Here is a 69,875-nt window from a genome sequence, read left to right as displayed (position 1 = left end):
TAGTCTGTGAAATGGGGACAAGAACAGCACCTTCCCAGAATGAAAATGAGACTATGCGTGGGAAAGGCCAGCCCTCCAGAGGTGCCCTGTGATGCTGCCCCTTCAGTTTTCCCGGACCTTATCACTACCCTCTGTCATCCTGGGAACCCCCCAGGAGGCAGGGCTCAGCCCCCTGCCCTCCTCAGGCAGGAGCACAGGGCCGTGTTGCTTAGCAAAGCAGCTGGGGGGTGGGGTGGAAAATGTCAACATCAGATTAGCCCTGATGGGAAATAGCACACTTCTCCAACCACAAACACCCCCACATTTCCCTCCAGTGTAAGGGGGTTTTGGGGGAATGGGGTGGGGCTGAGGTGGGTGATACCAGTGACACCTTCAGGCGCTGTACACCCAAGGCCTCTTGCCAAGGTATCCTTGTGGGGGGGGTGGAGCGTGCATCTGCAGGGGCTCCAGCCTCATGGCTACCCTGCTCTGTGGGATCCGGAAGAGCTCTGCCTCAGAGAACGTCCTGGCTTCCCTGGGGAGCTGCAGACAGAGCCCCTGATTAGTGGCTGCCAAAGAATAAACCCTGTAGGCCATAGGGAGCCACTGAAAATTCTTGAGCCAAACAGGGCTCGTTCAGAATCAGCCTTTAAGAAGTGTGGTTGGGCTTCCCTGGTGGCGCAGTGGTTGAGAGCCCGCCTGCCGATGCAGGGGACACGGGTTCGTGCCCCGGTCTGGGAAGATCCCACAAGCCGCGGAGCGGCTGGGCCCGTGAGCCATGGCCGTTGAGCCTGCGCGTCCAGAGCCTGTGCTCTGCAACGGGAGAGGCCACAACAGCACGAGGCCCACATACCGCAAAAAAAAAAAAAAAAGAAGTGTGGTTGGCAAGGAGAAAGGTGATAGGCTGGGGCAGGGATAGATGCCTCAGATGCCACCTGTCTAGTCCAACGTCCTTATCGTTATCTTAATTTTCATAGTGATTCTGCCAGAAAAGCTGGCCTATTGTTATACCCATTTTACAGATGAGAAAACTGAGAGAGGCAGTGAGACTAGCCCTAGGTCACACAGCTTACCAGGGGCGAAGGTGGGTATGAACCCAAGTTTGTCCCCCTCCAAGGTCTGCGGATTTCCCCTAAACCTGATGTCTCTCGAACTGAGGGTCCATCTATTTTTAGACCACCAAAGTCATCTTGATTATGCCTTTTACTAAGAGGTGGTATTGTCACCCGTCCCTGTGATGCTATTAATAATGTTGTGACTATTACTGCCCTCTGCCTTCCCCAGTTGAGTTTTGGCTGGAATCACTGGGGCTGCCACCTGTGGCCCCAGGCTTGAGGCAGCCTCGACTGGCAGGAGGCCCCCACTTCGACTTTTACGAGTGGTGGCTGAGATCTAGCTGGAGCTCATTCAAACGGCAGCCCCTTGCAGGCAGGGCCTTTGTCTTGCTCCCTGCTCCATCCCCAAGGCCTAGCACTGTACCTGGCACACAGCAGGCAGGCAGTAAAAGCTTGTCAAATGAATACAGGGATGAGGCTGTCACCTATCAGATTAGCATCTCTGCACTGTCCCCCCAGAGGAGGTACCGGAACAGATCCAGGTTCCCTGGACCATAAGGCCAGCATGGATGGGGCTGCAGGGTCTGAACAGGGCATCCTCACAAGCACAGAGCTGGACTTCAGGCATCTGTGCAGATTCTGTGGGAGGAGATGCGGCCTTCGAGTCAGGCATGTGTCCTAGGTGGGCTTCTTGTAGTTTGTCCAGTGTTTTTAATGGTTAAAGTATATATATATATATATATATATATATATATATATATATATATATATATATATTCATGCCAATTATGCCTTTTGCTAGGAGGTGGTATTGTTACCTGTCCCTGTGATGCCATTTCTCTCTCTCTCTCTCTCTCTCATCTATCCATCTATTCATTGATTCTGAATTGGTGGCCCAGACCACCTCCTCTTCAGACACTTGTAGGAGGGCAGAGGGCCCTGAGGCTCAGGTCTGACAGCAGATCCAGGCCTCCAAAAGCCCTCGGGCCAAAGAAATACCTTCCCTCCTGGGAGAGTGTGTGGGCTGGGCCTGGGCAGCAGCCCCCCGGAGCCTGCTCAGCCTGGGGGCCCCTTCTCCTTCTGCCCCAGCCTCTCTCCACAGCTAAGTCCAGCAGGAGGTGGTGGTACTGGGGCCCTGGAGGTGGGGATGGAGAAAGGCAGAGGATTTGGGAGGTGAGAGGGAGGCTGAATCCACAGGGCTTGGTGACTGGGAGGCAGTGAAGGTGAGGGTAAGGTGAGAGAGGTGCTGGGCGATGGGGAGGCTGGAGGGTCCACACCCAGAGGGCTTGGTTTGGGGCGTACTGAGTACAAGGTGGATGCAGGGGTACGGGTGGGCAGGGCTGAGGCTCAGAGGCCCACCTGGGCAGGGGTTCCCCAGAGCAGGGACGGTGGCCTGGGACAGCAGCAGTGGTGGCTGCAGAGTACAGCCTGGCCCCCTCTGGCCTGGCTTTCCAACATGACCAGGGTCTTGCCCATTGCTGGCAGGGAGAGGCCTCGACCACAATGGGGCTCTTCAGCCGCAGCCGGCCAGGAACAGACCTTTCAGCAGTTGCTTGAGATTTACTGGAGGCTCTGAAAGTGTTGCAGTCAGGAGGCCTGGGCTGACTGACCGGGGGCCTCACAACTGTTTACCCAATGCTGGGAAGTTCAAGGGCAGCAACAGCCCAGACAGCCTGGAGGGCGTCCAGGCTCTGCGTGCAGCTTCTCAGGGTCAGTAACCTGCCTGGCACTGGGGCCTGGCCGAGGAGGGCCAGGCCTCAGGAGGATGGCTTTGGACCACTCCCTGATGTTACAGACAGGGACACAGTGGTTAGAGTGAGCAAGTGATTATCCTAAAGTCCCACAGCAAGTCTGTTCTCTAGTAGAGACCAGAAGCCAGGCTAGCAAAGGCAGCAGAACAAAGTGATTGAGAATTATCACTTACTGAAGTGAACTTGTTTATATGGGTTCTTGTTTACTTACTATCTCCCCTACTACACTGTTCACTGCATGAGAGCAGGGACCTTGTCTGTCTTGTCCACTGTTGTGTCCCAGGCACCTGACACAAGCCTCTTGTTGAATGGATGAATGAAGTCAGAATTCCTGGGTAGGGTTTCTTTTTCTCACAGTACAGGATGACCAGAGAAAGGGGGCTCAGGCCTGATATAGAGGCTTCATGATGCCATCAGGGCCCCAGGCTCTTTCCACCTTTCTCCTCAAGTATTCTTAGTCTTTTGTCCTCATGCTTCCAAAATGCCTGCTGCTCCTCCAGCCATTGTGCCTGCATTCTGGCAGGAATAGGAGAGTTAGGACAAAGGGTAGACAGCATGTACTTATAGAGTCTGTCCCTTTTTAATCAGGATAACCATAGTTCTCCTAGAAGTCCCTTAGTAGTGCTTTGGTCAGAACCATAAATATTAGTTCTCAGTATTTCTTTTTAAAGAAATCTCTTCCAGGGACTTGACTCTTTGCAGGGCCTATCACTTTTGTTGTTTGGTTGTTGTTGTTTTTATTTGACTAAGTAAAAATCCCCTATCTGGGGGAAATGCCCTAATGAGGTCATTCTTAATGTGGGGTTAATGGCAGGTGTGCAGCTTTCCAGTGACTTGGATTTTTGAGGCTCTTTCTGAGGGTGGGGTTGACAGCTGGGAGAAGGGAAGTGCTGCCGGAAACAGATGTTTCACAGGGATTACCCTCCAGTCCTCATAGCAGCCCTGGACACAGTACGACAGTTCCCACTCTAAAACCTCAGAGCAAGAAAGAGGCTGGGTGGAGACCAGAGCCAGGAGGGGAGTTGGGTTCCCAGCTCTGGGATCAGCGTTCTTTTTTTTTTTTTTTGCATCTTTATTGGAGTATAATTGCTTCACAATGGTGTGTTAGTTTCTGCTTTATAACAAAGTGAATCAGTTATACATATACATATGTTCCCATATCTCTTCCCTCTTGCGTCTCCCTCCCTCCCACCTTCCCTATCCCACCCCTCTAGGTGGTCACAAAGCACAGAGCTGATCTCCCTGTGCTATGCGGCTGCTTCCCACTAGCTATCTATTTTACATTTGGTACTGTATATATGTCCATGCCACTCTCTCACTTTGTCACAGCTTACCCTCCCCGCCCCCACCCCATATCCTCAAGTCCATTCTCTAGTAGGTCTGTGTCTTTATTCCCCTCTTGCCCCTAGGTTCTTCATGACATTTTTTTTTCTTTAGTTCCATATATATGTGTTAGCGTACGGTATTTGTCTTTCTCTTTCTGACTTACTTCACTCTGTATGACAGACTCTAGGTCCATCCGCCCCATTACAAATAGCTCAATTTCGTTCCTTTTTATGGCTGAGTAATATTCCATTGTATATATGTGCCACATCTTTATCCATTCATCCAATGATGGACACTTAGGTTGCTTCTATCTCCTGGCTATTGTAAATAGAGCTGCAATGAACATTGTGGTACATGACTCTTTTTGAATTATGGTTTTCTCAGGGTATATGCCCAATACTCTGGTTTCTCTTCAAAACGCATAAGTCTTTCACCGTTATTTTCCCCATAGACAGCACCGGTGGCACCATGGTCCAAGATGCTGGTGAATCTTTGGTGAATGCCCAGAGCTGATATTCCGCCAGAGGGCACTGGCGTGGCTCTTCATGCTATTTATAGCTAGCACCCTTTACAACTGCGGTGCCATCACCCTAGAGCCTCCTGCCCCGGAGCCTTGGCTGTCCTGCCCAGGCTGACCCTCTGAGGTCAAGGCCTAGCTCCCTTACACACGAGTAGGGAGGGGCCCTCAGGTTGCACATGCAGGCCCCAGCCTCTGGTGAGCCTGCTGAGTTGGGGGGCAGGAGAAGGGGAAGGAGGCCTATGTGGTTTCTCATATTTTCCAGGCCTCTGGCCTTGGCCCTGCAGGTCTCAGCTCCAAATCTCAAAGACAGAAGTGAGGTGGTGAGGGCTACCAGGAGGGAATTACAGGCCAGTGGTCTGGCAGGAAGCTTGACCCTCGGCCTGGGCGAGCCACAGAGGGTACCCAGGACCCCCCCGGGGAAGAGAGCCCTGGAGTTATCCTTGGCTACACCACTCACATGCTTCCCAAGCAGCTGTCCCCGAGCAGGACCCGATTTCTGGTTCTGCTGTGGCCCAGCTGTGTGTCCTGTGGCAGACCACTGTCCCCTTGGGCCTGCCAGGTCCACATCAACACCTTTATGCAGACTTCCTCTCCAAGCTGGGTCTGGGGGAAGCTCAGCTGAGTTACGAGCTGGGAAAGCGCTTAGCTAATAACAGAAATAATCATAACAGCAATCATAATCAAAATAGCTCCCTGTGTTGGGTCTTTGCTGTGAGGCAGATCCTCCAAAGTGCTTTGCCTGGTTCATTGAAAGGACACAAGACTCCCCAACTCTTTTTTTTTTCCAAATTTATTTTATTATTTATTTATATTTATTTTTGGCTGCGTTGGGTCTTCGTTGTGGTGCACGGGCTTCTCATTGCGGTGGCTTGACTTGTGTAGCACGGGCTCTAGGTGTGTGGGCTTCAGTAGTTGTGGCACACGGCCTCAGCAGTTGTGGCTCATGGGCTATAGAGTGCAGGCTCAGTAGTTGTGGCTCGCAGGCTTAGTTGCTCCGCGGCATGTGGGATCATCACGGACCAGGGCTCGAACCCGTGTCCCCTGCATTGGCAGGTGGGTTCTTAACCATTGCACCACCAGGGAAGTCCCTCCCCAGGTTTAAATATGAAACCTGATAGAGTCATGGGTTTTATTTTTACCTCCAGGCATGTGGGTGAAGAGGGAAGTTCCAAAGATGTTCTTCTGGCTTCACAAAGAAAACTTACAAGTAATTCTGCCTTTGAGGAAACAGAGGTGTCTGTTAAATATTAATATACCATGGCAGCAAATTATTAAGCAAGACAACCAGCCAGAATTATAGACTTTTTCTGGATTAAGACTTTCTAGGATATGGGAATCATCCCTGAAGTCAGGGAGTCTTAGAAGACTCTTTTGAAAGAAGTAGAATTTAGGAGGACAGTTTCCTAAGCAGTTTCATCTCTGTGGAGATGTGGAACATTTCATCCTCCTTATTTTGAGTAGTTTGGAAGGCCTGAAGTTTTCAAAGCTTCCACCAGTGAACAGAGCTAGTTTAAAGACTAGTCTGGAGGAGCTCAAAACTTGTCATTTGTAATGGAAAAGGGCAGAATAGGAGTCAGGGGCATATACAGCATTGCCACCTGCATGTGCATTTTCTTATTTAGTCCTCACAGACGATGAGATGGGTGTTATCATTATCCCCACACTGTGCAGGAGGAAACTGAGGCTCAGAGAAGTCCGTGACTTGTCCAAGATCACACAGCAGGAGGTCAAGAGCTGCACTTGTGAAGCTGGGGACTGGGGCTTCCATGGAGTGTGCTGAGACTCCAGGGTCAGAGTCTCCCAGGTTCTACTGTGGGCTCTGCTGAGTAGCTGTATGAGCTACCTGTTGCTGCTATAACAAATTAGCATAAATGCAGTGGCTTAAAACCACACACATTTATTATCTTACAGTTCTGGAGGTCAGAAGTCCGAAACGGATGTCACTGGGCTAAGATCAAGGTGTCAGTAGGGTTGCATTCCTTCTGGATAGGGGCACTCTGTTCCCTTGCCTCTTCCAGCTCCTAGAAGCTGCCTGCATTCCTTGGCTTGTGGCTCCTTCCTCCATCTTCAGAGCCAGCAGTGTAGCATCTTGCAGTCTCTGTCTGACTCTGACATTTCAACCTCCCTCCTTCACTAATGGGGTCTCTTTTGATTACATTGGGCCCATGTGGATAATCCAAGATAATCTCAAGATCCCTAACTTAATCATATCTGCAAATTCCCTTTGCCCTGTAAGGTAACATATATTTGCTGATTCTGGGGATTAGGATGTGGGTACACTTGGAGGGCCTTTTTTTTTTTTTTTGCAGCGCCATGTGGCATGCGGGATCTTAGTTCCCTGACCAGGGATTGAACCCGTGCCCCCTGCAGTGGAAGCTCAGAGTCCTAACTACTGGACCGCCAGGGAGTTCCCTGGAGGGCCTTTATTCTGCCTACCACGGTGATCTCGGCCAAGGGACCTAGCATTTGGGATAACAGCTATCCTTTCCCTAGGAAGTTAGAGGGGGTGAAAATAAAGAGGATCAGGCTTCCAGCCCACAGGGACCAGCATGCGCTGGAGGCTGGCCACCCAGTGAGGAACAGAAGATCCCTCAGAACCCTGGTGCTTCTGGGAGGGAGACAGTGCTTGGGGGATGTCACCTGCCCACAAAGCGGCTGCCCCTTGCAGTCACTAGCCCCTCCCCTCCTGGAGGCGTGCCCCAGGACTCTGCGTCAGACAGATCAGAGTTCAAATCCCAGCTCTGCCTCCTCCCAGAAGCCTGGATGTGGTTGAGATGGGGGAGTAGGGTGGGCCGGAAAGGGAGGAAACAAACAAGATGCGTGTGCACGTGACCTCATTTCATCTTCACTGAGGTGGAGCTTCTGCCTCCATTTTGCGGATGTGGAAAGAACAGCTCAGAGAGATCAAGCGCCTGGCCTGAGGCCACACACCACGGTGGGATTTCCCATGCGCCAGCATTCCCAAACCGGCGACGCCCACACCGCCTCCATGGCTGTCTGCCACATCTGCCTGCCTCCTGGGCTGTGGCTGCCTTGATAGTTTTCTTTAAATCGACTTACTGCTTTTTTCGTTAAATGCACCTGTTTTAAAATGAGACTTTATATTACTCCCCAAATGGAAAATCACAGAATTCATGGGCTAGTTATATATATTTTTATAATGCACATTAAAATGAATTTATCATCATAAAAATGAAAAGTATTCATCCTTTTACCATGTAAAATTATCTCTCTTCTCCATTAGTACATTTGGCCCTCTCTCTGGGAATTGGCTCCACACCTGCTCTGGTTTCACCAAATCATAATACTATTAATGGCTATCAGTTATTACAGTATTAAATTTTCAAACGTCTTCCCAGCACCATTAAATCCAGACTCCTCAGCCTGGCCTCGGGGCTCTACTGGCCTCTGCTGTCCTCATCTCTAGCCAGTCTGGCCTTGCTGCTCTTGCGCAAAACAGGGCTTTTCTTGCTTCATTGGCTACCCAACTAGGAGGTGCCAGGATTTGAACCCAGGCACGAGCCTTGGAGCCAAGCTGTTAATCACTACACTGTACCACCTTTCTGTGATGCCTGGTCTCAGCAGCGCCTATAACAAAGAAAAGACAGGCCTGAAAATGAAGTAGCGAAGGGATTGGCTGGGTCACCCAGGAGCCCCAAGCTTGTAGAGCCCCCCTTGGTCTCATTGGCAAAGAGAAAGGCTTGATCAAGTCCTCCAGCCACATTTTGTAGGTCCAATAGAGCAACTCCTGCCAAGGGGGAGGAGCTAAGAGACCTTTTATAACCTCTCCTGGTGTAAAAATGATGGGCAGCTGTAGTGACCAATCCTAAATCTGAGATCTCATAAGAGGGTGGGACTTCACGGCAGGTCCTGCTGTGCTCTCCACTGGAAGCTTCACATAGTGAGCTCAGTGTCTGGACAGAGCAGACTTCTTACAGGAATTCTGCAAATGCCTCATAGTCCCTTCCTTTATTGCACTATGGATGGATAATTTATCATCTGAGAAGGGAGTATAGATCCCAGTGTAGCTTGCTTAATAGTCACGGTAGATTAATTCCAACTTTTCCAGGAGTGAGGGGGGCGGGGAAATCCCTGATTGCCTGGGAGCATCAGGGGGCCTTGAGGCTCACAAAGCGGGGCTTGACAGCAGGTCTCCCAGATTGCTGTGATGCATTAATGACCCAGCTGTGGGAAGAGCCTAGCCCAGGGCCTGACGCACGTTGATGGACTTGTTTAGTAATTATTCTTGTCCTGGTTTGGACAGAGTTCAGGAAGACATGCTTCTCTCTGAGGCTCAGGGTAGAGTGAAGAGAACACCAGCTCCGAGGGGACAGCTTCTAGAACCAGTCAAGCCTTAGTTCAAATCCCCACTCCTCCACGGGCTAACTGTGTAACCTCGGACACATCACTTCCCTTCTCTGTGCCCCAGTTTTTTCATTTGTAAAGTAGGGATAATAATAGTATCTCCCTCAAAGGGTTGAGGAGAGGATTAAAGGAGTGGTTAGAGGATTAAAGGTGAGGACTCAGGACCATGCTTAGAACATGTAGGAAATACTAGACAATAGCTGTTTTTGCAGCCGGACAGACCTGGGTTTGAATCCTGCCACCAGCACTGACTACTGTGTGATTTGGCTGAATGCCTTGGCTTCTCTGGACCTCTGTGTCTGTATCTGGAAATGGGATTGCTAACAGTCCTTGCCTCCAAGGGTGGTGGTGAGCATCCTCTAAGCAAGGCATGGGTGAAACTGCTTAAACCCCAGGCCTGGCAAATGGTAGGTACCGACGGTGTAAGGGAAGCCCCTCCTGGGAGTGGCAGGGGCCTGCTGCCCTGCTCGGAGGAAAGCTGGGGCCCTTCCCAGCTGCCCCGCCCCAGTTGTGACGCCCTTACCCCTGCCTGTCTGAGGGGCAGGAAGGAAGTGAGGAGGGCGCCTGCAGCTTTCCCTTTTCTGCCCTGTTTCAGGCTCCTGGCTCCTTCCCTGTCAGTGCCTTGGAGGAGGGGAGGCAACACCATGGCCCCCCGCGCGGCTGCCATCCACCAGACCTGCTGCTGCTTCAACGTTCGCATCGCCACCACTGCCCTGGCCATCTACCATGTGGTGAGTGTGCAGGCGGCCCGGGACACTGTGTGTGCGTGTGTGCGTGTGAGGGCGGCCTTGATCTATGGAGACCCCTCGAATGGGAGGACCGTTGCTCACCTTCTCCTCTTGGAACCCTGGACAAGTTCCTTCTCTGCTCCGGGCCTTGGGCTCCCTCTCTGTCCAAAGCGGGGGAGCGGACCCTGCAGCAGTGGCAGGAGTGGGAGGCGGGGTCCTTTTTCTAAGCAAACGTACCTCACATTCTCTCTGAGGCTCAGTTTCTGCCTCTGTGAAATGGGACCTTTAGCAGCCACAAGTTCATCCAGGTACAAATGGAGCAGCAGACGTGAAAGTGCTTTGGAAGCCAGGAATCTTGAGAGAAATGTGAGCTGGGATCATTTTCAGGAAATGGGGTCAGGTCACAGGCATGGGGCCTGGGCCACTGGAGGGGATGAGAAGTGCGAATCTCCCCTTTGTGCTTCCAGAGGGGAGGGAGGGGGCTGTGTCCTCTTAGCTTACATACGAACAGGGTGCCTGGACTGGCCTGAGCGCCTGTGGGCCCAGCCGAGGAGGAACGGGCCCAGAGTTTCCCCTTTGGGGGCTGGTGTGCACAGCCGGGTACGGAGTCTTGTCTCTTATTAACTCAGAGTGACTCTGGGTGAGTCACAGCCCCTGGGGCCAGAGGCTCCCCCTCTGTCTTGGTGGCTGAAGGTTGGGGTCTCTGTTCTGCCCTGTCCAGAGCTATCCCCCCAGCCCACAGCTCCAAGCCACACCCAGCTCCCCCAGACCTAGGGGCCTTCTTCCCAGGGTGACTCAGGGCCTGTGGTTAACAGTTCTTTATTGAGCCTGGAAGGGCTTCCTCAAAATTAGCCTAAATCTGGCACACTGTGGTGGGCTGCTGTAAACTGCTCAGACCTGGCTGCATCTGCTTCCTGCTGCGCGCAGAGCAGGCAGGGCTGTTGGCAAGAGCCCAGCCTTCGGAGGGCTGGTGCTCTTCAGTGTTTGGTGCACAGCCTCTGGATCAAGACTCCTGTGTGCAAATCCTGGCCTCATCACTTCCTAGCTGTGCAGCCTCAGGCCACTTACTTAACCTCTCTGAATATCCGTTTCCTAGTCTAAAAAATGGACATGAGGCTAATAATACTTCTCTGATAGGGTTGTTCTCAGGATCAAGGGAGTAAATATCTACAAGGCACAGAGCAGTGCTTGACAGGTATTTGAGTGCTTTATTATTAGCAGTGCCTCAGACACGGAGCCTGCTGCCAGCACACCTGTAAGTCAAGCAGTCAGACCCCAGAACACTGATTTTAGGCGGGGCTCAGATGTTGCTCTGCCTAGCTTCTACCAACGCAAGAGTGCTCCTGAGAGGAGTGAATGGCACTTGACTGTCCCCAGACCAAGTCCTTCGGGCCTCTTCAAGCTCTGAGATTGTGCAACATTCTTGGAAACACAGTGTAGTAAGCAGGGGTGTCCCTGTGGGAAGCAGGCCCCTGCGTCCCTACCCCTGCTCTGCCACTAACTGGCTATGTGACCTTGGACAAGCTGCTCCCTTGGGCCTCAGTTTTTCCTTTATAAGATGATGGACAAGAGGGTATGGACCAGCTCAGAGGTCTCAAACTCCAATGCCTCCAGGGGCCAGGCAGCTCCTGTAAATGAGCGTAGTGGGGCAGATGGACCTTGCAGTGACCTGGGGAGCCTGTTCTGGGTCTATTCTGGCGGCCGCTCTCTGTTTCCGCTGATTGTTGCCATGGAGGAATGTGGGCCCCAGCAGCCGCTCTTTTGACATTTGGAGAAACAGGAAACAGAGGCTTTTATGTCACAATTTCTGCCGTTTCCATGTTGATGACTGATTTGAGGGAAAAAAGAAATCCCTGTGCAGACCAAGTCAAATCCATTTGCAGGCTGCTGGGCCCTGAGTCTGCCCTGCAAACCCTGGGCTTTGTGACTCTTGCGGTTTCTTTTTGATCATGCCGTCCGAGGTCCTCACCTCTACACAGTTAAGTGACATCAGTTCCTGCCCAAAGAGCTGGAGGATGTGTGGGCAAGTGATCAAGGAAGGCTTCTTGGAGGAGGTGTCACTGGCAGAGGTGTAGAGTTTGGTTGTGGGGAGTATGGATGGGGGAGGGATAGGTGTGCAAAGGTGTGGAGGCTGAGGACAGTGGCTTGTGCAGGGGACCCTACGTAGATTAACCTGGAGGCTTTAGGTTGGGGAGCAGGAGGTGGGAGCGATTTGGAGTGACAGGCTGGAGGCTGGGCCTTCACTATAGGGCACTATTGATATTTGGGACTGGAGAATTCTTTGTTGTGGGGACTGAACAGTACATTGTAAGATGTTTAGCAGCATCCCTGGCCTTTATCTACAAGATGCCAGTAGCACACCGCCAGCTGTGATAACCCAAAATATCTACAGATACTGCAAATGTCTCCTGGGGGTGAAATCACTCCCAGTTGAGAACCACTGTCTTTACTGTGGGTAATGGGGAGCCATGGGATGTTCTAGACCCGAAGGCAGGAGAACAGAAGAAAAGTCTGGAAGCCGGGTGGTCTTCTCTGGGCTGGGGTCCTCGATTGATTCTGGTGGAGGATCGTCCTCCTGCTCCCTCTGTAAGAGGCCTCTGCTCCTTCCCAGAAAGGGCAGGGCCTGGGGGCTTTCTCTGTGGCCTGGCAGTTGGGTGGCAGGTGTGCTGTCAGGGCCTCGAACATCTGGATGGAAAAAGAGAAGCTGCCATCCAGATGTGTTGATCACCCAGATTGGTCGTCGTCTGGAGCCAGTCATGGGCGACGGCCCTGCACACGGAGAGCTATTCGTGGACTGGACCCCTCTGGGGAGGGTTAAATCGGGCTCTTGGCATCCTGAGACAATGCCCCACTTTACTGAGTCATCGGGGCGTTATTACTGGAGGACCTCCGTGTCCAATGGCTGGAGGACCTTCCTCAGCATTTCACTGGGTTTGTGTAGAGGATTCCCTGGTTCGTGAACGTTTTCTGACTCCAACTTGCACACATAGAGGAGTCAGAGAACTTTTGTAAATTGGCCTCTTTGGTTCTGGTTTGTCTGGCAACCCGAAGCATGTCTGTCCCAAGTTAATGGCAGGAGATAGGGACCCAGAAGACCCTTTTGCCTAGAAATATCTCCCTCCCTAACCTCTCCTCTCCAAGGTGCCTGGAATTCCATTAGAAATTTGGTCTGATAAAAAGCTTAAACCTGTGGCGATTTCAACCCTGTAGCAACAGGATACACCAAAACAAGGCCAGGAGGAAATGAGACTGATGCTGGCCATGGCTTGTCTCTGGGCTGTAGGTTGTGAAAGCTCTAATTTTTTGCTACTTTTCTGTATTCTCTGTATTTGGTACAATGAACATGTATTACTTTTTAAAATAAACGTTTTATTTGAGAACACTTTTGGATTTACAGAAAAATTGTATAGTACAGAGTTCCTGTATACCCCACCTCTGGGTTCCGTGATTGTTAACATCTTATATTAATATAGCACATTTGTCACAATTGATGAGTCAATATTGATATACTATTATTATTATTATTTTTTTTTTGTGGTAGGCGGGCCTCTCACTGTTGTGGCCTCTCCCGTTGTGGAGCACAGGCTCCGGACGTGCAGGCTCAGCGGCCATGACGCGCAGGCTCAGTGGCCATGGCTCACGGGCCCAGCCGCTCCGCGGCATGTGGGATCTTCCCGGACAGGGGCATGAACCCGTGTCCCCTGCATCGGCAGGCGGACTCTCAACCACTGCGCCACCAGGGAAGCCCGATATACTATTATTAACTACCGTCCATACTTTATACAGATTTCTTCAGCTTTTCCCTAATGTCCTTTTTCTCTTCCAGGATCCCACGTTATATATAGTCATGACGCCTCCTTAGATTTCTCTTGGCTGTGATAGTTTTTCAGATTTTCCTTGTTTTTGATGACCTTGACAGCTTTGAAGAGTACTAGTCACGTATTCTGTCAAATATTCATCAAATGGGACTTGTCTGGTGCTTTTCTCATGGTTAGACTTGGGCAATGTGTTTCGGGAGGAAGACCACAGAGGTAAAGTGCCCTTCTCCGCACTTCATATCAAGAGTGTGTACTTCCGCATGTCTTATCACTGTTGGTGTTGACCTTGATCACCTGGCTGAGGTCGCATTTGTCAGGTTTCTCTACTGTGAAGTGACTTTCTCTATCAGTGCTCTGGGGTCTGACCACTCGACTTACAGTTGTGCTGGCAACAGGCTCCGTCTCTGAGGCACTGCTAATAATAAAGCACTTAGGGCTTCACTGGTGGCGCAGTGGTTGAGAGTCCGCCTGCCGATGCAGGGGACACGGGTTTGTGCCCCGGTCCGGGAGGATCCCACATGCCGCGGAGCGGCTGGGCCCGTGAGCCATGGCCGCTGAGCCTGCGCGTCCGGAGCCTGTGCTCCGCAACGAGAGAGGCCACAACAGTGAGAGGCCCATGTACTGCAAAAAAAAAAAAAAAAAAAGCACTTAACCTCCATTATTTAAAGGAGCCTCTCAAACATGTCTTTCTTTTCTGTGCTCAGCCCCAGGCCAGCACATGGGCCTGACTCATTCCTGGCCTCTGCCCTCTAGGGATTCCAACCCGCCAAGGAAAAACTGTGATAATGGCGTTGATGGATGACAGTGCTGGCTCTTATGGGGGCACAGATGAGAGGCCTTAGCCCAGCCCTGGGGTGGACACTGGGGATTCAGCAAGGGCTTTTGGGAGGAGGCTGGAGTGATAAGGATGAGCAGGACTTCACTTGGGAATGTTGGAGGAAAAAGGGCATATGCTTGTGGAGGGAGCAGAGAGCAAAGGCAGGGAGGTAGGAAAGGCCAGGTGATGCTCTGGAAGCACGGAGAAGCTCATAGAGCTGGGGTCGAGGGTGGGATGGTCGTGAGGTGTGGTGGGGGAGGCTACAGAGGTCAGCAGGGATAAGACTGGACCAAATGCCTGGCTTCTTTCAGGCTTCATGGTAGAAGGATGGATCTCTGTTTGACCCAGTTCTCTCATTTCACAGATGAGTGAACAGAGGCCCAGGAGTGTCCTTGACTTGCTCCAGGTCACACAGGGAGGTGGGGGAAGGTCTTGCTCCAGGCCTCAGCTACCAGCACCCAGGTGTGTGGGATGAGCCAGCGAGTGATCAAATGAATTCTTTACCTGGCCCACGGCCCAGGGGTGGTCTGTCTGTCTCTCTGAGAGACCCTTCTGTCACCCAGTCTTCATTTCTTCTTTATGGTCCAGCTCATGGGAAGCCTCCTCCTCCAGGAAGCCCTCCTGCTCGTCCTCCTCAGAATTCTAGTAGCTCTTCTCTCTCTGCTCCACTTTGGGATGGAAAAGATCACAGACCTGTCTCTATCACTCACTCATGATATGACTTTGAGCAGGCAGGTGCCTTTGCTGTCTGAGCCTCAATTTTCTCTTCTGTTAAATGGGGCCAGTGGTCCCTGTCTCAGGGTGACTGTTTTGAGGTATTGAGCTGATGTGACCCCACTGGAGAGGAGGGCTGGCAGGCGAGTGCCCAGTGTGGGCTGTGGGACGTGACCAGAGGCCACTCCCCTTTTGAGAGATCATCTGTTTGGGGCCTAAAAATAGGTCCCAACTGTTAGGTCGTCTGTTAGAACCTCTGCCTTCACGCCTGATGCCTCCATGCGGGGTAGAGTGGGAGTCGTGGCCCCTCCCCAATGCCCTGGCCAAGGGGCCCTTGTGGGAACTCAGTTGTGCTCCCCATCTCTGGGGTGTGCACTCTGCCTTCTAGCTTATAAAGTGTTGGAGCCATCGAGAGGACCACTGGACCCCCTGGGCCAATGCGGGGTGACACGCAGGGCCTTCTGGGGGCAAAGTTGGTTTCTTTCTGCACCAGGCCTGGTGGGCCAAGTGATGGTGGCCAGTCATCTGTGTGAGGTGGGCTAGGACAGGCCAGACCCCAGGCTCTGCCTTATCCCTTCCCCACTTCCTGGTTCTCAGGCCCAAGGGAAGGGAAGGGAAGGGAAATAAGGGGCTTCTGGGAATTGGGGGTAGAGAATGGTGGTTCCAGAAATCGGGCATCACCTTGGTCAGAGGGACCCACTGCTGTCAGAGGGCCATAGCTGGGAGAGGCACCAACCTGGGGGAGGGTCCAGGGGCTGGTGCAGGGGCTGGGGCCCCGATCAGACCCGGCCCCGTGGCTGGAAGGCAGAGCCTGGGTGGGCCGAGGTTCTTGGTCACCACCCTAGTCCAGAGCCTCCCAGGAAGTGAGGCTTTTATTTTGAGCCCAGGGCAGTGGTCCGGAACCAGGACTTCGCTCTGAGCTCACTATGAGGCCTGCATTGGTCTCCCAGGGGACCTGCACCCCACCGGGGGAAGGGGAGGGTGCACAGAACCTCTAATGAGGCAGGAAGCTGAGCAGGGAGCTGTACAGAGTGAGGCACTGGCCCCCGCCTTCCACCCCTCAGCCCTGCTGCAGGCCCAGCGTGTCCCTCCCCCTCCTCGAGCCTCAGTTTCTTCCCCTGTCAACCGGGGGCCAATAACTATGACCTGCAAGGTCAGAGGCTCAAAGGAAACCAGGTGGGAGACACACCTAGCACCCAGCGAGTGCCCCACACATTGTAGCTACCCCTGGAGCCCCCATTTGACAGAAGAGGAAACGGAGGCTCGGACAGGCCAAGCGACTTTGCAGCCCCGGGGTAGATAAAGAACAAGAGCCCGGGTGTCCTGCTCGGGGCCCAGGCTCCGCCGCTGCTGCTCCAGACCGCGGTGGGGGAGGGGCAGGCTTCTTGGCAGCAATGGGGTGGGGTTCAACCGTAATATCCGGGGAGCCTCGTTCTTAGAAACACGGAGCCCGCATGCAAAGATGCAGTCTCAATGGCACCTGCAAAACGGGGGGAAAATGGGAATGATAATTGAAGTTGCCTCCTAAGGCTGAGGCGGGGACGAATGAACGAGAGTGGGTGTCAGTGTTCAGAGGACCTGGCCTCTCCTAAATGCTCCAGTAATAGTAACATTTACTGTCACGTGGGGACCTTTGCCCTGAAGGTAAATAAGGAATTGATGTTTTATGGGGATTGTTTGGGGGGGGTACAGGGTACTTCTCTAGATACTCAAGAAGTGGAGGAGGATGGGGGTGTGGACCAAGCCTGGAGGCTGACTCTGAGCTCCCAAATGGGTGCCCATAAAGGATGACCACCCCCCCGCCCACTACCAAGAATGGCAGAAGCCACTGGGATTCACTGGGCCAGAAATTTTGCCCCTAGTGCCCGCTCCTTCAGGGGAAGGCTTGCCATCCTGTCTTCTTTCATGGGGGCAGGTCTGAAAGGTCAAAGGGCAGAAAGCAGAGGACGGGCCTTGCTGGGCTGTCACACGCAGGGCACAGGCAAGGCACAGGGCTCAGAGGATGACACACTGGCTTTCCTGGACGTGGTGCCAGAGCAAGCTGCTCCCGTCCTGGCACTTCCCACCCTGCAGGGTGATGAATCTTGGCACGCGCCATCTGAACTGTGTTCTCTGCCAGCTCCTGGCCTTTGTACAAGCTGTCCCCTCCGCCCGGGGTGCTCTTTCTCCCACCCCTGCTGACCCCAAAGTCACATCCCTGTAAAACCACATGTCCCAGTCGCATCTCCTGCATCCCTCCACTGGCCCAGCCACCCAGTAGCTACCATTTCCTGGGGGCCTCCTCTGTGCCTGGCACATGGTAAGCCCAAGTCACAGTTCCCCAAGAGAAGCTTCTTGCAGTTTCCTAAACGTGTCTCACTCTCCTTTGCTTTCGCTCCTGCTGTTTCCTCTGCCTGGAGCACCCTTCCCACTGACCTTTGGAAGAAATCTTCTTTTAAGACTCACTGCCTCTCAGAAACCTTCCTGGAGCCCCAACTCCTGGACCCCGAGCTCCCAGCGTTTTCCCCCCATCCCAGGGCAGCTCCCACCCCCACCTGCTGGGGTCCTGGGGGTCATGTCTGCCCTGGAGGCCCGGAGGCTCATCCAGGGCTTGGCCCAGCCTGATCCATCTTTGTAATCCCCAGGGTCTGACCCGGTGGCAACCAATCTCGATTTTATTTGACTTTTGCAAACCTTTTATTGATGCATAATTTATATAAGTGCACGTCTTGGTGACCTTTTTCAAAGTGAACAGCCAGGTAACCTCTACCCAGATTGAGAAATAGGATGGGACCAGCCCCCAAGGGCCCCTGGTGTCCCCACCTCATCACTACGCGGCCCCCACTGACTTCTTCCAACACACGTAGTTCTAGAAGTATCCAGGGATGAGATTACACAACATGGGCTCTTTCTTTCTCTCCACATTGCATTTGTGACCTTCCTCTGTGTGACCGTGTGTATCCAGCTCATTTCCCCCTTGCTGTATAGTATTTCACTTCATGAATATATCACAATGTATTTGGCCTGTTGTACTGGGGGAGGACATTGGGGTTGTTTCCAGGGTGGGCTATTACAATGGCCACGGGGACCTGTAGCTTGGAGTCCACACCAAGTGCTTCTGCTGGTCACTCGATCTTTCTGAATCATCATCTTTGGTAGCAGACATATGTCACCTCATGTGCTCCTTCCTCACTACAGCTTTGCTAGTGGGTGGAGCCTTCTTTCTGTTCTACAGATGAGGAAACTGAGGCACAGAGGAGTAAAGGGGCCAGGCGGGGTTGGGGGGGACAATTAATAGTAGGAGGGGCCGGGGATGGGAGGGAGGACAGCAGAGCCACAGCCTCCAGAGGAGCCAGGCTCGCAGGGAGGTGAAGGCAGCCCGGCTGGGGCAGCAGCTGAGCCTTGGCTTTGGGGGGGAGGGAGCGCATCATGATGTTTATCTGGGCCAGCTGGGGAGGTGGCTGGGGAGACAGTGCTGCAGGGGCGGGGGAATGATCCCCACGCAGTGGCCCCCGATAAGCTGTGACAGGAAGTGTGGGGTGGGGTTGGGGCAGGGGAGCTTCCTCCTGACACTGACACATCTGGTTCTTTGCTCCCATTCTCTCGCCAGACAGCCCCAGGGGACCCCCAGGGAAAACAGGGTGGGTGGGTGAGGTAGAGGGGACTGAGCTTCAGGGTGGGGGCAATGATGATGATGAGGAAGAGGAGGAGGAGGACAGTGATAATAATAATAGCTTGAGTGTGCAGGAGCCCTTGAGTTCTTAGGCCGCCAGAGTCGGAGGATGTAGGGTCAGGGTGGAGCAGCCCTGGAAGGGGAGAGGGGCAGGAAGGGCTGTGCACTTGGGACCGGTTTCCCATTGTGCAAATGGCATTATCTCTCTTGGGGAGGGTTGAGGACAAGCCCAGCCCAGACTCCTTGTGCCGCTTCGGCCGAGGCACCCACAGTCCCTGTTCTCCTTGGATGTAAGTGGGTAAACAGTCCTGACCTCACAGACTTGTGAGGAGAAGTGGACTTAACAGACAGGAAAGTGTCCACACACCGGCTGGCACATAGTAGATGCTCACTGAGCGTTGGGGGTCCCTGTAAATTTTACCCCTCAGAAGCTCAGAGGATGGGTTTCTGCCTGCCTGCTTATGAGAGGGTGGGTCCTAAGCCCCCCAGGAGGTCCGAGAGGGTGGGCCCATGTTCTTGGACCGGGAACTGGTGTTTGATCCCCAGAGCCAGAGGATCTGGTGTCACCACCATCATAACATGCTATCACCTCTGCCATCAGCAGCAGCAGCAACAGCATGGCCTTACGGCCACTGCGTTTAATTACAACTTCCCACCAGCCCTGTGGTTACCTCTATCACCACCACCCCTGCAGCATCCACCGCCACCTCTATTATCACTGCCCAGAGGAGCATAACTGTCACCAGCATGCCAAATGCAGCCACAGGACAGCCAGTCCTGCCTCCCAGCACCGTCACCATGGGCAGTCCCGCCTGACCCTCCCCTCTATTCCGTTCAGCGGCGGCATCACCACCGTTATGGCCACGGCCATGTTCAGTAGTGCTCCCATCCCGCCACCCTCCCTGATTCTTCCTCTCCTCCTACAACTGCTGGCCCCTTTATTTCAGCTCAGGCTGTTGGTTGCTTCTCAGAGCCACCAGGAAAACAAGTAGAAATTCTCCTGGCCTCCCAGCCACTTCCTCCATTGCTCAGCTTAGGGAAGTTGTGTTTGTAATTGAGAAAGAAGAGACGGGGAGGAGATGAAAATGAGAACTGAAACGGGGGAGAAGCCGAGGGAAGAGGTGAGAAAGGGGAATGGAGGGTGGAGGTGGCAGTGGGCGTGCTGAGAGTGGCCAGGACTGATTCGGTCATGCAGCCCGAGCCCTGGTGTGGCGTCAGGAGGACGGAGGCTGATTCTGACTCTGCAACACGCTCGCTGTGTGGCCTTGGGCTGGCTACTGCCTCTCTCTGGGCTTCACTTTCCCACCAGTGACATCCCCTCTTTCAGGGAAGAGGCCTTCCCTGCCTCTTCCCTGCCCCCGGGTTTCGCTGGGTCTGTACTGCTGGCTCTGGGCCTTTACACACCATGATCACTCTGCCTGGAATGCTTTTCTCTCCTCTCTGTTGGAAAACTCTGACTTATCCTTCAAAGCCATGGTCAAGCTTTTCCTGTTTGTGAAACCCTCCCTGAGCCTTCCAAACAGCTGTGATCACTCCCTCTTCAGGGACTCTGAGCCCCCTGCACGTCCCGTGTCGTGATTCTAAACACACTGGTCCCCTGTTGGGCTCCCCTGGGGACTGTGACACCTGCAGGTCAGGGTCAGTGGTTTTCCCAGACAGGGCCTGGAGACAGTATGTACTCAGAGAGTGTTTACTGGATGAATAAACGAGGGAGCAAGTGTATATCTGCCCAAGGGTGTGCACTGATGGAGCACTTGCTGTATGCCAGGCTTGGTGATGGCACGTCATTTGACCTGATAGCAACCCTATGAGGCAGGTCCAGTTCTTATCCCCATTCCCCAGATGAGGAGACTGAGGATCATAGAGGTTAGTGGCTTGCTCAAGGCCACAGAGCTGGGGTTGGGGCCCTGGCCACTTGATTCCAGCATCCTGGCTCTTAACCACGTGATCTCACCATGTGGAATTAAGGTACAGTGAGTGAGAAGATGCTATTATGGAGGAAAAGTTGGGTGCGTGAATACCGTCTGCCTGAGCATTGTGGGAGGAGAGAAGCCCCGTTCTTGTCGCAGGAGGGCATGAGTCATGGCCCAGGCAGGTCCCCAGAGCTCAGGGAGAGGGCAGCTCTGTGTCCAGGTGGAAACCAGGGGCGTGAGGGGAAGGGGAGGGCCAGGTGGCCTGGGAAATCTGGACTCTTGGAGTTTCCTGGCCTCTCCCAGCTTATGCTATAGGTAAGCCAGGCACTTTCTGGACTTACAAACAGCGCTTGGTTGGGGACTTGGGTGGAGCAGTGAGGGCTTTCTGATGAGCGGGGTGCAGCTCTGTGGTGGGAGACTCTGGGCAGCCTAGGTGTGACATGCTGCGAGTGGCAGGAGTTCAATCATTCCAGTGCGAATAGGGGTGACTCTCCACGTTGACTGGAGGAGGTAAACTGAGGCCAGGGAGGAGCCAGGACCTGGCCAGGGTTACACAGCCATGAGGCAGTGGGAGCGGCCTCAAGTTCCAGCTGCTGTCCTCTGAGCTGCGGGTGTCCAAGGATGGGGGTCAGCTGCCAGGGGAGAGTGGGCAGATGGTTGGTGAGACGAGGGCTGGGCCCCAGAGCAACCACTCAGCCTTGAGTGAGTGGAGCCTGGACCCTGGGAACCCAGGCAACAGGGTTCACATCCCAGCCAGGCCATGTGACACAGGGCGTGTGAATTTTCCTTGCTGAGCCTCCATTCCTCGTCTATACCATGGGGAAAATGTTGCCTCTCTTGAAGGGTTTTGGGAGATGGTGCAAGTCTGTGTGTACAGGTCCAAGCACACAGTAGGTGCACAAGAAATGTCAATTCCTCTCCACCCCATCTCCTAGGGAGCTGAGACGCCTATCTTTCTCCTGGATCAGGGACTGGTGTCTTCCATTGAAGGTTAGGGGCCAGGAGAGGGTCTGAGTCAGACTCTGAGGTTGCCCTGCTCTGTGACCTGGGGCTAGTTCCTGCTTTCGGTGAGCCTCAGTGTTCTCGTCTGGCAAATGGGGACAGAATTATCTCCCTCTCTCTACGGGATGGTTGAGAAGGTGAAATGGGGTAAAGGATGAGGCTGGTTTTAAACATAGGTGGTTTTTACGAAAGTAGAAATGCTTCTGGTGTCTGCTGCTGCTTCTTGCACAAGCTGTGGGAGGTGGAGGAGACGGCAGAGGGAAGAGGAGGTGGGTGCCCTGCTGACTCTGCTGGGCACCCACATGGGAGTGGGCGAGGAAGGCAGGCCTCAGGCAGAGCCAGGAGGCCGGGAGATGCTGGGAGGACAGTGGAGGGGGGAAGAGAATCAGATCCAGGGCCCACTGACCTGGGTTTGAATCGCGGCCCTACAGATGATCAGCTGGGAGGCTTTGGACAAATTACTGGACCTTTCTGAGCCTTGCTTTCCTCACCTGTGATATGGGGGTGGGAGCATTAAGAACAGTCCCTTGGCTGGGTTTGGGAGGATCACTGGGATGGTGTGGGTGGCAAATCTGGCATGGAGTCAGGCTGTACAAATGTCCCTCCTCTTCCCTCCCCTTCCTGGGGTCCCAGGATATTCAGGAGGCGTGGTTGAAGAGGGGCAGCTGGGACGCTAATGGCAGGATTGCAGACATGGTGGCAGGGCTGTGGGAGATGTTTGGGGCCAGAATTGAGGGTCTGGGGAGTGGTTGGTGTGTTAGCACTGGTCTCCAAATCGGAGTGATACCCAAGGTGAGCACTGGGGCCTCAGAAGGACAATATTAGAATTTCTAAATTTGTCAATCATGTTCTTTATTCATTTCTGGATATTTTTGGTAAGTGTGTTTTATGATGTTCATTATAAACCAAGACCGTAGCACATGCATATAATTTGGAAATCAAGAAATAGAAAGTAGTGTGTGCAAAAGGTTTTGTTGACATAGGCACATGATCAAAATATCTGAGCCCTCTGGGGTCGGGGCTAGCAGGGCTCTGAGGTGACTTGGGGAGTGGGGTGTGTGGGAAGGCATCAGGACAGCACTGGGACACTGGGACTCCAGTCTCCACTTTGTCCCCAACTTACTGTGTGTCCTTGGGCAAGCCACCTAACCTCTCTGAGCTTAGAAAACAAGCAGAAGGAACTTATAAAGTAAGTGGGTAGAGGCTCTTTCCAGTGATTGGACATTGGGGTTGTCTGATTCTGAGCTTCTATCTAGATCTCAGACAATCCTGGACTCTTGGGATTTCAAAAGCCTTCTTGTGCCACGGCTGATGAATGCTAGTGCCCTTCTAAGCCCAGCTGCGGCGACTCATGTGTGCTCTGCCCCAGGGAGCCCAAGAGCTCCCATTCTTTCAGGGTGCCCTGTTCTGTCCTGGACTGAACCGTCATCTGCCTCCTTTTCTCTCTCCCTCATTACAAGGGAAACTGGGAGAAGAGGGGCTGGAGCTCCAGGCTTTAGGGGATGAGGAAGCCGCATTTCTCTCTCCGAGCTGTTTCCTGTGGGTAGCAGCCACAGCCCCCGCCATGTCTGCTTTCCGCTCTGAGCTGTTTTCCACTCTCCTGGTGAAACAAAGCCTTTCTGGTTCACCCCACACCACGTAGAGGGGGCAGCTAGAGCAAGCTCACTGTCAGCCCCCTGACACTCTCCTCACGGTACTGCTCGACTGCCCCACGTAAGCGCACACCAGCCAGAAGCAGATTATACTTGCTGAGCACCCGCTGCCAGCCTCCAAGCTCAGGGCTTTGCAAATACAATGCAATTTGTTCCTTATTAAATCCAGTGATTGCCAGTTTCCAGATGAGGGAATTCAGAGAGGTAAAGTGACTTGCCCAAGGTCACATAATGACCTGGATTCAAATCTATCTCTGACTGACTCTGGAGCCTAGCTCCTCATCAGTCTTCTCTGCTGTCCCTTTCTGCCCCTGAACAGGATGTAATATGGTAGGAAGACAAATTGAAACCTATGTCTGAGCTAAAAAAACCCACACAATCAGCTAGGGGGAAACAGATGGTGGGTGTCTAGTTGCTTGTCAGCTGAGCGTCAGTTACTAGTGGAGGGCCGCCTAGAAAGCCAGTGTAAACTTAGGCCATATTAATAGAGGTAGGACATCCACTACAAGGGAGGAGACATCTTGTTGGCAGTGTGGGCAGATGGCATCTGGAGAAGTGTGTGTGTATGGTGGGGGGAAAGCCTTGCTGTAAGGACATGGACACAGAGAAGGTTGTGAGTTCCCCGTGGTTGGAAGCATTTAAGTAGAGGCTGCATGGCACAGTATTCTTGCATTAGAAGATGGAGGGCAGGGGTAAGGTGACCTCCAAGGTTCTTTCAAACTGCAGTTTTGTGGCTGGACTTCAGTTATTGCCAGGGCCATGGCAACACTCATGCCCAGCAGGTTTGCCTCTTCTCTGTCATTCTTAGCAAGGGTCCCCTGAAGGAATAGGCTTGATTCGTTCATGCATCCATCCCTCCGTCCGTCCTTCTGTTCATTCATCTACCACAGCTAGAGCAGCGAACAAGAGAGACACAGTCCTTCCCTACCTAGAACCTATAGTCTAGAGGGAATAATAACGATAATAATAACACAGATTGAGCGCCTATTTGTCAGGTACTCTAAGTGAATTATCCCATCTGGCCCCGCTACAACCTTATGAGACAGGTATTATTATTATCCCCATGTTGCATATGGGGATTGAGGGGCCATGGGGGCTGGGATTCACAGGTCAGATGCTCCCAGGCCTGTGTGGATGATCCCAAGAACTTGAAGTTCTGTGATGCTCCGATGCTGTGACTAAGATCCCATGATGCTCAGAGTTTTCATTATAAAAGAGAGTGCAGAGCAGGGGCCCAGTCACTGGTGAGAGCCCTCAGTCTCCCCCGCTTCCTCAAGCCTGACCTTCAGGAGTCACAGGTATCGTGTGCTCTCCTGGGATGTTCTCATTTACTCCTCCCATCTGCCTCCTTAGGTAGCTGTCAGTATTATTCTCATTGTACAGCTGGGGAAACTGAGGCACAGAGAGGTCAAGTAACTTGCCCAGGCTCACACAGCTAGGAAGGGGAAGGAGGAGGAACGACGAGCTTGAGCTGTCTGTCTGTACAGGCCACGCTTTACCTGGGGTGCCCCACTGACCCGCGTTCCATCTCCTCCAGCACCCCTCCTCACAGGCCCTGGCTGCACGCCGTCGGGGTGGGAGGGGTTGGTGGCGGAGCTGTGCAGGCCCCGGCTCACTAATGCTCTGTTCTGCCCCCAGATCATGAGTGTATTGCTGTTCATTGAGCACTCAGTGGAGGTGGCCCACGGCAAGGCCTCCTGCAGGTTCTCGAAGACAGGCTACCTCAGGATCGGTAGGTCCAGGGGAAGCCGATGTGGGGTGGGGTGGCAGGGGCATGGGCACCGGCTAGGGGTGGAGTTGAGGCTCTGCCACTTGTCCTTTTTGACGTCTGCAAATGGAGAAAGTCCACTTGTTCACACCGAAGTCTCCAGGTGTGAGAGCAGATAAGATGGCGCTTTGCAAACCTAATCAGCTTAGAACGGTGACAGCCGGGCTCTCCCGCTCAATAGCAGCCTGTCACCCAGAATAAAATCGAAACTCCTCACGGGGGCTCCAGCCCCTGCTCTCTCTGGCCGCATTCCCACGCCTCGTAGCTCCATCCACGCTCCCCCTCGCTCCCCATGCTCCAGCTGCGCTGACCCCACCAAGCTGGGTTGTGTCTCGGGGTCCCTATCTGGACTCCTGGTCACTCTGCCCACAGGCCACCTCCTCAGAGGCCTTCCCCCACCTCATCCCAGTTAAAGCAGACCCCAGGCCTCCTTCCCACCCTGCACCCTCTGTTATACTGTCCTGTGTTACCTGAACTGTTCTGTGTGCCCCTCAAGACTGAGAACTGCAGGAGGGTAGGGCCTGGGCTTTCTGGTTCACTGGCATAGTGCCCACACCAGTGGTTCCCAAAGTGTGGTCCTTGGAACCCCAGGTGTGGGTTCCTGGGGGCACTTCCGGGCCCCTCACTGCTCTCTTTGCCTTTCAGCGGAATTGATCTCCAGCTTCCTGCTCATCACCATGCTTTTTAACATCAGCCTGAGCCTGCTGATCGGCGTGGTCAAGGTGAGTGCCTGGTCGGGGAGGGGAAGGGGGTCCAGGATCTGCGGGCTGGCAAGGAGGCCTAGCTGCCCTCCTGGCTCCACCCTATTCACACCCACTATGTGGGCAGCACTGGATGCTGAGAGGTGGGAGGTGGGTATTTGGAGGAGATTCAAACTGCACCCTCGAGAGCTTCACTGACGTTTTGGAAACCCCCTTTTCCACACCAGGTCCCTCAGGTTGGAGGCCTCGGTTCCCTGTGAAAATACACCCTCCATGCACGAGGGTGTGCACAGCCGGCTGTGGGCACTGCTGATCATCGACACTTTGGCTGAACTAGCTGGCAACCCACATCCTTTTGAACTGCAAATGGTGGCAGGGAATTTGGTAGAGAAAAAAGGAAGGGTCATTCTGAGGCCTAGGTAGAGGGGAGAAAGCAGTGGGTTTTGAAATCAGTGAGAGGAGAAGAGGGGAGAGTGTAGATGCGTCCAGCTCAGTGCCATCCAGCTAGCTGTTGAGAGAGAGAGGCGGGCTGCGACTCAGCCTCCTGCAGAGAGGAACCTGTCTGTCCCTTGGCCCCCAGCAAGGCAGGAAGCCAGGCCCCTGCCACATAGCCATGAGACCAGACCTCGGAAAGAGAATCCTTCCTGGACAGACAGTGGTGGACTGGCCCTCCCAGGGCCAGCAGGATGGGGTGGTGACTTGGGGCTAGTTTGGAATGTCTCCACCTTGCCTGAAATGCCAGTGTTCACTCCCTAGCTAACGCTACTCTCTCGGGAGCCCTACACCGCAGGGAGTCATTTCACCTTGGTTCCCGGTGGTCCATGCAGAAACACAAAATGGATCAGGTCATCCCTGAAGCCTCTGAGCTTCAGTCTGGGCTGTTTCAGCTGCCTCCTGAGTGATTTTAGACAACCACGTGAGAAACCACGAAACCACCTTTTCTGTGATTTTTGTCCCCAACTGTGGGTTCCTACGCATTTACACTGGTCATAGTGGTCACTTGCTTTCAGTTGAAGGAGGGGGACTTCAGCCTCAGCCTCCCAGGGTCTCTTACTATGACTGAACATCCCCGGGGGTGGCCTACACAGAGGCAAGACCTACTGTTAAAGCAGCACAAGACATTTCCCTCCTCCGGGCCTTGGCTCAGGCCAGCCCTTCTGCCACCAATACTCTCCCCTTCCCTCCTGCTTCTTTCCAGCTCTAGCCCTGGTGCCCCCACTTCCAGGAAGTCTTCTCTGTTTCCCTTCTCATTTGTCAAATGGACACAAAGTCTTTCGCCACTGGGTTCTTAAGAGCAAGTTGAGGCAGACCCTGGTCCTGGAGCCCCCAGGTGCTTATCTCTGTAGATGGGAACTATCCCTGGTACCTCCTGGGACGCCGAGACTGCTCATCCTCAGGGCCTGGGCCTTACCTTCTCCCCACGCCCAGAGCCTCCCTCAGAGGAAGGCATGTGGATCCCCATGAGGTGACCTCAGCCAAGCCCCGCAGGTGATTCAGGAGAGCACCGAGTTCCCCGGGACGGAAGGGAACTGTGGGCCAGGGGGCCCGTGGAGCCATCAGGCTGCATGGAAGAGCCTTGTGCAAGGGACCCCTGACCATGCTGGGCCTGCCTTTCAGAACCGGGAGAAATACCTGCTGCCTTTCCTGTCCCTGCAAATCATGGACTTCCTCCTGTGCCTGCTCACCCTGCTGGGCTCTTACATCGAGCTGCCTGCCTACAAGTTCGTCTCCCGGAGCAGCAGCTGGGTGGTGAGTGTGTCCCATGTCCCACAGCCGGCCAGCGGGGGAGGTGCAGGAGCCCAGGCCAGTGAGCGTGGGAGCCCCCAGGGCCCTTTCTAGTTGGTGAGCTTGAGCAAGTCCCTGAGCTCCTCCAAGTCACCCCACACTTCTTTTTTTTTAAAAAAGAAATTAATTAATGTATTTATTTTTGGCCGCGTTGGGTCTTTGTTGCTGTGCGCGGGCTTTCTCTAGTTGTGGCAAAGGGGGGTTGCTCTTCATTGCACTGCGCGGGCTTCTCATTGCGGTGGCTTCTCTTGTTGTGGACCACCAGCTCTAGGCATGCAGGCTTCAGTAGTTGTGGCACGTGGGCTCTAGAGCACAGGCTCAGTAGTTGTGGCGCTCGGGCTTAGCTGCTCCGCAGCATGTGGGATCTTCCCGGCCCAGGGCTCAAACCCGTGTCCCCTGCATTGGCGGACAGATTCTTAACCACTGCACCACCAGGGAAGTCCCTCACCCCACATTTCTTCCTGTAAAATGTGTCTTGAGATCATGTGTTATCAATATGTCTTATGAGCATTACATGAGGAAAGCGTGCACAGGGTGCTCAGCATGTGGTAAGAACGGAAAAAATGCCAACCACGTGTGAATTTACACCATAGGGACAGGGACATGCCCCGTTTCCCTCCCCAGCCCCTCTTTTGTCCCTCCTTTGTAACCACGTTGAAGAAAGGAAGGTAAGGATGGTGAGCATCCTTGGTGGGAATGCCCGCAACACCTGGTGCCAATCACAGACACAGTTCCCCAAAGTTGCTTTTCACACTTCCCCTAACTGTGGTCCTTGAAGAGGCTGAGAAGCTACATTATAGAAGGCCCTGGGCTGGGAGTCAGGAGACCCTGGTTCTAGTCCTGGGTTTGTACCAGCCCATGGTGTGAACGTCTGAAGAATGGACCTCCATTTCTTTCTGGGTACCATGGACCAGAGAGTCGTCAATGTCTCTGGCTGACAGTCTCTCAAGCTGAGGGGCCACTGTGTGCCCCGTGGTACCCAGGTCTCTGGGTTGGGGCTGACTTACTTGCTGGTCTGTCTTCTTCCTCCAAAGGGCCCCTCCAAGGTCCCACTGATGACCCTGCAGCTCTTGGATTTCTGCCTGAGCATCCTGACTCTCTGCAGCTCCTACATGGAAGTGCCCACCTATCTCAACTTCAAGTCCATGAACCACATGGTGAGTCTGGGCTGAGGGTCTGCTCCTATCACTGGCTCTGTGGCCTTGAGCAAGTTGCTTTCCCTCTCTGTGCCTCAGTGCTTAGGCTGGGTTCTCTAAAAGTGGAGCTTGGAGAGGGATTCTTGTGCGAGTGATTTCCTGAAGGACAGCTCTCAGGAAGAAACTTGAAAGGAATGAGGGAAGCAAGTTAGACAAAAGGAAGAAACCAGGCACACATGTGGCTTTAGAAGTAGCACTGCTTGATCCCAGAGGGTGCCCTGGAATATGAACTGTAGCGCAGAAATGGTATTAGTGTTTTCATTGCTGTCTAACAAATGATCCCCAAACATAGTGATTTAAAACAATAAACAGTTGTTACCTCACATAGTTTCTGAGGATCAGGAATTTGGGAGTGGCTTCGCTGGGTTGTTCAGACTCAGGGTCTCTCTTGAGGTTGCACCTGAGATGGGGCTGGGGCTGTGGATGCCAAGGGCTTGACTAGGTCTGAAGGATCCACTCCCAAGCTGGCTTACTGGCGTGGCTGTGGGATCTTTGCCTCGGTTCCCCACCGTGTGCGCCTTTGATAAGGCTGCTTGAGCATCCTCATGTCATGGCTTCCGGTTTCCCCCTGGTGGGTATCCGAGAGAGAGCAAGGAGGAAACGGCCCTGTGGTCTTGGAGGTCACACTCACCTCTCGACATCCTATTATTTGTGAGAAGTGAGCCTTTAGGTCTAGCCCACACTCGAGGGAGGAGTGTCAGAGGATGTGTGCACATGTTTGCAAATGCCACAGCAGTTGTCCCACCAGAGCAGGAACCTTCCATCAACCAGTCCTGCTTGTGAGGTGCCCCTAGGGGACGAGGCATACCTCCCAGGTATTTCAGGATTAGGTGGTTCCGTCAACCAAGACTATCCTCCAGAGAAGGACACGGGTGTGGCCCACCACCAGCTGGGGGATGGGGCACCAGCCAGATAAGGGTCACTTGGACAGGCATCAGCTGCATCTGTCTCCCTGGGTTTGCCCACCTGTCAGATGAGGCTGATGGTAGGTGGTACTGGCCTCCTAGGGCCCTTGAAGGGTTGGGCCAAGATAATGGCTGTGGCACAGCATGTTCCTGTGTGCTTGGAGAGCTGGCTTTTATTCCTCGATGTGTCGGTACTGTTAGTGTTCCTTATGGCCACAGACACTGATGTGGCCCCCAAATCTGTTGCAGAATTACCTCCCAAGCCAGGAGGGTATGGCTCACAGCCAGTTCATCAAGATGATGGTCATCTTCTCCATCGCCTTCATCACTGTCCTCATCCTGAAGGTGAGTGGCCCCTGCCCCACGGCTCAGGGAGGGGTGGAGAGGCTGAGCTGCCCCGGGCCCACCGATGCCAGACTGTTAAGAGGCAGGGAAGTGTGTCTTCCAACACTGTCCCCCCTGCTTTTGGCTCCTAGCTCTAGCCCTCCCCACACCAGCCCCTGTGCCCACACATGGGCTCCTCAGGGACGCCCCCTTTAAAGCAAGTGGATCTGTGAAGACCCACCTGTGTTCAGGGGTCGGGGACTTAATGTGTGACTCAGAGAGACCTGATCCAGGGGAAGGAGGAGCTATTTTGTCTGGAATTAGATTCAGGAAGTCCTGGGTCTGAATCCCAGCTCTCCCCTCACTAGCTGTGTGGTTGGTTTTCAAGTCACTTCTCTCTGGGTCTTGGGTCTCACCTGTGAAAGGGACACCCTAAGTCTTGCTTTGCCCATGTTAACAGCTTTACGTGATTCAGGCGCCAAAGTGTAGATGGGCCCTGAGGTCGTATTACTAGAGGTTTGGTGATGAGAAGGATGGAGGGGATTGGTTTTATTCTTCTCAGGGGTAGTCAGGCTCAGAGGATAGAGTCCTGTTTCAGGTCCCAGTTCTTGGAGACATGGGACAGACAGGAGTGCATTAATCGCAGCACCACAGGACTTCCCTGGTGGCGCAGTGGTTAAGAACCCGCCTGCCAATGCAGGGGACATGGGTTCGAGCCCTGGTCCGGGAAGGTCCCACATGCCGCGGAGCAACTAAGCCCGTGTGCCACAACCACTGAGCCTGCGCTCTAGAGCCCGTGAGCCACAACTACTGAGCCCACGTGCCACAGCTACTGAAGCCCACGTGCCTAGAGCCTGTGCTCCGCAACAAGAGAAGCCACCACAATGAGAAGCCCGCGCACTGCAATGAAGAGTAGCCCCCTCTTGACGTAACTAGAGAAAAGCCCGTGTGCAGCAATGAAGACCCAATGCAGCCAAAACTAAATAAATAAATAAATTTATATTAAAAAAAAAAGGCAGCACAACAGGAGGGTGAAGAGGCAAGAAAACGCTGCCGTCTTCGGGAGTCAAGGAAACCAGGGCAGTTCAGCTTGGGAAAGAAATGACTCAAGGGGGACCTGATCGCAGCCTCCAAGTACCCAAAGGACTCTCATGGGGATTCTAGAGGCCACAATGGGGCCCTGTGGCCGGAAGCCACAGGGAGGCTGATGTCGACTCAAGAAAAGGAAGGGCTTTTAAAAGTGTTCTTTTCTGATTGTGAAAGTAACATATGATCCCTGTAGAAATTTAGAAACTACAGATGAGCAGAAAGAAGACGATCAGCCCACCAACCACCGCCACTCGGAGAGCAGCACCTCTGATATCTGGGTGCATTTCCTCCCCCTCTTTTTATGTGGGTGGTGTAGCCAGACATCACTGCCTCCTTACATCCCAGGCCCTGAGCAGTCTCTGCTCTCACCCAGTGCCAAGCTGGAAACAACTTCGCTCCTTTTAACCTTTCCTCAAAGGACTGACCTAGCACAAGCGCATTAGTGATGCACAGTGAGAATATTCCTGAAGGCTCGGGGGGAACAACGTGGAGGTTTACGTCATATACCCTGCTGGAGAGAAACTGCCCAAACCCCACCCCACACCTCCGTCCCTCCCCACCCCACACCTCCGTCCCTCCCCACCCCACACCTCCGTCCCTCCCCACCACACACCTCCGTCCCTCTCCACCCCACACCTCCGTCCCTCCCCACCACACACCTCCGTCCCTCCCCACCACACACCTCCGTCCCTCTCCACCGCACACCTCCGTCCATCCCCACCCCACACCTCCGTCCATCCCCACCCCACACCTCCGTCCCTCCCCACCGCACACCTCCGTCCATCCCCACCCCTCACCTCCGTCCATCCCCACCCCTCACCTCCGTCCCTCCCCACCCCTCACCTCCGTCCCTCCCCACCCCTCACCTCCGTCCATCCCCACCCCTCACCTCCTTCCATCCCCACCACACACCTCCGTCCCTCCCCACCCCACACCTCCGTCCATCCCCACCCCACACCTCCGTCCATCCCCACCCCACACCTCCGTCCCTCCCCACCACACACCTCCGTCCCTCCCCACCACACACCTCCGTCCCTCCCCACCCCACACCTCCGTCCCTCCCCACCCCTCACCTCCGTCCATCCCCACCCCTCACCTCCGTCCCTCCCCACCCCTCTCCTGTTCTTTATCTTCATGCAGTGGGAGTTCTCTCTGTACCCCGACTCCCAACCCTGCCTCACTGGCTACCCTTCACTTACTTGCTTTGCCCTGGCCCTTCGTACTTCATTCTTTCATAATTCATTTTATTTATTTCTGCTCCTTTTAAGTCCCCATCATGGGGCTCCATAAAACAAGGGACCTTCTCGATGCCAAGACCTGCTCTCCTTCCTTTGGGGGCAGAGTGAGACTTATTGGCTATTGTTCCTTGAACACACCCCTGGGGACTTCACTCCCCACCCTGGAACGCTTCTCCCCAATTCTTACATCAATTGCTAAGAGAAAGCCGTTGCTCACATTATCTGACAGATATATACATCCATACATATGATTTTTCTGCATTTATAAACATGGGATACTACTGCATACACTGTTGGATAATCTGCTTTAAAAAAACAACATATCGGGCTTCCGTGGTGGCGCAGTGGTTGAGAATCCGCCTGCTGATGCAGGGGACGCAGGTTCGTGCCCTGGTCCGGGAAGATCCCTCATGCCGCGGAGCGGCTGGGCCCGTGAGCCGTGGCCACTGAGCCTGCGCGTCCGGAGCCTGTGCTCCGCAAAGGGAGAGGCCACAACAGTGAGAGGCCCATGTACCGCAAAAAACAAACAAACAAACAAACAAACACAACATGTCGTAAGCAGTTTTGAAGACAAAACTTTCCCACTGTCAGCTCTGTCCCAGGATGGGCGGGGCCACCTCAGGAGATGGTAAGCTTCGAGTCCTCAGGGGCGGAGAAGCAGGATCTGCAGGATTATTGCCAGGGAGGCTGGAGGGTGGTGCAGAAGCCTCTAAAAAGCTCCTTTCTGTGATGAGTCTGTGGGGCAGTGAAAGGGAAACACCTGGAACACCTGAGACGGGCAGGTGAGGCCCCGTCCAACCAGAAGAGGGCTCTGACCTTTCAGGGTAAGCTGGGGATCTCCAGGAAGCGCCCAGCATCTGTCCTAGGCCTGCTGGGGTGGTGAGAAGAAGGGTCACAAAGCACAGCCTGACCTGGGCCTTTTTTCCAGGTCTACATGTTCAAGTGTGTGTGGAGATGCTACAGATTCATGAAGTACATGAACTCGGCCGAGGAGAGGAGCAGCTCCAAGATGCTGCAGAAGGTGAGCCTGCTGGGGGTGGGGGGGCGGTCAAGTCCTAGCTCTGCCACTCACTGTATCATTTAGGGCAGGTCTCTCTGCCTTGCTAGGCCTCAGTTTCTCCACTCGTAAGATGAGGGTTGGACCAGAAGAAATGGGAAGATCTCTTTCCACTCTGATTGTCTAGGATTCTATTCATTCATTCATGCATTAAACATTTTCTGCTTCTTACTCTTTCCTGGACTCATATCCAACCCTTCGGATTCAGAGAAAACTAAGATGCCACCCTGTCCTGGAGGAGAGTATAGTCCAGAGTGAATCTAGACACAGAGATCCAATTACAACTCGGTGTGAAGCACAGGGGCAATGGGAGCACAGAGGAGGCACCTGGCTTCACCTGGGGTGTCAGGGAAGGCTTCCTGGAGGAGGTAACACTTGACCAAGTCTTAGACTGTCAGCGGGTACAAGTTAGCTGGGAAAGGGGAAGGGGCCTTCCAGGCAGAGAGATTAAGTGCACTTAGAAGCAGCTGATTGGAAAAATGATGGGAAAAGTGCAGCTGGTTTAAATTACTGGAGGCTCACTTTCCTCAACTGTAAAATGAGGATTGTATTAGTCAAGAATTTTTTGGGTTGCAAGTGTCAGAAACCCAACTCTCCCTCACTTATGTAAAAAATAAAATGAATTTATTAGCTTATAGAACTTGAAAGTCCAATGTAGGTCTGGCTCAGGCATGGCTGAGGCCTGATGTCCAGACATGATCTTATTTTCAGGATGAAAGGCAGCCCTTTCCTCATGGTAGCAAAATAGTTGCCGAAATCCCTAGGCTGTCATCCCACCCTCTCAGCAACCCCAGCAGTAAGAAAGACATCCCAGAAGCATGTCTGATTGGTCCAGCTTGGGTTACAAGCCTATCGCCAAACCAGTGACGATTGACAGGAGGATGAGATTCTACTCTGAGTGACCACCCCATGAGACATGAGGTCTCATGTCCATTCCCCCAGATCAGAGGGCTGATCAATTCTTTTGAAAGCACATGGACTGAGAATGTTTTCCCAGGGAAAACAGTGTGTTGTTGTCAAAACTAGGGGGCTTGATGCGGAACAGGCAGAGGCAAGTCTGTCCATTACAGGAACAGAAACCGCACCTGTCCTGTGCATGCCATGCCTAGCACATAGTAAGTACCCAAGGCATGCTAGTCATCATCATCATCAACATCATTTTGCCAGGGGTGGGGGCTGGAGCCCCTTAACCCCAGGTTGGGGTAGTGGTCCCATCTGATCAATTCTCAGCCCTCATCTCTCTGTTTCTCCCAGGTGGTCCTGCCATCCTATGAGGAAGCCGTGTCTCTGCCATACAAGATTCCGGAGGGGGGCCCAGCACCACCCCCATACTCAGAGGCGTGACATTCACCAGGCCCCAGCCCTGGTGCTGGGAGGGGCGGAGCTACCTCGCAATCTGCTTCTTTGCTTAGGTGGCCCCTGTGGCCTGGGTGAACCACCTGGCTGACTTCAGGACAATCCGCTTGTGTCCCGCTCGCTGGCCTGCTTTTCCTGCGGGGCCTGGGAGATGCTCACAACTGGGTTAACCCCTTTAGGCTGAATGATTGGGTCTCAAAAGTTCAGTCCAACAGCACTCAGCTTCTTTTGATCAGCTCTGACATTGGTTTAAATGATTGGTCTTTCTAAAGTCAGTGAGTTTGGTTAAATAACTCTCAACTTGACCAGTTTTACCAAGTGGCTGACAAATCACAAACACACTTGTCATTTCAGTGAAAACAATGTGGTCAAATAAAAGAGTCCATTGTGTCAGTTTGCAAATAGTTGTCAATTCACAGAGCAATTTAGTCAAGTAATCATCAGTTAGTCCTCCCCACCAAATACATACATCCATTTTCTTCCAATAGTTCCTTAAACAATTATTAAGTCAGCCAACCCTCAGTTAATTTAGAATAGTGATAAAATCCAATAATAAAAAAATCAAATTAGCCCCCCAAACCATTCAATTCAATCTAGTCCAATAACCGGCTGCCCCCTGCGGTCAATTCAGCACTTGTGCGTCCTGAATAATTGTTAATTCAAACGAAAATTCAGTCAGACAGTGCCAAACTGTCATTCAAGGGCTAGTCCCAGAAATAACTGTTGTTTCAATCATCAGTCTCTACAAACGCACAATAGTTTTGCTAAAGAGTTGTCATCCTCAACAACCAGTCACACGCAGCCAGTTTGGTCACATGGCAGTGGGTCCTGGGAAACGGGTCTCCTCATCCGCGGTCATTTCTAGTAATAAGCTGTCAGGCTGTCCCACAGCCCATCCGTTGCCAGATAGGTTGTAGGCCACCCAGTTCTGCCCGACGCTTGTGGTCAAGCAGAAATTCAGTGCTGAAATCAGGCAAACCCATTTGTTGGACTAAATCCACAGGTTAGTTCAGTCAAAACAGGCAAACCCTTTGTGGGCACAGTCCCCGCCTGGGGGGTTCATGTTGGTGGGGCCATAGGGAAGGTTTTGGTCCCTGCACCCCCTCTTTTGCCTGCTTCCCTGGGGGTTGGGATTCCCGAGGTCGCTGACCCAAAGGCGGAGATAAGGCCACAGAGGCGGGTTCTCTGGGGTCTGCAAGGGGGGTGCAGAGGGAGAGGGCTGTGCAAGGGGTTCCCCACCACACCACTGTGTCATTGCTTTGTGTGACGGGGAAGAAGTTTCAATAAAGCAGCAACACGCTTCTCTCTGGCTGATGTGGTTCCTAAAATATGGTGTATGGCCAGGGCTGGGAACACAACCTCCATCATCCCAACACACACGCACACACACACACACACACGTGACAGTTCATTCAGTCCAGAAACTCTCAGAGGCCATGTCCAGCTAGAGAGTGTCATGACCTGGCACTGTTTCTGATCACAAATCATGGACCCTCTAAGCACCCTGATGTCTCCCTGATAAGGCATGGACTCCATTCACCTGGACAGCACCCACCTGGAGCCAGGTCCTACACTGGGCACTGGGGTGACCACAATAGGTCAGACTAGCCTCCAGTTACCCCCCATCTGGAGAAGGGGAAGACAGATATGTAAATGATTATGATAGCCTGTAATGATTATAACACCGTCATGGGGAAAGTCTGAGGGACCTAGGACAGCCAGAGGAGGCTTCTTGGAGGAGGTTTCACCGAGCTGAGTTTGAAGGATGAAGGGGCGGCAGTGAGCAAACTGGGGGAGGATGCTTTGGGCTGAAGTGGCAGGATGTGGGAGGCCTTGTGGAGGTGGGGAGAAGAGCTGGAGAGGTAGCCTAGTGTGGCTGCAAGTGGGGAGTGGAGGGAGAGGAGGCTGCCAGGGTCTGGGGGCCTGGATCACAAAGAGCCTTTGTGTACATCAGGGTTCTTTGGCTGCAAGCCCACCCTGGCTAACTTCAGCCAAGAAGGGCATTTACAGGAAGGAGATGCTTGCAAGTAACAGGAACCTTAGTGAACCAAGTTTATTGAAAACAATGACAACAACAAAAGGGTGGTCGTGATGTTTCTTGGCTCACATAAATGAAAAATCCAGGGAATCTGGTCAGGCGTGGTTGGACCCAGGAATCAAATTCTTCAGTCATCTCTTTCTCTCTTTCTCCACCTCTTGCCTTCTTCCTCCCGGGCTGAGCTGCCTGAGAGTGAAGCTGGCAGAGAGCATGAGGCAGTCTGAGTTGGGCTCCATCCCCAGTACCAAATGAGACCTAACAGAGCCTTGAATGCTGTGTCCAGGAGCGTGGGCTCATCCTGGGACAGGGGGAGTCTTTGAGGGTTTTTGGGCAGGGGAGTTATAGGATCGGGCTTGGGCTTTAGAAAGGAAGAGACCAAAGTCAGGGACCCATAAGAAGGCTGGTGAAGTCCTCCTGTGGAGAAGGAGAGAAGCGGATTTGAGAGGAATTGTCAACCTTCTGGAGTTGTCAGCTTTTCTTGGGGACAGCAGATTTCTTCATGGGTTTTATCTGCTCTTTATCAGATCCCCAAACAACTGATAAAGTGAGGCTCTAATAGAGATGGACGGCGACCTCCCTTTCACACATGAGGTAATTGAGGCCCAGAGACATCAAGTGATTTTCCTGAGGCCACACAGCAGTCAGGGGTTAGACTAAGTGCCTTTTCATTCTACTTTAAGTGGAGGCTAAAAGGGCTGGGGCCACAGTCTGTGTGAGTTCTTGCTTCTTGTGAAGATCCATATGAAGAGGCCCCCCCCAGAAGCCCCCATCAAATGGGGATTGGGGGCAGAGGTCACAGGAAGAGGGGACTAGCCTTTCCTCCAGCCTTGCATCCTCATCAAGAAGATGCCAAGGGGCCATGGCCGTGTGTCCTGAAGACCAGCTGAGGTGATACCCCCATCCTCATTCCCACCCCAACCCTGGCTCGAAGCCAAAGAACGGGCTGAGGTGTATAGTGGAATTGTGCCCTGTGGCCAGGCGGCTGGGTGGGGGCTGGCCCGAGGAACAGGAAATAGCTGTGTTTGGGGAAGTCACGTGGCCCGGGCCAAGCCAAGGCAGCCCACCATCGCTGGGCAGCCCTCACCGCGGCCCTATCAATGCCCCATTTGAGGCTCATGCAGGGGTCCTTTTTTTTTAATTTTTATTTTTTTTGTGGTACACGGGCCTCTCACTGCTGCGGCCCCTCCCGCCGCGGAGCACAGGCTCCGGACGCGCAGGCTCAGCGGCCATGGCTCACGGGCCCAGCCGCTCCGCGGCATGTGGGATCTTCCCAGACCGGGGCAAGAACCCACATCCCCTGCATCGGCAGGCGGACTCTCAACCACTGCGCCACCAGGGAAGCCCCATGTAGGGGTCCTTTGACTGGGCTGGTTGGACCCACTGAGAGGGCCTGTTTGAACCAGACGCCTGGAAAGGAGCTGGCCCTAGGAAAGAGGGAATTCGTGCAGGCCAGGCAGGTGAGCGCCGCCCGGACAGGCTGTCTCTTGGAGGGAAGGAGAGTCGACAAAATCAAGCCCTTGTGGCTGAGCGGGAGGGCGCACCCCAGTTTCTCAAGGCTGTGATGGTAGCAGGAACAGTCACCGAGTGGGCACTTCAGTGTGTCATCTCTGTGACTCTCCCACCTGCCCCACACGCAGGTGCCATGCAAGGATGATTCCTGGGGCTCAGGGCGGGCAAGCCACTTGCTCAGTGTCCCCATTGGTTAAGGGGCAGAGCTGGGCTTTGACTCCGACAGGTCTGACGGAGCCCGAGCTTCTCCCTCTGGTCCTTCCTGGCCCACCTCAGGCACCTTGCAGGGTGAGCAGAGTGATGACATGACTCCGAAACTTGAAGAGCCCCTTGAAGATGGGGACTGAGGCATAATCATCATGGAACGTCCCGGCACCGAGCACAGCCCTGGCTCTAGAGCCCTACGTTGCTTGCGGTAGAGGAGGCATCCGTTGTGGGTGCAGGACCCGGACAGAAGGTGACGGGGGAAGTGGTCCAGGTGAGGTATGTTGGGGGCACAAACTCAGGCAGTGGCCATGGGGCTGGGTAGATTCACAAGGAATTTGGGAAGCAGGGTCTGCAGGGCAGAAGTGAGGAAGAGGAGGTTCACGAGACTGGTGCCCAGGTTTGGAGAGTCTTTGGGATGGTGGTGCCCAGCTCTGAGCTGAGGATATAGGACGGGGGACAAAAGAAGATGCACTAAGCTTGCATTTGAGCTACCCTGGGGACCACATGATTGGAGTTACTCAGGAGGCAACTGTGTCTATAGGTCTGGAGTCAGGAGAGTGAGGAAGGAGGGAGGTTGAGATGTGAGTGCCGTCTGTGGACACATGGGTGGGATGTCATGTGGATGGAGGGTCACCAAGTGGTTGGGTTCACGGAGGCGTTAACCCATCAGCAGGACGTGATACTGGCCCATGGCCTCCCAGGACATGCCCTCACGTGAAAGTACACGTCTCCTTGCCCTGTCCAGCCTCTGGCTTCCAGCCCGCCTGACTGCTTGTAGGGACTGAGACCAAGACAGCATGTGTGAGGTCTGACGGCCCATGAGAGAGAATGGTTCACATACACAGAGGCTGTGGCCTGAAGGGGCCATAAATCTGAAGGACAGCGCAGCTACACTGCAACAGCCCACGGGTAGTGGGGATGAGTATACCCACATGGCGGATGAAGAAGCCTTGTCCTGGATTTACGGACAAGTTCTCCATTTTGTGAGGTCTCTGCTGACTTTGGGGAGACCAGGGATTCATGTCCAATCAGACAATGAAATCTCCAATTTGCAATGAAATAGTTTTAATTCTTAAAGACTCAAGTTTTAAGTTCTAGGTTAAAGGAAGCGGGCCCGGGGGGTGTGAGAACACCTGCGCTGGGTGTGAGAAGTTGCTCCTGTGGGTCTCTGCGGCCACAGGCCCCTCCCACTGCCCACCTGGATGGGCTCCCACTGCCCACCTGGCTGGGCTGTCTGGGAGCTGGCACTCACATTCCAACCTCTCCCCTGGGACTCCCGGAGGAAGCGGGCCTCATTAGCCACAAGGGCGTTTCAGTAGGCAGTGGGCTTGGCAGGGAGTGGCCAGCACAAGGGAGCCGCAGCCTTAAACAAACAGAGTCCATCTGGTAAACAGTTTTGCTGCCGTCTCCCCGGCCCAGGTGGTTAAGCAGGACACTGACCTTGCAGCTTCCTCTGCTCCCCGTGCTGGGGGGACAGTCCAGGCAGGGAGGCAACCTTGGCAAAGGCCTGGAGACGCGACCACAGGTCAGAGGGTGACTCCAGCCTGGGAGTCTCCCCTCTGATAACTCACAGCTTACAACACCACAGTTCTTTCAGCCTTGACCTTGCCAGGGCCAAGTTGCTGAAATTTTACACGTAGGTGGAGCTGAGTTCCTGTCAGAGGGTTTGGGGAAAAGCCAAGGTGTTCTAAGGGGCTTCAGGTGGGACAGTGGGAGGAACAGGGACCTGCCAGGGACATCACCGTGCACCTTCCCAGCTCCTCTGCCGTGAGAGGTGACGGCAGTTGTCGTAGGGGGAGTGTGGGAAGGAAAGATCTAGATGTTCCTGGCTTTGGGCGTCCTTATGGGGGCTGTGGGTGGAACAGCCTTGACACTGTAACATCCCTCGGTGGCCCATGGTCACTCTGCGAGTGAGAACAGGGCCAGACCTTTCTCTCAGGTGGTCAAACTCCACAGGGTGCTGTCCCAGCACCGTCCATCGCTGAAGGCACCGCAGGGGGAAGGACCTGCAGACTCAGTAAGCACCAGGCGTAGTTTTGGTGTAATTAGCACCTAGTCCTCCCCACACTGACCCTGAAGCAACTTTTCCTGAACTGAAAAATGCCGTATTTCTTTCTTTCTTTTTGAGATCCAGTTTTTTTTTTTTTTTTTTGCGGTACGAGGGCCTCTCACTGTTGTGGCCTCTCCCGTTGCGGAGCACAGGCTCCGGATGCGCAGGCTCAGCGGCCATGACTCACGGGCCCAGCCGCTCCGTGGCATGTGGGATCTTCCCGGACCGGGGCATGAACCCGCGTCCCCTGCATCGGCAGACGGACTCTCAACCACTGCGCCACCAGGGAAGCCCCGAGATCCAGTTTTTATCTTTTTAGATATATGTCTAGAATTGGCCTTGTTGTAGCATAAAGTTCCAAATCGATTTTTAATTTTTTTTTTAATGTTTTTAATTTTTATTTATTTATTTACTTTTGTCTGTGTTGGGTCTTCGTTTCTGTGCGTGGGCTTTCTCTAGTTGCGGCGAGCGGGGGCCACTCTTCATCGCGGTGCGCGGGCCTCTCACTGTCGCGGCCTCTCTCGTTGCGGAGCCCAAGCTCCAGACGCGCAGGCTCAGTAGTTGTGGCTCACGGGCCTAGTTGGTCCGCGGCATGTGGGATCTTCCCAGACCAGGGCTCGAACCCGTGTCCCCTGCATTGGCAGGCAGACTCTCAACCACTGCGCTACCAGGGAAGCCCCGATTTTTAATTTTTTGAGGAACCGTCATCCTGTTTTACATAGTGGCTGAAATGATTTACATTTCCCCCAACAGGCAAACAGGGAACAAGGATTCCCTTTTTTCCATGTTCTCACCGATGCTTGCTTTACCTTGTCTTTTTTCTTTTTTTTTTTTTTTTATGTGGTATGCGGGGCTCTCACTGTTGTGGCCTCTCCCACTGTGGAGCACAGGCTCCGGACGTGCAGGCTCAGTGGCCATGGCTCACGGGCCCAGCCGCTCCGTGGCATGTGGGATCTTCCCGTACTGGGGCACGAAGCCTTGTCCCCTGCATCGGCAGGTGGACTCTCAACCACTGCGCCACCAGGGAAGCCCTACCTTGTCTTTTTAATGATGGCCCTTTTAACAAGTGTGAGGAGATGTCTTGTGGTTTGATTTGCATTTCTCTGATAGTGATGTTGAGCATCTTTTCATGTATCTGTGGGCCATTTGGATGTCTTCTTAGAAAAAATGTGTATTTACTTCCTCTGTCCATTTTTGAATCAGATTTTTTTTGAAGTAGAGTTGATTTACAATATTGTGTTAATATTCCCTGTGTTACACGGTAAATCATTGTTGTTTATCTATTTTATATATAGTCGTGTGTATCTTTTAATCTCATACTCCTAATCCCTCCCCCCGCCCCCTCCCTTTCCTCTTTGGTCATAAGTTTGTTTTCTTATGCTTTCTTATAAGTTCGTTTTCTATGATTGTGAGTCTGTTTCTGTCTTGTAGATTCACTTGTATTATAAAAATGTTGTATTTCCTTGTCAATCCCCTGTCCTCTTCCCTCCCTCCCCTTGTTCTATGCCCATATATACCACCGGTTGGGCAGAATTCTAAGAAGCCTCCAATGACCTATGACCTTGTCTAGTTCTCTCCCCTCGAGTGTGGACAGAGCCTGGGACTCTGATGGGACAGTCACTCCTGGGATTGGGTTATGTTAGCTGGTAAGTTGACTTTGAGAAAGGGAGATTACTCTGGGTGAAACTGACCTGATCAGTTGATCCCTTGAAAGGGACTGGGCTCTTCAGAAAGAGGAGGTTTGGCATGGGAGAGATGTGATGCGTGAGAGGTCTTGGGGGAGAGCACATGACAAGGACTGTCGGGTGACCCCTGGCTGCTGAGTGGTCCCTGGGTAACAGCCTGCGAGCGGAGCTGGGGAGGGAGTTCAGTCTGACAACCGCAAGGAAATGAATTCTTCCAACCACCGTGTGAGCTTGAAAGAGGATCCTCAGCTCCAGAAAAGAACAAGGCCCAGCCTCGATTACAGCTTGATTTCAGCCTTGCGAGGCACTGAGCAGAGAAACCAGACTTCTGACCTTCAGGAACCTTGAGGGGCTATATTTGTGCTGTGTTTAAGCTACTAAGTTAGTGGTCATTTGTTACGTAGCAATGGAAAAAGAATGTAGCACCCCTTCCCGATTTGGAGGAAGTTTTATTTTCCGTCCTTCAACGTCTAAGTGACGGCAGCACCGACAATCCTGCACATCTGAAGTCTTGGTCAGTGTAGATCCAGAGTTTTGAAAGATGAAACAGGTAAGCCAACCATTGTTTACACAACCTCAAGTGGTCTTCTCAGGTCTCCAGAGGCTCTGTTTTGAGGCTGAGGGGACAACAGCAGGGATTTCAGGCAACACAAAGGGAAGTTAGGTACCTTAGAAATTGGGAGAGAAAATATATTCTGTTCTGCGAGCCAGAGCATTATATTAAATTCAGAGCTCACATTTTTAGGAGGGGGAGAGACAAATTGAAATGCCACTGGGAGCTGGCACCACACTGGTAATGGGCTGAAATCCATGTGTTGTAAAGGATGGTTGTAGGATGTGAGGACGTTTTCATTAGGGAAGAATCAACTTAGTGGGGGTGTGGCCATGATCTTCAGGTCGCTGAGCATGGTATACCGGGAGACTGGCTCGCTCTCAGAGCCGGATGGAAAATACTTTGGGGAACACCAAGCTCCCTGTCCAAGGGGCCGAACACCACAGGCTGGACAATAGCTTTCCAGAGAGAGACTTTATGTTTCATATGGGAGGTTGGGTGAGATTGGTGGTTTAGTTACATCAGAAGCACCTTAGAAATACAGATTCACTGGGTCTGGGAAGGATCCTGGGAATCTGCATTTTCTTTTGAACCACCTTAACCAAACTATCGACTGTTTGCGGGTAACTGAAGGAAGTATAAAACAGAGAGTGACTTGCAGATGCATTTGAGTGAGGATTCTGCTTAGTGCCCTGCAGATCCTAGCTGCCCTTGGGGGTCCTGTAGGGGTAACTCCCTTCCTGGTCCTCCCCTTCCCCACCTGTTGGGGTCTGTTCTTCCCGATCCCCAGGACGGCCCCAAAGGCATCCTCATCTTGGACCCCAAAGCTTTACCTTCACTTAGCTTAAGTTCTCCCCAAAGCAGATCCTGAGACGTGGACTTAGGTACAGATTGTTTATTTGGGAGGTGGTCCCAGGAAGTACAGTGGGAGGGGAAGTGAGGCAGAGAAGGGATAAAAGCCAATGAAAATGTGCAGTGAGAGAAGACTGAGGAGGGAGTGACTCATTCTGTGCCAGAGGAGAGAGGGGGATGGTGGGGGGAGGGAGAGAGACTGGCAATGGCCTGGAAAAGGTGTCAAGAAACAGGTTTTGAAGGACCTTAAATGTCCAGCTAAATTTGAATTTTCATCTAGAGGTGATATAAGGCCAACAGAAACTGTTTTTCCTTGGGAAGCGTGATAGAGCACGTCCTGTTCCCTAAACACCCACATCCCACTGCTGGAGTCATTCCATCCCCAGGTGGAGTCAGGTGATGTGTGCTCCTTTTTTCTCTCTCTTGTCCGTGTGTCTGGAGACAAAATATGTGGAAATGATGGGCTACCAAGGTAGAGGCAGCTTTGGCGAGGGCCTGTCTAGCGCTGGGCTGTGTCACGGGAGAGAAACAGACCCTCGTGTCGAGCCATTGTGATCCGAGGGCTTGCTTGTTGCTGTAACTTGGCCTATTCTCTGCTGATTAATACAAGAAGGCATTGTGAAAGCAGTAAGCATGGATGCGGCACTCCATACCTTTCGTCCTCCACCATCCTCTGACATGGGCATTGAGATCCCCACTTTATAGACATAGAACTGAAGAGCACAATAGTGAGGGGATTCACCTGATGTCAACACAGCTGGCAGGTGACGGAACAAGGGCTCAAACCCAGCTCTGTCTGATTCCAAAACTTTTTCACTTCATAGGATTCCTCCATGTCTGGCATGAGCACCACTGACAGAAAGCAAGATAATTTCGGTGATATGTGGAAGAAAAAGTTAAGTTTAATTAGTTTTCAATTTATTCGAAGGCATATTGGAATAAGTATGTAATCGGTACATCAAACCAGTGATTTCATGGCTGTTGTTTCAAATAAGAGAGAGGAGAAATTTTTGTCCAAAAGTGAGTTGGTTTAATGTTAGAAAGATTAATTTAAAAAATAGTAAAGGTATATGTGGATCCAGCAAACAGTGATGATGGTTTGGAAGGATGAGGGGACAGGCAGGCCTGGACTGCGCTGCATTGAGAGATACCCAGGTTTGCTCTTCAGGAAATGAACTGAGCTTGGGGCATAGGAGGGGGAGTCCTGTGTGCTTTCTCCTGACCCACACTGTGCCCAGGGGCCTCTCAATGGATCACAAACGCTCTCTCTTGGATAAAACACTAAAGTCTTTAAGTTTCTGGAAACCCGAGGTGTGTGAAAACAAGGAGAGGGAACAGGGGGAGCCCTTCACGGCTGCCTGTCTCGGGAGCAGCCTTGGTGAAGGCCCCTCAACGCGGTTTTTCTCCTTGGCTAATACCGGACACACTGTTCCTGATTTTGATTCCTGGGGTAAAATGTTTCACATTTTAAAAACACAAATATTTATTTTCTTTCCTCAATGTATATACTCAACTTCCAGGTCTCCTCCCCACCAAGCCCCCACTCCCACTATGGAATGTTAAAGCTGCCCCTTTGGAGGGAACCCATCTCTGTTCCTGAAAACTTACCTGTAGCATGTTTCTGTGGCTCTGTTAATGAGCAAAGTGACACAGAAAAGGCGCTTCTGTTCCTCTGAGGAGCCCATAGACCTGCCATTCAGAGACAGAGCTGAAAGAGCTGTTTCACGGGCCCAGCTGCTGCCCCGGCCAAGAGGGCTTTGTACCCTGAGCTCCGGACACAGCTCTGTCCACTGGGGAGAGGGGTGGTGGGCTAGGAGACTCCAGCTCACGTTCTGCTCGTCCACCTTCAGCAGGGGAGTGGGGGGCGGGCACTGTGCCTCTCTCATCATTGGTCACCATCACCTACCCCAGCCTGACCTTTGATGGTTAACATGGAAATGGACCCAGTTCATCATTACTTCCTTCTTTTAATTCATTTCTTTATTTGCTCACCAGATACCCTGTGATAGGCACCAAGCTGGGTCTGGGGGGTTTACTGGTGATGAGACAGACAAGCCCCCTGCTGGGAGGGAGCTGACATCCTCTGGGGCAAGGGTGGGGGTGGGGGCCAGACACCACATTCATAACACAATTTGGGGAAGTGATAAGGGTCACAATGACCACACCCTGAGGCATCTCTGGAGAAGAGAATTAGACTTTCAAGTTGCAGAGAAGAAAAGAAATCCATGTCAACTGATTTTTGGAACTGGGGAGGGCTGTGAATTGTGAAAAAATGAAACGAAAATGGGAAAAGTCAGAGGGAAATGCTTTTAACTTCCTTGTTCTCTAAATAGGGGCAAAGGGGAATGAGACCTGATTTCTAAGCTTGGCTCTGCCCCTAAACAGGCTGGGTGGCTTCAGGCAAGTCACGAACCCCTCTGGGCCTCAGTTTCCTCATCTGACAAATGGGCTAATATAGTTGGATCTGCTGACCTCACCGGTTTGTTGGGGGAACAAAGGAGACAGAGTGATAGAGCGAGTGACTGTGCCGTGTCACACGTGGAAGGGATTGTTATCATCATCACCTCTGAAGATTGTGACAATATTTGTTGGATCAGCTGTGCCCGGCAATCACTTTTTAAAAAGCAACTGTACCCTTCCTTTTACTGAGGTATAATTTATACAGAGTGAAGTCACAGGCCTTAAGTATTAGCGATTATACCCCCCAAAAGATGATAATCTTTCAGCTCCCAATCTCCACTTCCATCCCTCATCGACTCCTCACATGGTTCCAGTGAGGCAGGCAAGCTAAGAGCTACCATTCCCTTATCATCTTGTATGGCAACAAGCTGAGGCTCAGAGAGGCTAAGTCACCAGCTCCAGGTCACCCAGCTGGTGAGCAGCAGAAATGAATTTGAACGTGGTTCTCTCAGATGGCCAAGCCCATGCTCTCTCTGCTCTATCCCATCAACTACTGGACCCAGATGCAATGGTGGGGACCCTTCCTGATTATACTCCTTTACTTACAAGCCTTATTTTTGCCTCCTCTGTGCAGACCCTGGGCTAGTCCCAGACACAGAGCTGAATCAATCAGACACTTACCCACTCATGGATGAAATGGTCAAGGCACAGAAGCACAGGGAGGGGGTCCTAACCCCAGGGGAGCTAGGGGAGAGGTGGGCATGGAGAAGGCCCCTCCACTAAGCTTTGCCCGTGCAAGCAGGGTGGCTGAGAATACCGCTTTGGGGCCCTTTCCTGGCACTGACACTGAGCTGCACTTTAGACAAGTTACTTCAAAACTGTTTTTCAGTTCCTCACCTGGGAAGTGGCAGTAATAATATCGGTTGCCTCACAGTGTTGTCAAGAGAATTCAGTGAGATGGTTCATATAAGTCTGCTCTTCCAATCAACCCCTCCAGCGTTGATTGGAAGAGCAGACTTATATGAACCCAGTTTCCAGATGAGGAATCTGAGGCACAGAGAGGTGAAGTAACCTGCCTATAGTCACACAGGCAGTACAAAGCCAAGCCAGGTCACCTGGCTCCTAAGTCTGAGCTTTCAACCATCTTCTCTACTGCCCCTCACATACTAGGGGCTCGGGTACATGTTCGCCCCGATAGGACCTTGCAAGATGGTTAGGCAGAGAGTGATCGGGAGGAAAGGGCATTATGGGTAGATGGTCCTGCGTATACAAAGGCTTGAGGAGAGCTCAGAATCCAGGCGCGGCTGGAGAGCAGGGCGTGTGTGGAGAGGCAGCGGCTGACGGGGACACTGGGGCTGGAACGGTAGGGGCGAGAAAAGCGTGGCTGCGGGATGAGGGCGCGGGCAGTGCTGGGGAGCGAGGCCGTTGGACTCAGGTCTCCCTGGGCTTGGAGTGGCAACTTCGGGCCAGCGCAAGCTCTGGGCCCTGGAGGAGCCACCCTCCACCCACCTGAGATTTCCTGGATTCCAGCTGCAGCTCCTGCAGGCAAAGGAGCCCTTGTGGTCAGAGGGGCCTCCGGAGCCCAGGCCGGGCGGCTCCTTCCCTCCCTGGCACACACACCTCCATTCAGCCCGGCCCCGCCCCCCCGAAGGGGGCCGCCCCACGTCAGTGGGGGGCCGTCTGGGCAGGCAGCGAGCTTGATAAGACCTGGCCCCCACTGGTCCCCACCACTGTGCCGATACTGCCTGCGCTGCCAGAACCATGAGGGTACTCTGTGGCCCCTGCCTCGTGCTCTGCAGCCTGCTGCTGCTGCAGGTCCCATGCGTACCTGGCCTTGCGCCCCCGTCCAGAGGTGAGGGGGCCCATGTGAGGTGGGGGACACCGGGCACCGAGACAGACAGAGGCTAAGTGGGATCCAGGATGGGGACAGGGGAAGGGAGGCAGGGGTGGCTTGCAGGCTGACCCAGGAGCAGACAGAGGTGGTGACAGTCACAAGGGCTAGGGCAGGGTGACCCTGTCTGTTCTTTCCAGGGACATGAGTGGGGTTCTCTGAGCCTCTCTCTGGGCTTTTCAGCTCCCAGGCTCTCCTCAGGGACCACGCAAACTGCAGGGCCCTCGGTCTTCTGGGTCACCGAGGGCAGACGCTACCCAGAGAGCCTGCTGACATCTGGGGCTGCACCAGGCCCAGGGCTGAGCTCACAGCTCTCCAATGAGTGCAGATGTGGGGGCTGGCCAAGAAGGGGTTCCCCCTTCCACCAGCCCCTTCAGCAGATTCCTGATTGGCCTCCCCATGAGCTGTACCCCTCTGAGTTTCAGCCTTGGACACAGAATCCTAGAATGCCCAACTCCTCCTGTACAGATGGGGAAAAAGAGGCCAGAGAGGAGAGGACCCGTCTAAGACCACAGAGCGACAAAGCCTCAGCCTCTGGGCTCCTGATCCACTGCCAGTTCCCTCACCCTCTCTGGGCCTCAGTTTACCCATTTGTAGCCTCAGCTAGTGGAGACTGGGGAGCCAGCTGCAAGGTGATTTCTGAGGTCCCTTGAGGACCTCTGATGCCCGGGCCTAGGGAACTGTGGCTGGGGGCTGGGACAGTCCCGCACACCTTGCCTTTCCTGATTCTTCTTCCTGCATCCCTGTTTGGGAGCGGCTCAGACTCAGTGTGGGATGGAGGGGGCTGGCCTTTGTACTAAGTCCCACCAGGCTGCAGGTCCAGGCCAGTGATAACATCAGGCATTAGGCCTATTCTTCCCTCCAGACAGATGAGAAAAGTGAAGCTTCAAAGGTGCAATGATCTGCCCAGGGCCACAGAGTGGCTGAGCTGGGCTTCGGAAGCCTGTCTACCTCCCTCGGGCTCTGTGTACCACCCAGCACATGGCGCTGCGTCCCAGGCTGTCTGGGAAGACATCGCTCCTTGGGGGTGTGTCTTGGGGCCCCCTTGGTCAGGCTGCCAAGGTGGCCACTAGGAACTCCGGCCTTTTTTCTTGCTCTTGGACACCAGCTGGCAGATCAACACAAACTGGGTCCACTTTGCTGATTTGCTTTAATGCTCAGATGAAAGAGGCCATGTTGACAGGTGCTGCGTTGGCCTTCAAGGCTGTGCCCACCCAAGGGCCCACCCTCAGGGCCCTCCTGCCCAGCCAGGGGAAAGAGCTGCCCCTTGTTGGCGGTAGCCACTCTGGGCTGAAACCTGAGACATGAGGCTGTCTTCTCCTTTGCTGCCCCCTGAACACCCTGCGTGCCCAGCCCTGTGCTGGCACCCTACGTGCCCTTTTGCTTGTCCTCAAAAGATCCTGTAAGGAAGGGACCACCTGCTCATTGTACAGAAAGGAAACTGAGGCTCAGAGAGGTGAGGGTGCCATTTGAGCCTCTGTCTTTCCCATGGGCTGAGCAACCTCTGGCAAGTTGCTTGCTCCAGTGTCCCCAGGCTGATGATAGGACCCAGCCAGCCTGGTTCACGTCTGGTCATCTCTGCCTGAGGCCTCAGGTCCAGACCTAAGTAGCTGCTGGTGCTCCGCTCTTTTGTCTTGAATGTCTCTGGTCCATCCTCCTGACCTTTGCCACCTCCCAGGGCACCTCTGCCGGACCCGGCCCATAGACCTGGTGTTCGTCATCGACAGCTCACGCAGCGTGCGGCCAGTGGAGTTTGAGAAGGTGAAGGTGTTCCTGTCCCAGGTCATCGAGTCACTGGACGTGGGGCCCAATGCCACCCGCGTGGGCGTGGTCAACTACGCCAGTTCCGTGAAGCAGGAGTTCCCACTGCGGGCCCACGGTTCCAAGGCCATGCTGCTGCAGGCCGTGCGCCGCATCCAGCCGCTGTCCACGGGCACCATGACGGGCCTGGCCATCCAGTTTGCCATCACCAAGGCCTTAAGCGATGCTGAGGGCGGTCGCCCCAGCTCGCCGGACATCAGCAAGGTGGGGACTCACGGGAATGTGGCAGCAGGTGACAATGAAGGTTTTCAATGCCAGGAGCCTAGGCCTCTGAAGGGGAAGAGACTGTGCAAGGCTGCTCCCCAGGGGCCCCAGAGTAATGATATTAAAAATAACGCTGCCCCTTCCGGGCTTCTTACCATGAATCGTCTCATGGGGGCCTCACCACACCCCCTTTATCCAGATGAAAGAACAGGGGCTCAGGAAGGTGAGCTGTGACTCATGGAGCTGCATTTCTAACCCAGGCCTGTCAGATCACCAAGACTCAACCCAAGGGATTGGGCATCTGGGCCAGGGGTGGGGACTCAGGAATCAGAAGCAGACCCAGGTCAGAAGGAGAAAAGCAGCTAAGGGGGCTGGATGCCGAGTCTCAGACTCCAGCAGAGCTGTGAGGACCCAACTTCAGGGCAGGCTCAGGCAGGGGGTGATGAGGGCCAGGCTCAGCACCAGGGTCCCCTCCTGTTGCCCTTTCTGGGGTACAGCACACAGGAGCCTTGTGGGAGGGGAAGAGTGTTTTCCTCTTAGGAAAGGGCAGGTAGTATCTTGGGGAATGGAGGGAGAAAAGGCAGCATCTTCCTTCATTCCTTAGGCATCAATGTGGGAACAGCCTCCTTCCCAGGGCATACGGGAGAAAATGTCCAGACCGGAGGAAAAACTGCCATTCCGTAGCCTCTGCCTCCCTCTGGTGGCCAAAGGGTAGAACTGTACAGTGTTGAGCGCAGGTTTGGCCCGGCTGTCAGAGGCCCTCGTTTGACAGAGGAGAGGAGGCTCTACCCTCCGGCGGTCATGCCCGAGGGAGGAGACACCCAGAGGCCATGATGAGAGAACAGCTCAGCCTCGTCTCTCAGTCAGAGGAAACCTGTTGCCTCCTCCGCTATCCAGGTTCTCTTCCCTAGGCCCAAACCCTGGTGTTGGTGAGGGGCCAGATCCACCTGCTGCCCACGAGCTGTGTGACCTGGGCTAGCCACTCCGCCCTTCTGGGTCAACCTCCTCTTATGTCACCCATCCTGAGGGCTTACTGGAGGGCCAAGCGGCCCACCCAGCGCGGGGAGGAAGGCCGGGTCCTCACACACGCCCCGCGTGTGTATCGCAGGTGGTCATCGTGGTGACGGACGGGAGGCCCCAGGACAGCGTGCGGGACGTGTCTGCGCGGGCCCGGGCCAGTGGCATCGAGCTGTTCGCCATCGGCGTAGGCCGCGTGGACAAGGCCACGCTGCAGCAGATCGCCAGCGAGCCGCAGGACGAGCACGTCGACTACGTGGAGAGCTACAGCGTCATCGAGAAGCTGTCCAAGAAGTTCCAGGAGGCCTTCTGCTGTGCGCGGGGCGGGGGATAGACCAGGCTGGGAGTGGTGCTGGGGGAGTGAGGTGGGGGGGGCGGGTACAGGTGTCTGGGCGGGGCCAGAAAAGGGGAGCGGCTGAGAGCGGCAGCGTGGGGGCGGGGCCTGGTCTGGAGGTGCCCTATACCGGGGCAGGGACTGAGACAGAGCCAACATCGGGGGCGGGGCCAGGGCTCAGAGCCGCCTGATCTGGGGGCTGGCCCTTGCCTGGGGTTAAGGGAGTTGGGGAAAGGCGATACTAAAAAGAAGTCCTTTTCGTGGTGGAATACTGGCAGGGACCAAGGAGGGGCCAGAAGCCAGTAAGGGGAGGGCCTAAAAAACCTGTGCTATTTGGACAGGGGTCCGGGGAGGGGGAACGTGTGTGTGGGGGGGGGCGGGGGTAGAGGGGGTGTGGGGGTGTGGGGGTGTGGGGGGTGTGGGGGGTGTGGGGTGCCAGAGGCTTCTGCGATGTGGAAGGGTCTGAGGGGCCTGGGCATTGGGCAGGAGAAAGTTCAGAGTCTTTTGCAGACGAGAGGTGGGTCTTTGGCACGGGGCGGGCCTAGGAAGAGCATGAATCTGACTGTGAGAATTCCATGCACAGTACAATGCTCAATACGTGGTATCTCACAAATATTTGTTGAGCATCTTCTATGTGCTGTGTTCACTGCTGCACGTGTTGTTCTAGACACTTGGAATACAAGAGTGAACAAAGGGGATTAAAGGCCCTGCCTCTTTGGCCTATACATTTTTAGCGGGAAGTTTTAGTTTATTATCAGCAATATCACCTTCTCCGGGGATGTCAGCACTGCTGCAGTGATTCTGGCCCTAGGCTGAGGGTCTGGGACCCCATCCAGTGGGGGGCCTCAGTTTCCCTGAGCGTGTTGAGGGGCCATCCTTGCCGAGATGTCCGAGGCCCTGTGATGATGAGACTCTGAGTCTCCTCTTGTCCCCACAGTGGTGTCAGACCTGTGCGCCACAGGCGACCATGACTGCGAGCAGGTGTGCCTCAGCTCCCCGGGCTCCTACACCTGCGCCTGCCGCGAGGGCTTCACCTTGAACAGTGATGGCAAGACGTGCAATGGTCAGTGGGCCGGACACAGGCAGGCCTGGGGAAGGAGGCGGGCAGGGGACCAGGCCTCGGCCCCTCCCCAGGAAGCCCACTTGAGCCTCTCTGTACTTGGCCTCTGAACCAATCTGCAATAGATGCCTTCTAGAGTTTGGTGTCAGCAGAAGTTCTCTTCTCACTGCTGTCCCTCTTTCTGTCACAGTGGGTGGTAGGTTTAATATGGTGGGAGGAGTTACATAGTCACATCTTGGTGCCACTACTTCTGAGCTGTGTGATTTAAGAGCTTTTATAGCTTCGGGTTTCAATGCTGTAAAATGGGGGCCAGGAACTTAGGCTCCACAGAGGAAGTTTTGAGGACCAAATGGGATGATCCTCCGTACAGATCTTGGGTGTGGTGCATGCCCAGCCAGTGGCTGTGATGAATATGAACTTAAGCATCACTCCCTTGCCTTCCTACCCTCCCCAGTCTGCAGCGGTGGAGGTGGCAGTTCGGCTACTGACCTGGTTTTCCTCATTGATGGATCCAAGAGTGTGCGGCCAGAGAACTTTGAGCTGGTGAAGAAGTTCATCAACCAGATTGTGGACACGCTGGATGTGTCAGACAAGCTGGCCCAAGTGGGGCTGGTGCAGTACTCAAGCTCTGTGCGCCAGGAGTTCCCGCTGGGCCGCTTCCACACCAAGAAGGACATCAAGGCAGCCGTGAGAAACATGTCCTACATGGAGAAGGGAACCATGACTGGGGCTGCCCTCAAGTACCTCATCGACAATTCCTTCAGTGTGTCCAGTGGGGCCAGGCCTGGTGCCCAGAAGGTGGGCATTGTCTTCACTGATGGTCGGAGCCAGGACTACATTAATGATGCTGCCAAGAAAGCCAAGGACCTTGGTAGGTGCTGTCTGGACCCTGAACACCACCAGTGGCCAGGGGTACACATGGAACAGCTCAACTATAGTTTATCTTATGTCTGTTCTTTTTTTTTTTTTTTTTTTTTTTTGCGGTATGCGGGCCTCTCACTGTTGTGGCCTCTCCCGTTGCGGAGCACAGGCTCCGGATGCGCAGGCCCAGCGGCCATGGCTCACGGGCCCAGCCGCTCCGCGGCATATGGGATCCTCCCAGACCGGGGCACGAACCCGTATCCCCTGCATCGGCAGGCAGACTCTCAACCACTGCGCCACCAGGGAGGCCCCTTATGTCTGTTCTGATGAGTGCCCTAAACCCAGATTCAGTGTGAATGAGGAGGGATTGGTGTTTGTCCAGCTCTTTTTTATACTAATGAGAAAACTGAGGTCCCAGAAAAGTAAGTGGCTAGCTTGATGGTCCTTTGGTAGGTGGGGCTTAGAACTTTTCTAGTTGAATGTTCCCAAGAACATACCAACTGTTGGCAGGCAACCCCACTTTGGGACAAGCCTGAGTTTTATCATCTATTAAATGAGAATAATAATAACCACCAGATGGATGGTTATGAGGATTACATGAGATTGCAAAGTTCCCAGTACAGTCAATACAAGTCTGATATATGGTAAAAGCTCAGCAAATGTTGATTTCCTCAATTATTATACCTGCAATTCCAGCATCTGCCACCAGGAGGTGTCTGCTGTTGATTGCCTGGGGATTCCCTGGGAGGCTCAGCTATGGCTGCCTGTCCACATGGCCACTGCTACTCATCTTGTTCCTCTTGGCAGGCTTTAAGATGTTTGCTGTGGGTGTGGGCAACGCTGTGGAGGATGAGCTGAGGGAAATTGCCTCGGAGCCCGTGGCAGAACACTATTTCTACACGGCTGACTTCAAGACCATCAACCAGATTGGCAAGAAGTTGCAGAAGAAGATCTGCGTGGGTGAGTGAGGCCAGAAGTTGTGTTGATGGGAGGGGCAGGTGGGTCTCTGGGAGGGGTGTGTGTGTGTGTGTGTGTGTGTAACCATCCTGGACTGGATGTGGGTGGGGAAAATGGGAGCTGGGGTGGCACCATGAGTTGGCAGAATCAGGAGGAAGCCTGGTCAGTCAGACTTTAACAACCAGCAACTGTATATTGAATGCTCTTACACATGTGGCACTCTTCTCAGTGCTCTCCAAATATGAATCATTTAATCCTATTTGGTAGGAATGTTGTTATCTCCATTTTACAGATAGGAAAACCAAGGTCAGAGGGGTGGAACCACTTAATAACTGGAGGAGCCAGGATTTGAACCGTGCTTCCTCCCATGATCCTCCCTGGTGACCTTACCAGCTAGTTCCCAGTGGTAAAGAGTATGGATTCCAGAGCCAGACACGCCTGGGTTTGCATGTTTGTTCTGACACTAACTAGCTGTTGGCCACGGGGCAAGTTGTTTTCCTTCTCAAGTTCTTCATTTGTAAAATGGGATTAATGACTTCAACCCCAAAGAATCGGGGTGAGGGGTCACCAAGATGACCTAGAGGCCCCTGATGACAGTGTCCTATGCATAGTAGCTGACCAGCGTGGGCATGCTAATATTGGAGTTCTTTATCAGGGCTTTGAGGGAGCAGGAAGACATTCAGGGGTCGCCCCCTCCATCATTCCTAGGAGCTCTGTCTTAAGAATTTCACGTGTCTCTCTGCCTTCTCGCATCTCCTAGGACCCACACTCCCCCAAGACACCCTAGTCCTGGCCTTGGGCAGTGACCACCTGCCTTTCCGGCAGGCAACCGCTCACCACCCTCTTTCTCTTTCCCTACTTTCTGTCCACCCCAGAGGAAGACCTGTGTGCCTGCGAGTCCATCGTGAAATTCCAGACCAAAGTGGAGGGGCTGCTGCAGGCCCTGACCAGGAAGCATATCCTTTCGCAGAGGCTGCTGCAGGGAGGGGGAGGGGGAGGGGGAGGAGGAGGGGAGGGCCCTGTCGGGAGAGGAGAAAGCCGTGCCCCTTTTGTGGTGTGATAGGGGCAGGCTCCTCCTTGCCTGCCTCCTGCTGAAGACGGGCTGGATCCTGGCCAGGTAGGCTGGCCCCGGCTTTGATACTGACCCTGCCATAGCAAAGGCAGGAACCAAGCTCTAGATTGGACACACACAAGAGTCCTGGACACGCTCAGGAAAACATGGTGCCCACGGACTTCCATTGCTCAAGCTCTCGGTGACATGACTACCCACCAGTCTACACTCAGATGGGGCTGGACCCCTCACAGCTCCCCTGGCTCAGGCAGGACTAGGTGGAGACCCAGCAGGCCTAAACCTGCAACTGGACAGGGCTGGGCTTTCCGGGCTCACTGTAACTGCTTGCTTGATTTTGGAAAGCACCATTCTGAGGGCTGTGAATGGATAAGTTTTGACATTGGGGGGAACACACGCTATGAGGGGTAAGTGAGAGAAAGTCCTGGAAGGGGGGCCCTGCGTGCAGGTGCCACCCCGTCACTGCCCTGCTCTGGCCAACCTGCACATCTCCTTAACTCCCAGTCCACTGGAAGCTGTGAGTAAGCGGCTGGCCATCCTGGAGAACAGAATCGTCTAAGGCTACCTGTCCCCCATGACCTCTCCATCTCCCTGCCCCCAGTGCAGCTCACAGAGCCCAGTGTGTGTCCCCTAGAGCCTGAGTTTAGTCTAGCTTTGCCATTTCAGTGAGGGGGGCTTGGGAAGGGTGGGGCCCTGGGGCGGCACCGGGTCTCTCCCTCTCCCACCCTGTGAGCCTGGGGGGAGTGCGTGTTTGAGTGTGTGTGCAGGGAGCGTGTGCATGTTTGGGAGTGTGTGTGAGTGTGTGTGTGTGTGTGTGTGCGCGCCTGAGGCTGGGTGTGTATCTGAGAGCATGAGTGAGAACACAGGGGTGAGTATGGGAGGAACTGCGTTTGCATTTTTTTAATCAAAAGCTTAATATATTCCCATATTTTTTAGTTCACCCTTTCTTGACTGAATGCTGTAATCTCTTTTCTGATTTCTCTATTCCCCTTCAAAAAACCATTAAATGTGACTTAACTTAAGCACTGAATGGGGCCAGTGGCAGTGTGGTTATTTGGGGAGCAGGAAGAAGGACCGTGAGGGTGGTGGGTGACGGGGATGGTCGCAGGATGGCAACAGTGGTGGTAACAGGGATGAGGGCCACTGCTCCCAACCTGGCTCACGTTTGTTCTGCCTTTTCAAGTTCCAAATTCCTTGATGAGGTCTCATTTCATCCTCCCAGCAACCTTACCCAGAACAGACTTTGAGTCGTCCCCATTTTACAGATGGGAAAGCTGAGTTCCTGAGTGATAAGATGACTTGCTTGGCAGTGAGTCAATTGGAGAGACAGGGCTTGAAGCCAGGACTGTGAGACATCAAAAGAAAAAGGCGCCCGATAGGGCCATCCACCATTCATTCATTCATTTATTCATGCAAAGAGCAAACACAGAGCGCGTGCCCTGTGTCAGGTGGTGGGGAGATGGTGGCCTATGGGACAGATACTCTCCCATTTCTTAAGGGACTTCAGTTGAGCAGGGTGCCCTGTCACCCTCAACCCAGCTGGAGGAAAAGAGAGACGGTTTGGATTGTACCAGGACCCCTGGGGTGAGTGCGTGTGTGTGTGTGTGTGTGTGTGTGTGTGTGTGTGTGCATGCACGGTGGGGTTGGTGAGGAGCCTGGGCTGGCCCATTGCCCTCTGCCCCGCCCCTCACCCCCTTGGAGTCTCCTCCATTGCGTCCTGGTGCGTCAGCAGCCTCGGTCCCACCCCCAACACAGACAGCTGCAGCCTCTGCCTCAGGGACAGCGCAAAGAAAGTCTTTGACCCCCATGTCCCCCTGACCCTGTCCCAGGCCCCTCTGGAGTCTCAATCCCGCGCCTCCCAGAGGGGGAGCTTGGCTGATTTTTGGAACCCATTCTGGTTTAATGGAGCATTTTTAGCGTAAGAACTAGATTCCCACTTGAGAGCACGTAAAAGGCTTTTATAAGAAGCTCAAACCCTCCTGAAAGATCTTCCTTAGAGGCAGTTCAAGGAGTTAGAATAACACCAGCAGCAATACCCAGGAGCCAACCTGGGAGTTGGTAAAACAGCACAACCTCATAAGAGCAGCGTAAAAGTCACACAACCATGCACAGCTTTCACCCAGCCCTTTCTCTGTGCCAGGCCCTGGATGAGGGGTTTTTCTGCTGTCCAAAGAGGCACCTTGTCACAGCCCCTGTGGCAATTGCTCAGCCCACACTTCCTGTCTTCTGAGATCATCCCCACTACTGGCCCCCTACCCCACCCTACCCCTCCATGGGAGAGGGGTATCAGGGCCATGTGGATGCAGGGTAACCCTGCCTCCTGGACTCAGCTGATTGGTTAAAGGGGATCACATGACCCAAGTTGGGCCAATCAGTGTCTCTCTTCTGGGAATTTGGACCTGAGGACCCTAGGTACCTGGCTGATGGTGCTGGAGCTCGGAGGTCTCTCTCATCTTCCCGATGTGCTGATGGCTTTCTAGTCCAAGGCTGTTTCAGTGACATTGCTGTGTAACAAACCACCCCAAAACTTAGTGGCTTGAAACAACCACCTGTTATTGTGCGATTCTGTGGTTGACCAGGCTCAGTCAGGTGGTTCTTCTGCTCTGCCTGGTGTTGGCTGGGGCTGCAGTGGTCTGAGTCCCAACCAGGCTGGAGTGTGTCCTGCTCACATGACTGCTGCCTTGGTGAAGACACTAGCCAGACTGACTTTGTCTCCGTCTCTGTCTCTCTCTCCGTGTAGTCTCAGGGCCTTACTTTCTCCATGTGGGGGTCTCCAGCAGGGGAACTGGACTTCTTACATGGCAGCTCAGGGCTTCCGGAAGCTTCTGAGGCCCCACATTGGCACTGCATGTCTTTCACCGTATTTTGTTGGTCAAAGCAGTTATAGCCCAGCTCAGATTCAAGGGGTGGGAGATAAACTTCACCTCTCCTCCATGAGGGGAGAGTGACAAGGAATTTGTGGCCATTTTTAATCTACCACCTGGGGTCATTCCCTGGTCCCCCTGGGCTTGGCTACACTGCCTGCCTGGCCATGCATGAGACGCCCAGGAAACCTCAACAGCGTTAAACACGGTCAAGTCAGTTTCTGTTTCAGGCAATGCAAAGCACTGACTTGGCTGTCCCCTCACCTGTATTTTCCCCCACCCATGTGTGGGCTTGGTGTCCTGGTTCTCAGCTTTCAATTCTGGGAAGTGGCTGGATCATCCTGGCTTCTAGCTCCTCAGCTGCCTGGTAACTTGGCAGGGCCTTTCACCTGAGTCCCACAGGCTGCATGCCTGGAAAAGAACTACTGGCCCTGCCCCAAGGGGGGGCTGCAGGGGGTGATTGAGGAGCGAATGGGAAGCACTCAGCACAGCGCTCACCCACACTTTGTGTCCAGAGTGGAGCTGGCATCACCGCTGCCATCTGGGGGATGGTTTCCTGGCCTCAGGGAGACACCCACACCTGTCAGTTCCTCAACACCTCCTTCGCTCCCGTCTGGTACTGGTGTCCCTCGAGATACTGCAGCCTGGCGTCCAGTGGCTGTACCACCTGGGGCACCCGTTACCTGCTGGGAGGCCACCCCAGAGGGTGTACCACAGCCCCCTGTAAGCCTTCTGCTCCTCAGCAGGGAGCTCAGCCGCCCTGTGTCCTGGTAACAGGTGCCCATCCCCTGGCCCCTCCAGGAGGCCAAGATGAGGACAGCCTTCCCTGTGCTTCGAGCAGCGCCAGCCCGAGTGCCAGGGCTCAGGAGGCAAGGCGGGAAGGGTATACAAGCCTGCAGACTTCTGGGGACAGTAGCCAGCTCTATCACATGGTCACATGGCAAACGTTGGTACCGCACCAATGCCAGGCCCTCTTCTGGGCACTAGAGATAGAGGAGAGAACCAAATAGACCGAGGTCCCTGTGTTCATGGGCTCACATTCCAGCCTCACGTATTTCTTTCTGTGTGAGCCTGGGAACGTCATCCCACCTCCCTGCTGGCCTTAGTTCTTCATCTGTTAGATGGAGAGACGATCCAGAAACAAGGAGTACATGAGGAGAAATCTCCAAAAAAGTGTGGTGTGCCCTCAAAGGTCAAAAGCTGTCGACACTTCTTTGATGAAGTCAAAGAAACAAAGGTAGCCAAGTGCCCGGGGGCACCTGTCTGGCCTGGCAGAGACCAAGCATTGGGCCTCGAGTTTCCAGGAAATTTCCCACAGCGGGGTGATAGCAGAGGGGTGAGCAGCCTTGTCTTTGGAGCCGCACAGCCCTGGTATGAGTCCCTTACGGCCCCCCCTTGCCTTGAACAAACTCCTTCGCCCTCTGACCTCAGCTTCCTCAGCAGTAAAAGGGCAACAGCACCCTCCTCGCAGTGGTCATCACCTAGACAGACAGAGGGCTTGGCAAGAGTGTGGCCAGCCCCACAGGGCTCCCTGGAGGAGACAGCAGAGGGGGATTTGCAGGGAGCTGGAGGGCTGGATCTGCAGGGGACATCTGGAAAGTGAGGTGTGTGGGGAGGGAGCTTGAAAGGGGCACGTGGCTGGGGGTGGGGAAGGGAGCCGTGAGTCAGGCTGTGAGGATCCAGGGACAGTTCTGGTCTGATTCCTCCCTCCTTCCCTATCTTCTTTCCTTCCTTCCACGTTTATTAAGCATCACCAAAGGCCAAAACATACACCAGGCACCAGGGACAAAATGCTTACAATCTGGTGGGGCAGACAGACATTGGATAGAAAGTTGCAGTGAGAGCTCGGCTGTGATAACAGGACGGAGGAATTTGGGTGTCGACAAAAAAAATCAATAAACAATCCATAATAAGAATAGAAAAGAGTTTTATTTGAGCCAAACTGAGGACTATAGCCCAGAAGACAGCCTCTCAGATTACTCTGTGGAACTGCTCTGGAGAAGCATGATTTTCAGCACAGTTTTATGTCTTATTAGAACAAAGAACATTCAACAAGTCGGAGATACATTCCTTCAAGGTTTCAAAAAAACAGACCTGCACGTCCACAGCGAGTCAGTGTGGCCTTGGCATCTGGGAAAGGAGTCTTAACATCGAAGGAGGACCGGCACTGGGGTCCCAGGAAGAGAGGCATTTGAGCTTTACTTTTCACATGGACATCCTTTACTTCTGGTCAACATGCCCTTTTCTTTAATAATTAAAGCAGATGTACAATATTTGATAAGCCAGAACGACTTCCCCAAACCCCAATATGCGTAAGTTTGTTTGATCAAGGGTGTGCCGCAGGGGCTTGTAACAGACAGTAATCAAGCCATGCAGAGGTAGGGAGGCATCCTGGAAGGTGGACCTAAACATGGATCTGAAGCTGGTTTAAGAGGAAGGTGAAGGGAGGGGGTGGTGGAGAAGAGCACGTCAAGTGGAGGAGGCAGCACGTGCAAAGGCCCTGAGGCAGGAATGCACGCGGTCCTCCGAGGGTCTGCATGCAGCTCTATGTGGCAGGGAGCAGCCAGGAGCAGCATGGAGGTCCAAGACCAGATTGGGCAGGGGCTTCATCTGCGGTGTGGTGTGAAGCTGTGGGAGGGTTTTAAGTAAGGAGGTGAAAGGACCAGATTTCCCAATTAGCGATAAGACGCATATTTCTTCCATAAACCCTTGGATGGAGTGTAAGGCAGGCTGTGAAGAGGCCTCAGCTGGGATAGGCAGGGACCAGACATCCATGTCACACCCCCGAGCAGGGGCTGTGACCTTGAGGCTGGCCCTGCTGGGTCAGGTGCAGGCAGCTGACCCGCCTGTCAGGGTGAGGCAGTGAGACCCGGGCTGGTTCAAACCCTTACCTGCAAGGAGAGTTGAGAAACTACTCCTGAGGGTGGCACTGAGGGCCCCGATGAAGCCATCCAATGACCCTAGGAGGCAGCATTAGTGTGATGCATGTTTCATGTGATGGGACTTGTCCGAGTCAGTGGAAGAGCTGATTCCTCAGTTATCTGATGCTGAGGGCTTTCTCAATAACAGCCCGTACTTAGCTCTGCTGCTGTGATTATGGATGTCAAGCCGAGGGCACGCAGTAGGTGCTCAGCAGACCCTAGTGGTCTCTCTCTCCCCTCCCCCACCCCCAGGCACTCTGCAGGCTCTCATTCTGGCAGAGGGTGGACCTGGTCTTGGAAGAGCCTGAGGCTGGACCTCGGAGAGCAGAGGGGGCAGAGTTGGACCCCAAAGGTGGGGACTGGTGGGGGTCAGGTAGGGAGTAAGGGCCTCCCCCAGGCAGGCTGGGGTTGGAGAAGGTGGTGACCACGGAGACTGCACAGAACCCAGTGCCAGGGAAGGGCCACAGAGTGAAGGCTGGGGGAGGCCACAGCTCAGAGGCTAGAACAGGTGGGCCTGAGGCTGCAGTTGGGCCTCCTGCCTGGTCAGGCCCCAGTCCAGGCTGAGCTGAGGTGGGTTGGTGATCCGGGGTCTCTGGGGCTGAACCTTAGGGTTTTCCATGAAAGCAACAAACTGAGCGGTGTGTGGGCCCAGGACACAGGCATTTCTGCAGGGGGTGGTGGGTGGGGAGGGCTGCTTCCTGTTTCTAGCACTCCTGCCTGAGGGATTCCATGCCAGGAGGGAGAGTAAGACACAGCTGGTGGGAGAAACAGCGTGATCAACCACCCGAAAACCGGACCACAGGCACCGTGGGTCAGAATGGGGTGAGTTAGGGCTCCCGGTTGCAAGTGACAGAAACTCCACACCGAGCAGCTTAAGCCTGAGAAGGGAGTTAATGGGATCTGGTGACTGAAGGTGCTGGGGGACGGCGCTGGGCTCAGGCCTCCGTCTTTCTCCACTCTTGACTCTGGTTCCACCATGAAGGCCTCAGGCCCAGGCTGGTCCTCTCCTCCAGAAGGCCCCACAGCTCCACGCTGACACCCTGTCAACTCTAAGGGTGTGGACATCCCCGTAATTCAGTCCCCTTGGCTCTGATTGGGTCCTGTGCTCATCCTTGAACAATCACTGTGGCCAGGGGGATGAAAGGCTGTGACTGGCCAGGCTTGGGGGCTCTGCCTATCACTGGGTGATGGGGATTCTCTAGGTCTGAGAAGACTGATCAGTGGCTCTTTAGGGGGAGGGGTTGTTAGATGAGCTCTTAAGGGACCACGCGTCAGTCTCCAAGGAAGGCAGGGGCTGGCATCCTGGGATCTTTCAAACCCAAACTCCTACAGCTAGCTTATCTCAATTCTGCCCACAGCTACTCCACGGCCCCGTGCCAGTCCCCCTTTCCATGTGATTTCCCCATCTCTCTCTGCTTTAAGTTTGATTAACAGAAGGTTATAAACAAGTCCCTGAAAGAAGGAAAACTGCATCTCCCCAGGGCAGCTGCAGTCTTTTGGCAGACGACAAGTTACTTTGTAACCGATATTTTTGTTTTTTTAATTTTTGTATAGATAAACAGGACTAAACTAATTAGGATTTTTTTTCTTTCTTTCTTTCCTCAGGTCTTGAAGGATAATGGGAGTCTCTTGGCCCCTAAGTGAATTGGTTACCAGGTTTCAATAAAGGGGTTTGTCTTTGTAATTGTAGCTTATTAACGGATTTACAACGGAGGGAAGATGGCAAAGTCCGCTAAGGGGTTTGTTTTGCATTTCTCCTCTTTTAATTACATGATTTTCTCCTGAACCAATGCACTGTGAAATATGGCAGGGGGTGGGGAAGTCCCAGCACCCCATCTGTTCCAGATGCAATTGCAGTTAATACAGGAGGAGGCAGGAGATGCTCAGAGGCCTCCTGCTACTGGAGCGAGGCTCCCTCCTCTCAGAGCTGCTGCGTGGTGGGGTGGGGGGAGAGGGGGAGGGGAGGGGGCTTGGCCACCCTCAGGGTATGTTGACCTGGGGAGGGCACAGCTCTGCCCACGGGGGCATGGCAGCCTTTGCATGTTTGGGGTCAGCATCAGATTTAGTTCACCCACTGAGTTACCTTTTTCGGATCATCCACTGGGTGCTTGGTATGATAACATACACACAATTTCTAATTCAAACTTCTTAGTGATCTTTTTAATATCAATACTTTTTTTTTTTTCCACGAAGGGGGAAATCAAGGTTGCTAGATATAAAGCATTACCCAGCCGGTAAGTGGCAGGGCTGGGATTTGAACTCTGGAATCTCCAGCTCCAAAGTTAGGGCTTTTTCCAGGACCTTCCCTCTCTGAGGTTCAGGCTCACTAGTATGAAAGGGGGTTCTAGTCCTTTCTCCACACTGCAGGTTAACTGGCTTTCCTGCCTTGTCTTCGGTCCATTCTGCATCCTGATACCAGAGTGATTGTCCTACAGTGCACATCTAATCAGGTTACACTCCCACTCAAGAACCTTCTCTGGCTCCCTATTTTCTCCAAGATAAAACTCAGTTCTAGCTGCTGTATAGTCTGCTCGTTGCTCAGACTTGTTGGACAACAAATTTCCTACTATTCCTACTCAGCCTTTGCTGCTACGTGGGTGACCTAGTTTCCCCACTTGTGAAATGGACCCCTGACACTGGGCAAGAAGATCTCAAGATCTCAAGAATTGTCTGGGACCTTGGAGTTAAGTGATTGTAGTGGGGCTGAAATCGCAGACCTGGGGCTGCTATGGCAGTATCTGGCCGCAAGATGGCACCATCAGCCCAGGAATGGGGTAGCCAGACTGGCTTGGGTAGGGGGTTCAGCAATCCTTATTGTGAGCTGGGCTAGTTCCATCACTTGCCACACTCAGTAGCACTTAATCTAATCCCTTTAAACTGCCCCTCTCTCCTGTACACAGAGACTCCCAGGAGGTTAGCGGCCACTCTCCAGGGCAGACTGTGGGTGTAAGTCTGCTCAGAGGTGGTTGTTATCTTCCCACTCCTATCACTTGCCCTGAGAAGGGTCTGGGCTGGAGGCACCTCTGGTCTCCCAGGACCTGTCCAGGGCCTTTGCTGGACTAGGGGTGGCAGCTCAGACCTGATTGTTGGGGAAGGGTAGGAGCTAAGTAGGAGCGCCCCCAGCAGGCATCTTCCTGTTCCCCTACCCTCTCTTGTTCCTTTGGGCAACGGTCAAGTCTTCCGTCCCAAAATCAGGATCTAAGTGTCTTCAAGCCAAAAATAACTGCAGCCTGGGGGCAAGGGGGTGCGTATTAGAGACCCTGGAGTAGAGGTGACTGGTGGCCCCAAGACACCTCACAATCCAAGGAGCTGGTGTGAGTCCCAGAGCTGTCCCCGACGTGCTGTGTTGCTTCGGGCACGGGACTGCCCCTCTGGGTCTCAGTTTGCTCATCTAGGAAATGGGGAGAACAATTCCCACCTAGCTGGGGCATGGAGACCGAAAGGAGACAGTGTGTGAGTGCTAAACACAGGGCGAGGGGCCTGAGGGGCTCAAGACAGAAGCTGCATCTTCATCAGGGTTTGGGTCCAGGAGCCCCGTCTCAGTCACAGGTCTCCCCCAGGGCTTCACGGAGGAGCTGCACCTCCTCACATCAAGAACGGTTCTTTCCTCCCTCATAGAAAACCTGCTAACAGGTCAGGACACGTCCCCTCTCATGTCCCCCTCAGGTCCCGGGGCCTGAAGTGGCTCCTTTCTGTCTGCCCCCCTCCTTGTAAAGTGTGAGTGGCTGCCCTACTCAGTGACGGGGCCCGTGGGGTCTGCAGGGGACGGCCTAGAGGGTGGCCACCCTGCCTGTGCCCGGACCTGGGTGTGAGGCTCCACACTTAGGCTCTGCATGACTGTGGCACGTCCTCCACGGCCCTGAGCCTCATTTCATGGATGACACCTGGGGCCACACCAGGCCCGCAGGAGGGACATCATCCCTGGGACCTGAACTTAGAACCCCAGCACCCTAACGGCTTCCAAGGTACCCACCGGAGCAGGTGTGACTCTGCTCAGTCAAGCCCCAGAATGAGCTCAACTCTGCTTCCCAGGGCCTTGATAAGTGTGTGTATTGAATGAATGTGGGAAGCAATGAAGGCATCCGAGCCACTCAGAACATATCTGCTCCCTTGGTCCCCCTAGCCTTGTAGTGGTAATAAAAAATAATTTATAAACAGCGATTTACGGTATATTACAGTGTATATAGTATATCTCTATACTTATATGATACTTACATATACTTAATACTTATATATAACACATGATGACATTTAAATTAAAATAAATAATATGACCATGCAAGTAATATAGATATAACATATAAGTACATATATTATTATACAATAATACACTTACAGTATAACTGTAAATAGTAATTAGAAATATAACTCTATGAATAGCTAACATATATCTGTCCTTACTATGGGCTAAGCCTTGTCCTAAGAGTGCTAAGCTCGTTTATTCCTCACAACCACTTTGGGCTACAAGATTATCGCCATTGTACAGGTTGGGTAAATGAGGCTCAGAGAGCAGAAGGGACTTGCAGAGGCAAGTAGAGGCTCTGGGACTTGAACCCAGGCCTGTCTGCCCGCCATGGTCCCTGAGCCTTCCTTCCTCCAGGAGAAAACCCCTGCATAGTTTGGGGTCCTGGCCCCAGTGTTTCCGCCTCTGGACCCCAACCATTTTGGCCACGTCCCCTCTTCAGTTTGGACTGGAACAGACTCCTTGCCTGGTCTCGCAGCCTCCACTCCCACCTGGAGGCCTCTCTGCCTGCCGCCTCCCTTCTCCCGCCGCCCCCTGGTTGGCACAGCTGCTGCTTGGGCATGTGGCCACACTGGGGAAGGATTGGTATCAAATTTTCCCTTGCAGTTTCCTGCTTTCATTCCTGGCAGAAGCCCTTGGCCCACGGACAGCAATCCCTCCCAGCCTGCCTCCTGTGTTTGGTGCAGAGCCAGGAATTCTGTCCCAAGCCTGGGGGGAGCGGATGTGGTGAGCACCCGCATAGACATCCCATTGGAGCCATCACGGCCTTTTGGTCCCTTTCCCCAGGGTCCTCTCTCATGGGGCCTGTGGTCAGTGGGCCCTGTCCAGCTGCCACGGTGTTTCCCTTTCCAAGACCCAGCCTGGGGTGGCAGATGAGGGTGGGGCCTCCCCAGGAGAAAGAAATGGCTGCTGCCCTGGGCCGGGCTGGGCTGGGAGTGGCCAGGCCACGTCCACTGCCCAGATGCCACCTTCTCCCCCTCCTCCTGGCCTCTCCAGCAGCAGCCCCGGGGTCTCCCAGGGAGTGGGGGTCTGAGAGGTGACTGCGGGTGCTGCATGGACAAAACATTAGTATTTTATATTTTACCAGTCATGTATTTATTTTAATGGGAATCAGAAAAAATACTCACAGGCAATTAATGCATTAAACCCTTGACTTCATGGATGTTATTGCTCAGGGTGAGGCGAATTGAAGAAGGGAGGTCATTTCAAGTCAATTTAAATTGACTTGAATCTAAATCAATATCAGGCAGGTGGAGGGGGGAGGCGGCGAATGCACGGGAGGGTCAGAGAAGCTCCTGGAGCTCGGGAGGCACTGAGGAGGCCCACGAGCCTGAGCGAGACCCCTGGGGTCCAGCCTGGCTCTGCCGGTGGTGGGACGGGGGACCCTGGGCAGCTCACTGCACCTCGTGAGCCTCAGTTTCCTCCTCTGTAACGTGGGATGAGCAGTAGCAGCTCGCGGGTCAGCGGCGGGGATGGAAGCAGGTGAAGCGGGGGGAGGGCTGGCCCGGAGATGCGGCGGCAACGGATGGTGGTATTATTGGTAGTATTAGTGTCACCGTTAGCATCAGGAGCTCCTTCTGGGTGAGGTGACCCGGTGGCTCTCAGCCAGGAAGAGAGCTGTCACCCAATCTTCAGCACAGCCCCATGCGAGCAGCCCCAGGGGCGCCCTCCTCACATTCACAGCTCTGGGCTAGGCCGGCTGAGTAGTTCGGCCACCCACTGGGGAAGTGACTAGCCACTTGGAGCCACCACATCCTTGATTGTAGACTGAGATCAAGAGACCCACCTCATAGGGGTGTGGCTGTGATGAGCAACAAAAACGGCAGGTGAAGTTCCCGGAACAGTATGGCTTCATCCTGTGTGAGATTTTGTCTTCTCATTGGGTGAAGATCTGCTGGTCACTCAAGGACAGTTTGGTGCAATCTGGGGGGTTCTGAACCAGCTCTGAGTGTTAGATGTGTTGTCCTTGACACGCTCATGTATCCACCATCCATCATCCATCCAGCCTCTATCCATCCTCCATCCATGTAGCAGGTCAAAGTGGCCTCAACAGAGCAGTGTCACAGGGGCCTCATGGGGTCTGTGGTGGGCACAGGAGTGTCGGGGGGAGACAACCAGTGTGGACGACTGGTTCAGGAATTTAGGTTGTGAGGGGAAAGAGGGACACAGCTGGCAGGGACATGGGGTTCAGGTTTGTTTGCTGTTTGTTATAAGGAGAGAGAGACCTGGATATAACCAAATATGAATCAGGTGTGAGGGAAGGGGATGATAGAGCTAGAGAGAAATAAATATAGATAGATAGACAGACAGACAGACAGATAGACAAAGAGATTAAAGCTGCCCCTCCCTCTTCCCCTGGACAGATTGAGGAGGTGGGTGGGAGGGGCCTGACAGCACGTCTGAGCCCAGACAGAGGGAGGGGACAATCTCCATCTCCAGGAGGAGGAAGAGGAGGGCTGTGTGGGTGCAGAGGGCTTTGTATGTTTGGTGTCAGGAAAGCCAGGGAGTTTCTGTTTTGAGGCTCAGGGTTTCTCTGGGCAGAGGAGTGAGCTCACTTGCTGAGAAGGACAGGAGAGGGGGAGGGGCTGAGACAGTCCCCTTGGTGATGAGGCCCTTGTGGGGGGTGGGAACTGGGGGAGGTGCTGCGCTGACTCCAGGAGTCCCTTGGACCTTGTGGGGCTGTGTGAGCTGTGCGTTTGTGGGTTGGGTCATGCGCTGGGCTCTGGGTTGAACTGACCCTGAACCACTGCTCAGCCCATCTGCCCTGCTATTTGCACCCGAGTCATCCAACCTGTGGTCCCTGTGTGCCAGGAAACCCTCTGCGAGAAGAGGGCCCTAAAGTACTGGGCCCAGGAGATGCACCAGCCTCCCAGCTGGTCCCCTCACTCCTGTCCTGCTGCTGGAAGGTGCTTTCTAATATGTGAATTTTCCTGCCATGCTCCAGCTCAAGAACCTTCAGTGGCTCCTGACTACTTGTGGGCTCAAGTTCAACCTTCTTGGCCTGGAATTCAAGGCTTCTCTGAGTCTGGCCCTGCCTCCTTGCAGGCTGTGTCTTCTCCCTGCTCCCCCATGACACACCCCCCGGGTGCTGGACCTGGGATCCAACCGCCGTGAGCTCTTCCTCACATAAGCCAGGCTCTTCTGTTCCTCCTTTCCTCTGCGCATGCCGTGCCTCTGCCCAGAATGCCCTTCCTCCTCTGCTGAGGCTGGTGATGACTTCGCCCCTCCCTCCTGCAGTCCTCCCTGGCTCCCCCAGGGAGAGTGCTCCCTCCCCAGTGCTCCCTCGGGACTCCACCAGACCTCTACCTATGGTCATTCTCACTGGGCTGGAAGGGCCTTCAGGCATCAGTGACAGTCTTATCCCTCATAGTGTCTCCCTCCTGCACAAAGCAGTTCTAGGTTCATGCTGTAAATCAGCAAGAGAACAACTGGATGGATGGATGGGTGGATGGGTGGATGGATGAGTGGATAGATGGATGGGTGGGTGGATGGGTGGATGGATGAGTGGATGGGTGGATGGGTGGATGGATGAGTGGATGGGTGGATGGGTGGATGGGTGGATGGATGGGTGGATGGGTGGATGGGTGGATGGGTGGATGGGTGGATGGATGGATGGGTGGATGGGTGGATGGATGGATGAATGAATGGACAGACAGATGGATGGATTCACAAAGAGTTAGGAGCCAGAGAGCTCCAGGAAAGGAGCCAGCAGACAGCTCAGAGCCCAGCCTCAGATCTTGCTTCAGCTCATGTTTATTGATGGCCCACTGTGTGCCAGGCACACAGGTCTCATTCTAATCCTCCTGCTATCACCATAGGTAGGGTTGTCACTCCCATTTTACAGATGAGGAAACTTAGGCTGAGAGAGGCCAAAAGCAAACACACACTCATCTAAGAAGTGAACGGGCCACGGTTTGAGCTTCAGTTTCCCCACTCTCAGTCCAGGGCCCTTCCTGGAGCTTACACCTGCGGGCCTGATGCCTGTGCCTGATGGAACCTGTCAGTGTTGGTTATTTCATGTCTGCATTGATTGGGGCACAAGGAAAACCACCTGCTTTGGAGCCAGACAGGCCTGGGTGGGAATTCTGGCCCTGTCACTGAATGGCTGGTGACTTGGGCATGTCATATCATCATGGACACTCAGTTTTCTCATCTGATAAATGGAGCTAATAACAGAGGCTCCCAGGGCTGTTGTGAGTGATTACAGAAGACAGATAGTGTGAAGTGCCCGTCACAGGTGAGGGGTGGGGGTCACGAACACAACCCCCCTCCGCCCCCCTCTTCTCTCCCAGGCCAGCCCCTCCCTCAGGCCCCCAGGCCCTGGGTTCTCTCCCCTCGTCCCAGTCCCCAGCTGCCTGTGTCACCCCAGCTGTCTGTGTGGTTACTGTGGCCGCCACCTCAGCCCTGTGAGGTGGGAAACAGGCCAGAGGGTAATGAGGCTGCGCGGTTCTGATCTGTACCCTGATGCTCTGGCCTCACAGCATCTCTCCACATGGAGGCAGCCCGGTCTCTTGTCCTTGAGCCAAAGGCCTGTCCTGCCTTGGCCTGGGGTGGGTTCAGACTCCCCTCTCTTCACATCTGACCAGAGGGGCCCGGGCAGCAGCTGCCACAGATGCTCCTGCCGTCTG

General features: G+C 53.8%; 2 protein-coding genes across 2 annotated transcripts; both read left to right on the top strand.

Annotated features, from left to right (window-relative positions):
* The first annotated feature begins 9,555 nt into the window (after positions 1 to 9,555).
* On the top strand, positions 9,556 to 36,016 carry LAPTM5 (lysosomal protein transmembrane 5). The gene is made up of 8 exons (XM_082614496.1): positions 9,556 to 9,727; positions 24,931 to 25,024; positions 25,706 to 25,782; positions 27,379 to 27,510; positions 28,581 to 28,703; positions 29,897 to 29,992; positions 33,227 to 33,319; positions 34,610 to 36,016. The coding sequence occupies exons 1-8, from the start codon at positions 9,641 to 9,643 to the stop codon at positions 34,697 to 34,699; spliced, it is 792 nt and encodes a 263-aa protein (XP_082470622.1). The 5' UTR covers positions 9,556 to 9,640; the 3' UTR covers positions 34,700 to 36,016.
* An 11,750-nt stretch (positions 36,017 to 47,766) lies between these two features.
* On the top strand, positions 47,767 to 55,778 carry MATN1 (matrilin 1; the record flags this gene model as incomplete). Its single annotated transcript, XM_082615137.1, has 8 exons — positions 47,767 to 47,857; positions 49,575 to 49,921; positions 51,030 to 51,252; positions 52,210 to 52,335; positions 52,787 to 53,203; positions 54,001 to 54,153; positions 55,026 to 55,101; positions 55,724 to 55,778. The coding sequence occupies 8 exons, from the start codon at positions 47,767 to 47,769 to the stop codon at positions 55,776 to 55,778; spliced, it is 1,488 nt and encodes a 495-aa protein (XP_082471263.1).
* Between the last annotated feature and the right edge of the window lie 14,097 nt (positions 55,779 to 69,875).

Source organism: Mesoplodon mirus (genome assembly GCF_964341445.2).
Source record: "Mesoplodon mirus genome assembly, chromosome: 3".
NCBI lineage: Eukaryota > Metazoa > Chordata > Mammalia > Artiodactyla > Ziphiidae > Mesoplodon > Mesoplodon mirus.
This window is presented reverse-complemented; position numbering and strand designations above follow the sequence as displayed.

What these genes read in the sequence shown, in the direction of transcription:
- LAPTM5 (XM_082614496.1), top strand. Translation starts at nt 9,641, where the DNA reads ATGGCCCCCCGCGCGGCTGCCATCCACCAGACCTGCTGCTGCTTCAAC. An exon ending in CCCTGGCCATCTACCATGTG is followed by an intron (nt 9,728 to 24,930) that starts GTGAGTGTGCAG and finishes TTCTGCCCCCAG; the next exon opens with ATCATGAGTGTATTGCTGTT. An exon ending in TCACTGTCCTCATCCTGAAG is followed by an intron (nt 29,993 to 33,226) that starts GTGAGTGGCCCC and finishes CCTTTTTTCCAG; the next exon opens with GTCTACATGTTCAAGTGTGT.